The sequence below is a fragment of the Gadus chalcogrammus genome, chromosome 9 (assembly GCF_026213295.1).
Source record: "Gadus chalcogrammus isolate NIFS_2021 chromosome 9, NIFS_Gcha_1.0, whole genome shotgun sequence".
Lineage (NCBI taxonomy): Eukaryota > Metazoa > Chordata > Actinopteri > Gadiformes > Gadidae > Gadus > Gadus chalcogrammus.
The window spans coordinates 21,550,723-21,610,920 of NC_079420.1; the positions used below are offsets into that span (position 1 = coordinate 21,550,723).

A 60,198-nucleotide genomic window follows, 5' to 3' on the forward strand; every position below is an offset into this window, starting at 1 on the left:
CCCCCTCTCAGAAAGACTCACAAAAACACTGCTTTAAAACTTTTTCCCAACATGGCCGCTAATGATATTATGCCACTCTTGTCCCCATGTCCCAGCAGGCCCCTTGCTGGTCTCCAGCTGCATCTGCTGCTCCTCAGAAGGGCTTTAGGGATACATATATCAACAGTATTGGTTTTCCTTCCAGTTATCGCTGCCGCGCTCAACACTACTTCTGGAGTGAACGTTGGTTCCGGGAGGGTGTGATAGGCTGTGATAAACATATAGTTGTAAGGGTAGACGTTGCCATAAGAGCTGTTGGGTTCTGGTTCAGGGGGGCTGTTGATGACCTCAGCGACCTCATCGCCATAAGGTTGACGCAATACCACAATACTACAAGTACATGTAGACAGCCGAGGCTGCGTGGTTTTGAACAAATCTTATACCTGTTTAAACATCCGAGATATGTTTATATTTCCCTTCAAAATGTACAGTGTAACTCTGCCGTCTTTGGCCTTATTGCTATCAATTTTGTAAAGTTGTTCTTCAAGACGTATTGTGCATGTGTAACAAGTTTCATGCATATTGCACTTACCTAGTGGTAATGCAACTTGTTGAAATGTTGAACTTCAATGCCTTATTATAGCGCCACCTATGGGTTATTCTATCCCATCCTTTGATTCTCTTTCTCATTTTACCAGTTCTACAAGCCTGCCGATTTTTGTCTGCCAAAAAAGTCACGATAAAACAATAAATACAAAAGGGTTCCTACATTTTTCATAGGACCCCTAAATATTTATTGAAATGTACATGGAAGAGAAAATACAATACAATCAACTTTTATCATAATAATGACTTGAAAAAATAACATGCTGCGTTTGACATTTTTATCAAATCATTTAAAGTATGTATCAAAAGTTGCATCAAAAGGAGTGGATGATGAGCCATAGTGTTGGACTGCAGCAGAAGCTGTGGGCGTCTCTGCGTCACTTCCACTTCAACTCTGGAAACCATTTCCACCTTTCATCCTGAATGCAATTAAAAAAATAAGTCATTCATTAAAATATCTTTTTAATAGATTGCTGTCCACGCATTGTGAAATGTAACCAAAGCGTGTGTAGGCACCAGCATGAGGATATGGCTCATGCTCATATTGCTTTAGTAGTCATCGTTGGAACAGCGATGACTCACCTTGGCCCCAGCCGACGGGCCCACAGGTTTCACTCGGAGGTCCTCCAGGGACTCATAGGTGTGGGAGTCCCGTCTGGGTTCCCCCCGGGCCAACGGCGGGCCGTCTGCACCGGGCAACATCTCGTACGCGTCGTCGTCAAACAAGCCGGAAGCATAGTCCTTGTTTGGTGGCGCTGACCTCTCCTTGCCGTCGACCGGCCCCTGGCCTGCGGTGGCCAGGTGGTACACAGGGCTGGAGCTGAGGTAGTCCAGACTGTGGCTGCTGACCGGTCTGCTGTGGCCTCCACCTCTGGCCCCACCACCACCTCTAGCCCCACCAGCACCACCAGCACCACCAGCACCACCAGCACCACCGTGCTTCTTCCCCCTCTGCTGGCCCCGGGCCCCAGCGCCTGCGCCCCCCGTAGGGGAGGACCTGGGGGAGGACCGGGGGGAGGACCGGGGGGAGGGTCTAGGGGGGGGTGGGCTGAGCCGGGGCGGCGCCTCTCTCTCGGAGGGGGCGTCCAGCAGCAGGGGGAGGGACGCGCTCTTGGCCTCCAGCGGTTGGAGCAGGGAGTAGACGGTGCGCGGCGGCTCGGAGGTGGAGGTGATGGTGGGGGGGCCGGCCAGGAGGAGCTGGTGAGGAGGAGGAGGACGAGGGGGTCTGCTCCTGGGGGTCTCGGGCTCCAGCCAGGCGGCCCTCCCTGGGGTGCTCTCGGCCAGGACTCTGCCCCCCTCCCGGCTGCTGCTGCTGCTGGGTTTCCCCGGCCGGGCCAGTGACGCCTCCCCGCCACAGGGGGAGCCCCGCCCGTCGCTCACACAACCGTCCACCTGCGCTCTCCTCCGCCTGGGCAGCGGTGGCATTTCCTGTGGTGGACAACGATAACAAAAACATTTAATCACCCAGGTCACAAATATGAATTCATATAAATGTATAGATAAAAGGATCTGATGAGGTCTTGAACGCGATGCGTATGACGACTGTGCTTGCCTCGGGTTTCTGATGGCTCTGTGGTGCCACGGTAACGGGCATCCTGGCTCTGGTGTTAACTGGAGGCTTTTCATGATGGCTGACCTGGATCATGTCATACAGCTCCTCAGCACACTCCTGCAAACAACCAAACACCTGTTATACCTGTGCTTAGACAACATTATTTCATAGTGTATATATAAACACACATACACGCGCACACACACACATACACGCGCACACACACACACACACACGCACGCACGCACGCACGCACGCACGCACGCACGCACGCACGCACGCACGCACGCACACACACACACACACACACACACACACACACACACACACACGCACGCACGCACACACACACACACACACGCACACACACACACACACACACACACACACACACACACACACACACACACACACACACGTGTTGACAGTGTGGTCTTACCTCTAAGCAGGAGTAGGTCAGATATTCCCCAAAGGGCTCAATAGGGCTCTTCTTGTAGTACTCGATGAGTTCCGTGAGGGAGGGGTGTTCTCGCGTGTCCCCGGCGACGATGAACTGTCCCGTTTTGCTCTGGCTCATCATGAAGTGGCGACAGCGCCCGTTGCCTCTGTGACCAAGAGAAAAGCACGAGGTGTGAGTGCCTCACCGAGCATGTCTCCTGGCCCGGTGTACAGTTTGCGTTGAGCACAGCATGACTCACTTGTAGGAGAGGATGTAGCCAGTGGCCTTGTCACTGAGACGAATCAGGAAGCTGCCCAGCTCTTTCTCATGAAGGATCTTTTCTGCATCCCTGTGAATAGATATCAATTAACATTATGGATTAAAGGATTACAAAGAATAGGTAACACTTCACAATAAGGGGTACATTTATTGACCAATAATTAACATTGGTAGATAGCATTAAGAAGAAGTTGATAAACAGTTAGCTAATGTTCTAATAATCAAATTGACTAATTGCTCAGGTTAACTACAGGGTTAGCCTTAACTCTAACAAATTTAACCCTAAACCCTATGCTAATGACATGTAATAATACTTTTAACTGCAACAACTATTTTGATTTAATGTTTAATAAATGTACCCTTATTGTAATGTGTTATATACCAAAGTATATATATATATATATATTATTATATATATATTATATATATTAATATACATTTTTATTATTATTATATTATATGATATATATATATATGTTCCACAGCAAAGACAGACAAGGGAACATATCTTAAAAGAACATACACTCATTATATAATTCTCCTATTGATAACAATAACCCCCCATTGGAGGGTGCTTTCCCTTGAGATGTTGAATCCAAAACTAGGTCAGATACAGGAGATAAGGCTGAGCAGGTTAGTCTCATCAGAGTCACAAATAATGTTAACATTTTTATTCATAAACCGACGGCTGAACAATAATTAAATGAAATGAATTATTGAGCTGAGCAGAGGGGGAAAAAGGATAAACGTATTGCCATAACTCTACGTGATTTAGGAATTAATTAAATATTTAGGGCTATGCCCTTACAATTATAAATGAGGGAGGTTTGTTTTAGCCTGATTTAATCAATTTATTATACATAAAAATATGTATTAAACATTATAACACATATTTTCCTATGATTACTCTGATGATACATTTTTCCATGCATCAGGATTTTATATAGGCTATCTACAGCCTTGATATTGTTAACTCTGTCCACGGAATTGACAACTGCTCTAGCCCCGAACACACAACACTCACTTTCTGGTGATGAAACCCTGGAACCAACTGGGGAATATTCCGTTCCGCAGGATTAGCGGGGCCTGGGTGTCCATGAACCACCTGACAGACAGCTCCCTGAGCCGGCCCTCTCGGTCCTCAGCCCCGGTGGCAGTGAATTTATCCATGGGCTCCGTAGCTGTGCGCTCCTGCGGCCCGAATAAATACAGAAGTCAGCACAGCTGCGTACGAGCAGCTTTCACTTCCCAGCGCGGAGGCACATGCTCTGCTGGGGTCATTTGCCTATCCCAGTGCGTTAAGCACAGCTCGGTACCGAGTGCGTTCTGCACAGAACTCTACAGATATGTCAGATGGAGATGTGCGCATTTGTTGTCAACCTGCAGGTTATATATATTTTTGAATAATAGTTTGTTCTAATAATCTCTTCTTTTTTTTAAATGTCATGATTCATGACAAAAATGTGAAGTAGCGGTCTGATGGTTTCACTGTTCTGCTTCGTTGGCTTCCCAGAGACGAGGTGTTTCCAGCTCACATTATGACGATAGTGCTGATATCTGAAGAATAAATATGTCAGATATTTATTCTTCAGATATCAGCACACTATGATATCAGATATTATATCTGATGTCTTAAAAAACTATAGTAAGCTATTTTATCCAAATTAGCTCTTTATATACAAGTGTCCAGATCAATGTTATGATGTTTCACTAAATGGAGATTGAAAATACAAAGTGAAACAAAATCAAATGTCTCATCATAACAGGTCGTTTACCTTCTGCCGAAACAGCCAGCAGGTCGTGAATGCGTTGCCCTTGTGATGTTCCTGGTGCATCTTCTTGTCAGACACTGGTTTTACCTGCCTGGTCTGTCCCCTGGACGACTCTGCAACGAAACCCCCAAATTAGAATGAATTCTTGACACCGATTTTCGGTTCAGGGTCGGAGTGTGTGTGACTTAAGGTTAAGCACACATACCAGCTGCCAAGGAGATAGGCATAGTTGGGTTTGACTTTACTCTCACTCTAGCAACCATTATGATGTTCTGATCAGCCACTTCTAAACCAAGAGATGCACAGTGAAGCCAAGATAAAGATAGATGGCATTTAAAGTTACACACCTCTTTTTCCAAGGGCCGGGTGAATCCTAAGATCTGTGTGTGTAATGGCACAAAGGCTCATAGAGCTCATTTGCATTGAAGACACAGACAGGGGTGTTTTCAGCGAGCATGCGTTTCCTGGGGAGCTATGGAAAGCATGATACAAAATGTGTGGTTTTGGTTGCACAAGCTGATTGGCTGCAGAGTGTTTACTCAGACACAGTCTGATTCCGTCAGACAAGGGAAACCAACTGCATCAACCGTTGTGTTTACTCTGAGTTTTGATGGCCATTTTGGCATGTAAAGTCAATCGACTGTCAGCAGCTACAATGAAAAATACTTAGAGATCTATACAATCATAAATATACAATTTAAATACATTTTGTGTTTTCGGTTCTGGAATCTGAAAAGCACATTTTGGATTGTAATTCCTCTTATTGCAGGGGCATATGACACCGATAAGCTTTGGTAATTCAGACTCTAGTCATCATCAGCAGCTGTCTGCTTTTCCTGTGTGGGTAGGCTCAAGCATGTTGCTTTACAGGATGGGATGATGTCATTGCAGATATAATTTTGCTCAATCAACAAATTATATCTGAATCACAGTCTAATGTTAGTTATGTTATTATTATATATGTTTGTATGTGTGTGTGTGTGTGTGTGTGTGTGTGTGTGTGTGTGTGTGTGTGTGTGTGTGTGTGTGTGTGTGTGTGTGTGTGTATTCAAATTAATATGTGTGTTTGTCTGTGTGAGTGTCAGAGAGAGAGAGAGAGAGAGAGAGAGAGAGAGAGAGAGAGAGAGAGAGAGAGAGAGACAGAGAGACAGAGAGACAGAGAGAGACAGAGAGAGAGAGAGAGAGAGAGAGAGAGAGAGAGAGAGAGAGAGAGAGAGAGAGAGAGAGAGAGAGAGAGTGCGTGTGGCCGTGGTGTGCCGAGCTCAATGAAAGGTGTGTGTGTGTGTGTGTGTGTGTGTGTGTGTGTGTGTGTGCGTATCTGTTTGTGTAAGTGTAAGTGTGTCTGAGTGTGTGCATGTTTGTGAATTCAAACAAATATGTGCATGTGTGTGTGTGAGAGAGGGAGTGCAATGGAGAGTGTGTGTGTGTGTGTGTGTGTGTGTGTGTGTGTGTGTGTGTGTGTGTGTGTTTGTGTGTGTGTGTGTGTGTGTGTGTGTGTGTGTGCGTGCGTGCGTGCGTGTGTGTGTGTGTGTGCGTGTGTGTGCGTGTGTGTTTAAACCTTTGTTTAAAGTGTCATCTATTTGAATAAATAAGCTGTACGTAAGCGATACATCTCTTTCTGTTGTGACTCAACCTTGCTCCTCCGGATAATCTGAGCACTTTCTGTCACAGCGATGTTGTCACAATTTCCATAGGCCCACTAACAGATGGATTTCCTAACAGTAACTTGCCAGGCTTTTTAATCTCAGCCCTTGGTTACACAATTAAGTGTTTGAGTTATAGGAAACAAAATTATAAAAAGATATGGGGGCTGTTGGCAATGTGTTGGATGCTGGGAAGTTAAAAAGATTGCCATCGGAATCTGAAGATCAGCGGCTGAATATGTTTGCATCTTGAATCTTCATCTGAATATGCATCATCTTGAGGCAGCTAGGTCTCTTAAATAATGTTTCTTATTTGTATGTAGGCCCCTAAATCATGTCATCATTAGACGTCTCTTTTTTTGTCTGTTAAAGTAAGGTGTTTATATTATTATATGAGGAACATGACTTAATTTATTCAGAAGGATTTTGCCTCTTAAAAAAAAAATGTAGTCACTCACACTCAATGAAAATATACAAGGCCGTTGATATGACATTCAAAATGCTGTGAGTATTTATGGTTACTAAAACGCGACCAGAATCTTGTCCCATGTCGCCCCCTAGCGGTACAAACGCATCAACCCTAGTGTCGATTTGGAAACTACAATGACCACAATGCATTTTCATGAAAGTCAGCAGTCATGCGGATGGAAACAGTCGTATGCATCCGCTGTGGTGCAAGAAGAAAGTTCGAGGAAAGATGCACGAAGAGGATGGCAGCGAAGCAAATTCCCCAACAGCTTCGGGAATTGTGGCATCCAAATCCCTGGACGTGGCCGAAGTCGAGGGACCCAAGGACCAGCCCGCAAAACTATGCGGCCACTTGACCAAACTGGCTGGCAAGGGGCCACTGAGGGGCTACAAGCCGAGGTGGTTTGTTTATGATCCGAGGAAATGTTACTTGTATTACTTCAAGACTCCTCAGGACGCTCTGCCGCTGGGCTACATGGAGATAGGCGATGCGTGCTTCAGCTATGATGTGGAAGGAGACGAGGGCCTGTTCGAGATCCACACCACAGGGAAGGAGTTCCTTCTGAAGGTAGAAGAATCACAGGCATGGCTGTGATTCACTCCATGTCCATGTGTTTCCTTATTTAGAGATATTGAGCTGTTGTACCATTTTCTGGAAAAGGAGTCACACCCGTCCCATTCTCACAGGCCTTTACTGTAAAACTTGTATCAGAACATTCTGTGACTCCCAACCTTCTATCAGGGGACATCTGATATTAAAGGATACAATTATAATTTGACTTATAACAGTTCACCGGCTGTCAGTTGATACATAGATTGGATAATTAAGTCATAATTACTTTTTATATTTTTTGAGCAGTTGATTTAAACAGATGTAATTGTCAGTTGGTCCGTTTTTTTTTAGGATTGGTGCAATCTGTTAAACGAAAGTGTACTTCTGCAAACTTTGTAAACAAATCTCTCAAAGCACCTTGCTGCCATATGTCAACGACGCTGAAGTTGGCATCCGATTCGCAGCATCCGATTCGGCTTGAAAACCACTTAGAATCTTCAAATCGGTCCTGATTGAAAACCACTACACCTAGACTCTTCAAATCTGGACTACATTATGTAAAACATAGTTTCAGATTTGTGAAACCTTTACCCTATTTGTGAAAATGCAATACAGACTTATTTGGATGTTTTTTAGGGGTCCAGACCGCATTGCATTTTCACAAATAGGTTAAAGGTTTCACAAATCTGAAACTATGTTTTACATAATGTATAGCCTCACTGTGATAATTTAGTCTAGATTTGAAGAGTCTAGGTGTAGTGGTTTTCAATCAGGACCCGTTCTAATGCAGTCTGGACCCCTAAAAAGCATTAAAATGAGCCTGTATTGCATTTTCACAAATAGAAAAAAGGTTTCACAAATCTGTAACTATGTTTATTATAATGTATAGCCTCACTGTGATAATTTAGTCCAGATTTGAAGAGTCTAGGTGTAGTGGTTTTCAATCAGGACCGATTTAAAGTGGACCAGCTGCTGAATCGGATGCTGCGAATCGGATGCCAACTTCAGCGTCGTCATATGTCAGTACACAGCATTCGGCCAAAGACGACTCCGAAACCGTTTCATAACCTCTCTTACCCTTACAACTCGTCGTTTCCTAACACCTATTGGACCAGATGGTGTTAGGTCCGCTGTTTTGACAGACATGCGTGGTGGCCTAGGCATGGAACTGAGATTGAAACTTTCGATTGCATTTCGATTGTTCTTATTATTGAAATTGTTATTTATAGATGTTAACATGTGTACTGATATGGCTCAAGATATCAAAGGATCAAGAATGTATTCTGTGTGTATTACTACAGAGATGTAACACCTAAGCAACCATATTTGACATATCCGCTTTTTAAGGTGTTTTATTTTGAAGTTGAGCTGTTGTTGTTCTACTGAAATTGTGAATAATGAGATGTGTGTGTTCACATAGCATATGCTCAGTGTGTCTCTGTCTTCCTATAGGCCCCAAACAGACAGATCATGCATTACTGGCTGCAGCAGCTCCAGCAGAAGCGCTGGGAGTACAGCAACACGCGCGGCTCCGGGCAGAGAGACAGCTGGAGCTCGCCAACACAGGCTTTCCCTCACACCGGTCTCGTTGCCGGAGACAACGGTCAGCAAAGCCCACGCAAACTGTGTGAAATTGTCATAAATCTTAGTCATAAAACAAAGCTACTGTAGATTAACCTGTGCTGCAATTCCTTATATTGTTATATTCTCTTATAGTGGGGTAACAATGTAACATCAAGATTACTAATCAGAACACCTAAATACCTCTGTTACAGTTCATCACATTATTATCTACATTCCGTCCGAATCACTTTTGTTCGTAGAAGGGTCAATATTTACATTTGTTTCGAATAATGAAATAATCAGTTTATAAGAGTAGGGCTCGACCAAACTAGGGATGTGGCTCACAACTTTTGGTTTGTTAACTTTTGTGAAAGACTACTCTAGAGAGATAAAGTCTAGAAGTCAAAATGTAGCACATTACAACGAAGGTTAAACATGGTTGAAATAAGCTTTTGTGTGTATTCTAATTGCGCATCCACCTGACCTGATCCCAGTTACTGGGCAGGGAGATCACGGCTGACAATTGGGAACCAGATTAAAATTCCAAATTCAATTATTTGATTGATGATTGAGAAACTACACATTGTTTTACTTGAAATAATTATATTATTAAAAGCATAGTTTAATTCTGTATGCATACTTCTGTCAACATTTCCTGACCTGCTAAGCGATTCATAACTCGGCAGAAATGCTTTCCCAAAGAATAAAAACTATCGTTGTTTTGGGCAAAATTAGGAATTATGTATCAGCGGACCCCAGTCTAAGAGTATATTAAAACATAGAATGACAGAGGCTGTCAGAGGCTTATAAAGACAATCGATCAGCTGAGACATTTATAGCTGTCTATCATGACCTTTCAACTCCTTCTGGCATCACAGTCACCAGAGATCTGGACTGTTCCCCTCTCTCTACTGAACCTTAGAAGTGTTCCCCTCTCTCTGCTGAACATTAGAACTGTTCCCCTCTCTCTGCTGAACATTAGAAGTGTTCCCCTCTCTCTACTGAACCTTAGAAGTGTTCCCCTCTCTCTGCTGAACTGTAGAAGTGTTCCCCTCTTTCTGCTGAACTGTAGAAGTGTTCCCCTCTCTCTGCTGAACATTAGAAGTGTTCCCCTCTCTCTGCTGAACTGTAGAAGTGTTCCCCTCTCTCTGCTGAACTGTAGAAGTGTTCTCCATTGAGAAGTCAAACGAGAACATGGAGAAGGTGCGCAGTGACTTCGCCCTGGAGACTGAGACCCACTGCGGCAGCATCGGAGACCCACCGGGCCTCATGTCCGCCAGGGGGCCCGGCGGCGGATCCTCCACCAACCACCTCAACTTCTCCCTACGCAACTGGGGCACCGAAATCAGGTACAGGCTCCCAGGGGCGTCCAGTAGAGTTCCATTGAAGTGATGGATGGACGATTGAGAAGACCACGGGCATGTATCGAAAGTGACGCCTCTACTTTGTGATCGTTACTTTTTATGACTGCTAATGCTGCTTATCTTGTGATACAACTGTTGGTACTCTTTGTCTTTAGGGAACTCTGCACCCCCGCTAATAGGAAGTGATTTCAGCTGAATGTGTTGCTAGTCATTAAGGCAGCGCTGCTTAAAGTATGCTAGCACTTACAATGACCCTCGTCCCTCTGGAGCCCCTGAGCAGCTAAAGACAGGCAGAACAGTGGGGTGGAGCAGAAACGTAGTGGTATCCACGGTGACACAATGGGACGGTTGTGAGTTGAATGGCCTCTATGGTGGGGCCCCTGCTGACTCATGGGAAGGAGAAGACAGGCAGGCTACAGATAATAGCATGTCAGACTTGCTATTTGCAGCATGTCGCTGCTCCATGGACTAACCACATGGTCACACAGTTATTCATATTTGACTTTGCACGGCGTGTCGTGACTCATAACTCCTGACACCTAGCACCGATGACTCTGATTCACCAGGCCGCTACTCGTCTGGCCTTCATCCGCGGCGTCGGTTGAGCAGCGTTTGATTCCCATCGTTGAATCCAGGGTGATGAAGGGTCCGCTGCCGTGTTTTCCCAGGAACTCCATGTCTCACCTGCGGGCCGGGAGAGGAGGGGAGCACCGCCGCAGCGTCTTCAACACCCACAGCGCCGCCAACGCCTCCGCGGCCGCGTCGGAGGACTGGGAGCTGGTGGAGCCCCCGCCCAAAGAGGGCCCCGAGCAGAAGGGCGCTCCCCCGGCACACAGACGTACGTCCCCGTCCCCCAAACCGCTCTGGGACCCTATATAATAATTAGGCCCCTCATTGCACATTAATATCATGGATGTTTCTCAGGAAATACTAATCCTCTATAAGTTGCTTAAACGTATGCATTGTGAGGCCTGTCACTCACTGTGTTTTTGATGAACTTGTGAAATGACTTTTATAGGATTATGTTATAATAATAGAAGAGGGTGTCAGAGGTGAGAACCCGAGCGAGGGCTCAAGTACACGGCTCTGAGGAAGGAGCTCTGTCTCGTCCCTCCGCAGACTCCATCGCCTTGCCCTTCGAGTTCGGGCGGAGTTCCCTGCGTCCCAGGAGGCCCTTCCTCCGAGACATTAAGGGCTCCGTGAAGTCCGGGCGCAGCGCCGACAGTGCGTCCCCCGTGGAGCCCCCCGTGGAGACCCAGCTGCGCCTGCAGACCCAGCAGGAGGAGCTGGGCCGCCTGCAGCAGGAGCAGGAGAAGCTCCGCGAGGAGCTGGCCAGCCAGAAGGTAGAGCAGCGCCTAGCCTCGCAGTTTGTTGTCCAGAGAAGGTGGTGTATTTGTTGTGTATTTGTTGTCCATAGGAGTTGGTGTAACTGTTGTGTATTTGTTGTCCAGAGAAGGTGATGTTTTTATTGTCCAGAGGTGCTGGTGTAATTGTTGTCCAGAGAAGGTGGTGTATTTTTTTATCCAGAGAAGGTGATGTTTTTGTTGTGTATTTGTTGTCCAGAGAAGGTGGTGTTTCTGTTGTCGAGAGAAGGTGGTTCATTTGTTGTCCAGAGAATGTAGTGTATTTGTTGTCCAGAGAAGGTGGTGTATATGTTGTCTAGAGAAGTTTTTGCAGTGTCTTGAATCAGTAGTCGTTTTTACACCGTTAAATATGCCCGTTTTATACCCGCCTTTTTCCCGGCAGGGTCCGAACGTTTCCACTGAAAGAGGTAATATACAGGCTTGATTTCGTACCCCAATTTCCCCCCCTCGAACCCGGCACATATTGGGGGCTTCCTTTTCAAGTAAATGCGATTAGACAGATTTGCGGCACCAGGGGCGGGACTTGTAGAGGTGTCGCTGCATTGTCTCTACAACAGAGACAACGCAGCGACATAGACAAGAGTAGTTCTATATGGAGAGACGGTAAAATCTGCAACCTGCTGACCATCATGGGAAAGAAGATGATGCAGTAGCATTTAAGAAAGACGCGGAAAGATTGTGTGATCTACGAGAAAGACGCAGAGGAAAGACGCTTAAGAGGCTTTTGTCAGGATAAAAAACATGTGGTCAGCATAATAAAGGATATGTTGGCGTTTTTTAACTTTTAAATAGTTAATCGGGTTTGTAGCCTACACTCAGATGTCTTCTACTCATTCTTACATGCAAGTGGCTTGAATAAAATAAAAAAGAAACATTTAGACTTTAGAGAATGCAAATTATTATAGAATTTTGATTACCTTTATACTTTTTACATAATCACAGTTTAGGTTCCATGTCCGCCTCGTTTTCACTTGGTCTTTTTGATTTACGCTGAGGGGGGAGTGCGAGGACGTGCAGGCAGTTTTGCCAGATTGGGCGATTCTTCCCGCCTGTATTGAGTACTTTTAATCACAAAAAAATTACATTGTCTAGTTCCAAATAGTTCACTTTTTTTACCTTTATCTGGAATACACTGCTGTGCTGCCCATTGTTTCCACTGATCGGTACTTCACACCTTAACCTAAATAGTTTTTTTATAATCATCTTGAAACAGACAAGCGACACGACAAGTGACACCTCTACAGATGAACAAAGAAAACCACAAATCATTTTCAACCTCTGAAGTGATTCCCTTACAGACGGATGAGTTTGTAGTGTGTTCAGTAAGACAAGACCTCCATTCATTCCCTCTGGTCTCTTTCCCTTTCACAAGGAGCTGGTGAGACTCTTACAGCAGACTCTCAGGACGTCCCAACGTGGCTGGTCACCGGCCGGCCCCCACTCCCCGCTCCTCGCCCCGGTCCTGATCCCGGAGTCACTTTCAGCCCCGGGCCCGAGCCCAGCTCCCGAGGAGGCCCTCCACGCGGAGACGGCGCTCCAGGAGAGTGACAGGCAGCTGCAGGAGAGTGACAGGCAGCTGCAGGAGAGGGACAGACAGCTGCAGGAGCTGTGCGGCCACATGGAGCGCCTGGCGCTGGAGAAGGAGAGCCTGCAGCACGAGCTGAAGGGCCTGAAGATCAAGGTGGGCGACATGAACGAGCAGCTGGGCATGATGATGGAGACCATCCAGGCCAAGGACGAGATCATCATGAATTTGTCCCAGCAGAGCGCCGAGGCCGGTGGCCACGGCAACTGTGGCAGTCCACCGCCCTGCAGCAAAGACCTGCAGGAGATGGACAACCTCAAGGTAGCGAAAACTAGTCGTGAATAATTGTTTCATTCAAAATTATGCTTCGTATGTTTCTCAAAGTGGGAAGAGAATATATGGATTACAAGTGAAACATATTGCCGGCAGGCTAGTTGAATCAATGAAGGACTTGATCTAAAACATTTTATTTTAATTCCAGGAAACACTTCAGGGCTACAAAACTCAGAACAAGTTCCTGAACAAAGAGATCCTGGAGCTAACCGTGTTACGAAGAAATGCGGAAAGCAGAGAGAAGGCTGTTGATGCAAAGGTAACGTGTTTGCTTTTACTCAGAAACAGGAAGTGTGTGTGTGTGTGTGTGTGTGTGTGTGTGTGTGTGTGTGTGTGTGTGTGTGTGTGTGTGTGTGTGTGTGTGTGTGTGTGTGTGTGTGTGTGTGTGTGTGTGTGTGTGTGTGTGTGTGTGTGTGTGTGTGTGTGTGTGAGAGAGAAAACCCAGAGAATCGCCTGCTCCAGCTTCACCCAGTCGGTGAAGTAGTTTCAAAGTCTTTGCCGTAGCTGCATTTCCTTTTTATTTGAGCTTTCATAATTTTCCAACTAAATCTGCATCATCTTTGACTTTGTGATTTCCCAGGCAGCAGTGTAGCAGGCAGGATAGACGACGACTGGTTAACCAGAGCTTGACCCGCATGTTTGTAGTATGACGGTCATCAAACACAGACCTGTGATGACAGCCTTACCTGCTTGTTTCACAGGATATGTATAAGCGCCGGATTTGAGCTTAATATCCGTCGTGCGGTGGTTTGACTTTGGAACTCGACAGCCAATCAAAATGCAGGATATTGTCTCACTTAGTGGGAGGCAGGATATTGGATTATAATGTTGTGCATTGTGAATAGAGTTGGCCACTTGATCACAGTACATATGTTGTATGATGAAGCTTTGGTACAGAAAAAGGAAGTGAAGCAGTCAAGCGGGCAACACAGACAGCTTGTGTAAGTGTGAGGGCGTGGCCGTGGCTGAGATGACACAGGTTAAATATAGCAGTTTACATCTGACCACGAGCCACCTGCCTGTCTTCAGTCAGGCAGGAAGCTGTGTCCTTCTGATCCCTCAGAAGGACAGGGAGGCAAAGGGTCGTCACACTCTAATGCCACCCTCCTCCTCCACCCTCCTCCCTCCTCCTCCACCCTCCTCCCTCCACCTCCACCCTCCTCCTCCACCCTCCTCCCTCCAGTGCACCTCCCTGGAGGCCAAGCTGTGCCAGGTGGAGAGCAAGTACCTGGTGCTGCTGCAGGAGGTGAAGACCCCCGTCTGCTCGTCCTCGGAGCAGAGCGCCGCTCACGACGTCATCTCCCGGCTGCTGGAGGACGCGCTGCAGGTGGAGCCCTCGGAACACCAGGACCACCCCGTCTTCAGGCCCAGCACCGTCAGGTATGAGGCTCTTTAAGGTCCATCTTCCATCGTCCATCAATCACGTGTATAGAAACGCACACAACCCTCCGCCGTGCCTACCCTGACCTCTGCCCCCCCCCCCCCCCCCTCTGCCCCCAGCGAGTACGACGCGTACGGCTTCAAGACGGTGCCTGAGGAAGAGGAGGAGGAGGAGAAGCTGGACGCCAAGATGCGCGCGCTGGAGCTCAAGTCCCTGTCCATGACGGACCAGGAGGTGTCGGTGGGCGTCAAGTGGGAGAACTTCCTGGCGGGCACCATGAACCGCGACCTGGTCCCCTCGCCCGAGCTGAAGGCGCTGATGCGCAGCGGCGTGCCGCACACGCACCGCCACAAGGTGTGGCGCTGGTGCGTCAACCTCCACGTGCGCAAGCTGCGCGAGCACCTGCCGCCGGACTACTACGAGGCGCTGCTGAGCGTGGCGCGGGACATGCCCAACCCGGCCTCCAAGCAGATCGAGCTGGACCTGCTGCGCACGCTGCCCAACAACAAGCACTACGCGTCGCCCGGCGCCCCCGGGGTCCCCACGCTGCGCAACGTGCTGATGGCCTTCAGCTGGAGGAACCCCGACATCGGCTACTGCCAGGGGCTCAACAGGTAGGCACGCACCCACACACAAAGACACACACACACACACACGTTTGTCTGTTTTTTTATTGTTTGCATATAGAATAAGGTGTTATTGTTGATGAAGTTTAGGTTGAGACAACTGTTTTTTCATAAATAAAGCTGTATTTTTCTATAGCCCAAAGACAGTAACTTAGTAAGTAACTGAGTTGGTTACGTTTTTAGTCAGTTACGATGTGATGCCAAAGTTGATTTGTTTTATGAGGTTATTGTTTACTCGCAAGCCTCTAATATAAATGAACATATGGGCTTTAAACCGTGACGGCATAAGGAAGTTCATGTCACTCGAAGAGAATCACTGAAAACCTCACAGATTACCTTCTTAGAAGTTTGTGTGTTCATCGACCTATAACCGCTCCGCAAAATAAGCCTCAGCGACAGCTCCGGTTCGTAACATCGGGAATAATACGGTTATCCCTGAGGTCATCTTCTCATCCCCCCCCCCCCCCCCCCCCCCCAAGGCTGGTGGCCATCGCCTTGCTCTACCTGGACCAGGAGGAGGCCTTCTGGTGCCTCATAGCCATAGTGGAGGTCTTCATGCCCAGAGACTACTACACCAAGACTCTGCTCGGATCACAGGTACACAAGCACAACTGTGATGTGTGAAATTCGGGACTTGCCAAACAACCCCTTCTATTAAACGTACCTTGACCCCATTGCAGGTGGACCAGCGTGTCTTCAAGGACCTGATGAGTGAGAAGCTGCCCCGTCTCCACGCCCACTTTGAGCAGCACAAGGTGGACTTCTCCCTCATCACCTTCAACTGGTTCCTGGTGGTCTTCGTCGACAGCGTGGTCAGCGAGATCCTCCTCAAAATCTGGGACGCATTCCTGTACGAGGGCCCCAAGGTAAGGCAGAGAGGGAACACGGGGAGGAATCGGATTCTAGTCCCTGTCTGTCACAGGCCTGTACCAAACGACAGTCCGTTGGGGAGCTCTGGTGTGTAGAGATGAGGGCCGCCGGCCCTGGGAAACAATCTTAGTGAACCAATATTGGAGATAAGCTCCAGCTTTGAGTGTAAACAGGAGCCACGTAGCGGTGCAGCTATCTGTCAGGGCCGCATTATGGATTGTCCCCGGCGCTCTAATAGCTCTCCAGTACAGGGATTAATGAACTGCATTTAAATACAATTTCCTTTGTTTTTAAATGGCCTAGGATTTATGCAAGGATATTTCTCCCCTTGATTTCGAACCAGTCAAAGAAAATGTGCCGTTGATATGATGGTTAGGTCTTGATTCATGTATTGATTATTCAGTTCTGTGTTTTATATTTTCTGCAGATCATATTCCGCTTCGCCCTCGCCCTCTTCAAGTACAAAGAGGAGGAGTTCCTCAAGCTGCAGGACTCCACCGCCATCTTCAAGTACCTCAGACACTTCACACGCACCATTCTGGACTCCAGGTTCGGCCTTGACATACTGTTTTCTTTGTCCTGTTACTCAATGACCATTTGTTTATGTCCTAAACAGCATTTTGTCCTTCTAAAAAAGGGTAGTACTTCAGTGAGTACAATGCCTGTATTGACCTTCACTACCGTCCTTAGTTCAATTTATATTTTTTTCTTACAGTGCCTTACGTTTCAGGCCTTTTGTGAACACAATTGTAATGCATCATTTTGCTCACTGAAACCTTGGACCGCCCGTCATGTCGTGACACTAACTCTGTGTTTGTAACCCCGCCGACGTGGCCCTCAGGAAGCTGTCGAGCGTGGCCTTCGTGGACATGAACCCGTTCCCCATGCGGCAGATCCAGAACCGGCGAGCGTTCCACCTGGAGAAGGTGAGGCTGGAGCTGACGGAGCTGGAGGCCATCCGCCAGACCTTCCTCCGGGAGCGGGAGGACCGCCAGGACCGCCACACCTTCGTCAGCGACGACGAGGAGGACAACTGAGCCCCGGGGTGTTGGGGGGGGGGGCGTGTCGGGGGCTCACCACCGCTGGATCAGAGGAGACGCCGTCCTCGCTGGATCGTCTGCGGCCCAGCGGTGGAAACCAGTCCCCCCCCCCTCCTTGGCTGTTACGTTTCCACGGACCCAAACTCCAGTGGCTCAAAGGCTGTCCTATCAGTATTCTTGCCATTCTTTGGTTGTTGTTGGTTTTTTGTTTGAATGACTTTTTGCTGTGAGCAGATGTGTCGTATCAAACAGTGTTTTAAAATGAATGCAATTTAGTTGTATTGCTGTATTGAATGATTGACACGTGATTCCCTTTTTGGGATATTATTGCTTTTGTCTTACAATCATTTGCTTAAACCACTTTTCTTCTTAACATTTATAAGATGTAAAATTATTCTCACATCTTACAAAAGTGGCCCAGTGATGATCACTATCAGGCTGATTTATCCTTCCATCCGTTTGATATCTGCAAAATCTTCCATGGTGTTTGGAGCATGGTATTTGCATCAAAGTAACGCCTTTCAAGGTGTGTTGTATTAATGAAGACCGTTGGTTCTTCTTTGTTGGGCATTGTTGTATACGGCTAGAAGGATTTAATCCCAAGCCTTTTCTGTGGCTCTATTTCTATGTTCAAAAGATCCTATCCTGTGTACCCCGTCCTCTCCTGTACAGCTGTCCTCCACAAGGGGGCTGTATAACTTTTCATGATGGTATTCCCGCAACACGTACAGCTGTTGACATTTATGTAACATGATATATGATTTTTTTTATGTGATGTCACCAAAAATGTATGTTCTTTTTATTTTTTTTACATATGCAGTAAGTCACACTTTGTGATAGTAAAATCACACAATTTGTTAAACCTGTAGTCAAACACCACCTAAATGCACCCACACACAGAGAACACACGCACAATGTAACTTAAGGCCAAATGTGGGACAACAGAAAGAATATACCCTTAGTCCAACGAATGTCCTAGCAAACTAAATGTACATGTTTACGTAATGATCTTAACCAGAGACACAAACATCACTGAGCTGTTGTTTCACCCTGCCTTCCACAGCTCAACCCTTTGACATTATTTCACTTCAGCACACAGTGTTTACAACGGTATATATTGTTTGGTACTGAAATAATGGACAACTTCTTATTTCCTTCCCTATGTTTATGTATCTGTGATACTTATGGAAGCATGCGTTGTAACCTATCAAACGAGGACGATAGTAGGATGTGAGGGCACTGCCCTGGCATGCAGACAGTCTAGTCCCACACCTCAAGGTCTTGTATTTGGAGAGCGGGTCTCTCCAAAGATAAATTCCTCTTCCCCATGACATGCTGAAATCATATTATTCTTTCCTGTACAATTATATTTGCTCAGAAACTTTCAGGAATGATAGTATATACTGCCATTCTATTGTGTAAGTATTTATTATTACAATGCTTACAGGATCAATGATCCGGAGGTAAACATAATATCACTTACAGTAAATACAATAAAAGTTTTTACTGCTGTAACATTTTGTGTTTATATGAGTGTGTTTGTGGGTGTGTACGTGTGTGCGTGTGGCATTTATAAGTCCGTCCGATGCAGACCTAGTTGTCAAAGTCCATCCGAGAAGAAGGATATGTTAGAATGTATCATCTGTATTGATAGCGTTCCTGTCACTGCCTGCTGTTCCTCAGGCTGCCTGCAGGGGGCCGGCCCTTTAGTTTGAACGCAACAAAAGCAGCAGGGCGCAGCCGTGATGTTAAACAAGACTGAAGACACACCGCAGGCACCACGCAGAGGATGAGACTGAATGACAAGCTACAGTAGTAGAGACAGCATGGCAGTTCGCACATCGACCTGCCTTTAACAACAAGGTAAGCCACTTACTGGTCAACCTTAAACTATACTACTATACTACACTATCCTCATTTTACAGCGTGTGGTTGGGTCTCCAAACTTGAGAATGAATGTGGAATAGCTCTTCTGTATGAACGTCATCTACAGCAGGAGCAGCATGTCTTTCCTGAGAATAAATCTATTCATAATAACTTGGCTTTCCAATGATCAACTGTGCCAGTAAACGCAGATACTGACCCAAATTATGTGTTTTTTTTAATATCGTGCCATCACCCGAAGATAAAAAACAACAACCAGCTGGGTTCACTTTCTGACTGTAGTACTAAGCCAAAATGAAGTCCCATGTACCCTTATCTGCACTAACTTATTTTGATATAATTTCATATAAGTTAGTTGTTTAACTACAATATGGATGACTGTTATTACTATTGAATAGATATTGGTCCATATGCCTGTAGTTGGATGCTTTATCCTCCCATGAGAGCATACGCTGCAGCTCTGAGGTGGAATGCTATTAAACAAGCTTCAACACGTAATCACATCTATCACTGCTTTGTGTACTACAGCCGACCCGCCACATCTCTGAGCTGTCGTCTGTTCACACAACGGATCATACTGCAAATCACTGGGACCTGAACAAAGACAATTCTGTTGAGTATTTCATGTATGAACTATCCCGATGAGGACATTGGGCATGGCGGTATTCAAACAGCAGAAAGTGGACGATTTATATGAGATTGGAGAAGCCCTGGGAAGGTAAGTGCCCTACAAGCTGCCATTTTTATTACAACGATAGGTGAATTTAATTTCGGTTCATGTATCATTTTGTGATCAAGTTCCCTGTTATTCTAAGAGCATTGGAGAAAAGGATTGAGGCTTTAAGGAGCTATGAGCAACAAGTGCCCATATGTTTGATAACAGTGTGGAAAGAAGCCGAGTTAAGGGGGGCCTGTTCTAAGGGATTCCCTCTGTCATTCATAGGATAAGGAGCCCCTTATTATTTGGATTAGATCAGACATAACTAGGGTGACCGGCGACCACTGAGACAGTTCTCCCTCTGTGGTCAATTAAGCATAAAGTATATAGGTATGTAAGTATATAAGATAAATATTGTAACAATAAAGCTAAATGATAAACAATGCATTAATATCACCTGGTCCCCTTGAAGGAAAGATAAGACAAAGGACATCCTGTGGGACATAGACACATTTCTCCCGTTCTCACCACCAACTCAGGTTTTGCTGTTATTTAATGCAAGTGATAATAAGGCCTTAATCTTTCAAACCTAGTCATTCTTGCATACTCTCACATTTTGTGTGAGAGTATGGAGTTTTATCCACTACAGTATCAGACTATATCGGCCCTTGGTCGTTGCCCCTGAGCTCAGTGCGATGAACGTATGGAAACAGCTGGCCCGCCGTGCGTGTTTTCCTCTTGACGTTTACAGCACGAGATAACCCTTCTGTCCATAAAGGTGTGTCAGGTTTCTCTTTGCATTTCTACTGTAAATTCAAAGGCGTTTATGTATGTGTGTCTATCATGAGAGACAGAGCAGGCCTGGGGGAAGTTGAGGCACGCAGTACAATAGAAAAAGGAAGCTGGGCTTTTTCACAATAATGAGTTCCACCTCCATGTGCGCCAATTACTGACTGACTCGTAGGAGGTTCGGTGGAACTTTGTGCTTTGTCACCAAAGTCATCAAAAGACAGAAAAACTACACACATTATGCAACGTTGTTGTGTCACTTGATTACTCAACCTGTACAGCCTTCTACATCCTTATTAATAAGGAGGGTGGGTGAACCCCTGCTGTTGTTTTCTAAACGGGTCCGCTCAGCTTGGGTTAACATGTGTGTAAGTAGTAAGTTCAAGATTATATCTCCAGCATCCACATATAGATGTAGATAGTGAGCTCTAGATGTAGGAAGTGAGCCCTAGATGTACATAGTGAACTCTAGATGTAGATAGTGGGCTTTAGATGTAAGAAGTGAGCTCTAGATGTAGATAGTGAGCTCTAAATGTAGATAGTGAGCTCTAGATGTCGGAATTGAGCTTTAGATGTAGATAGTGAGCTTTAAATGTAAGAAGTGAGCTCTAGATGTAGGAAGCGAAGTCTAGATATAGGAAGTGAGCTCTAGTGAGCTTTATTGAGCTCTAGATTTAGAAAATGAGCTTTGACAGCTTTCGAGCAATCAGTTGTAAACTGGTACGCTAGAGGCAGGACATTGCGTCCAAACCTTTTTCTCTAAACTAAGCTGGATGTGGTCAGAGTTTTAGATGTGGATGCATCGCTGTCACTCATCTGCACATCGATGAGCGACAGCGATGTGACACTGTGTGATTGAAAGCCACAGCCTCTGACACATGTCTGCCACACTACGATAGCTGCCTTCCGTTGTCTTATGTTGATTATCCTCCGCTCGTTGGCTCATTGCAGCCAACTTGCAGTCCGAGTGGCCCGGGGCCTCACACGGCTGAGTCACAGCACGCTGTGCTATGTGTGTGCGTGTTTACACAGGTGTGTGTGCGTGGTGTTCTGCCTGGGTTGAACTTGATGAACAGGTTCAGACCCATGCCTACGACCGTCCTTTGTCAAAACTGCTAGCCAAGGTGATAATTGATTCATGCTGTTTTAATTGGATCGTAAAAAGCGAAGGGAAGAACATGACATGTGGCGGACGCAATTCCACCTCCCAGCCCACTTCCTCCACGTCACAGCGTTGTGTAGGCCGTGGCGTTATGGAGGAAATCAGCTTCCTAGTTCATGTAGTCATCATCTGTCTTATTTTCTGTAAAAAAATACACAGGATGACCCTGTGGTCAAGGGTCCAGCCTGTGGTCTTTGGCTACATGTCAGTCCCTCTCAAACCCACCTTCCTGGCCATCTCCACTCTCCTGTCCTGGAAGGCAAAACAGTACTTCAATATCGCCCAAAAAACCTGATAGCTGACAGAGACCTGTAGAAGGGCCCGGAGGTTTGAGCCCAGGTCCTTCCAGCACCCTAACCCCTACTAGACTCTCTGGTCTGTCTCTATCTAGCCGCAGTTTAACGGAGCGAGGCGATGACATTGGAAGTGTCACGGAGGGCTGTGGTCGGCAGCTGCTCCCCCCTTGCATCACCCAGCGTGTAATAGCCGTGGGTGACAACATCATCGCCACGGAAACACCGGAAATTTTGTCAGTGTGACCCCTTGCATTTAACGAGAATAGCCGAGCTGTTTCACACCTTGGGTTTGAACCTGTTAGTTTTTTTTTTGTTTGTGTCTCCGTTGTTAAACGGTGGGAAAAGTCTACTGGAACAGAGCTATGGCCGAGTCGCCCACCAAGGTCATACTTGTGTTTGCATGTGTTTATTGTATTGGTTCAGTAGTTAACTGACCACTGGACCGAAGCAGAGTTGAGGGACTTTTATTCTATTCTTCACACGTGAGTTTGTGAATCACGCGTGTTCAGTGGAGGACATGTAAAGTGTTTTTATTTTATAAACTCTTAATGTATACATGAATATTCTGTGCTGTATCAGCAGATAAGTATAGACTTGAGTTTATTGGAAAACTTTGAGGCTGGAGACCTTCGCCATCCATGCCATAAACACCAAGTTTGCCGATCAAGTTTGGCTTTTGTTGAAGTGTTGTAAGGCACACTCACTGATCCTTCAATGCATTGTACTAGAGAGCAATGGGTGTTGTCTGGGTTCCCAGGCTGCAGCACAGAAAACATGTGGGATGCTTTCACTGCAACACGCTCAGAGTTCAGCCTTCAGCCCCGGGCAGCCGCCCCCTCCCTCGCTCTGCTGGCGTGATGAAAGAGGGGTCCGTATAGAAGAGGGAACTCCCTCGCTGACCTGCCCCACATTCCAGGACTTCCCATCCCGATGGGGGTCACCCGGTTGCTCAGGGAACTACGGCAGAACGGGACATAGCACCATGCTCCCACACCCTCATAGTCCAGCTCTGCTTTCATATCAAACCATTGCAATGCCAACCACTCCTGAACTCAATGTTCAACTTGCCCAATCGTCTTAGATTGATCAAAAATGTATCAAAAATTATCGAGCAAAATAATGTATATATATATATTCTTTATACTTTTATAATTATTTTTGGACCATTTTCTTAGTAAAATAGTGAGGACATACATCATATTGACAGCGTGTTACTCTCTGAGGTGACGGAAGGATGTTGCTTCACTCGCCTCTTACGCACTTCCAGATGTTTAACCCACACCCCGGTATGAGCACTCCCTGTGAGGAGTGCTGTGAGGATTGCTGTGAGGAGTGCCTTGAGGAGTGACTTGAGGAGTGCTGTGAGGAGTGCTGGGAGGAGTGCTGTGAGGAGTGCTGTGAGGAGTGCCCTGAGGAGTGCCGTGAGGAGTGCTGTGAGGAGTGCTGTGAGGAGTGCCCTGAGGAGTGCCCTGAGGAGTGCCCTGAGGAGTGCCCTGAGGAGTGCCTTGAGGAGTGCCTTGAGGAGTGCTGTGAGGAGTGCTCTGAGGAGTGCCCTGAGGAGTGCCCTGAGGAGTGCCCTGAGGAGTGCCCTGAGGAGTGCCGTGAGGAGTGCTCAGAGACCGAGCTGTCAGCGGAGGAGCCGTTGGTCCCCGCGGTGGCTCTGTTCCGCGATGTCTTTAAATACCGGGCCTGGCGCCGCACTGGTCCATGAATGCCTGCGACCTTGTTTAATAACCTTCAGCTGTCCAGGCGGGGGCCTCCTCGGAGACACGGCGCTCTCCGTTCCCCGACGGCTTAGCGTTAATGCGGCCGGCACGCGTAGCTTTGTCGTGGGATGTCCCCCTCCCAGCATCCCTCTGACCGCAGGTCTAAGCTAGCACACTGTGTCGGCCGCCATGTGACCGACCGTTATATAAGGAAACTGGATAGCCTTCAAGAGATGAACGTGTGCATTCACTGAGCATGTGTAGACGTTGTACCGTGTTGTGGCACATTGACACTGTAGAAGTCTATTGTATGATCCGTAATGATTAAATATATCCCATGTTGACTGTTGTAGCTAGTTAACCATTTCCTTGTTATTGTTGCTTCCTGTGAAGTTTGATTGGCGGCTGTCATTGTTACCAAAAGCCTAAGAATTTGACTAGCCTAAACGCTGAAGGTAGGCTTGAGGGCTCATCCCTACCCATGCAGGTGGTTCTTTATGTTGCTGTAGGCCCGCACGACTCCACATGCAACTGCTTGGTGATCTGAATCTCTGATTGTGTAGCTTTGTATTCCCCAATGGCCGTGCTTTTAGAAAACCTATTCCCAAATCTTCCCTGGTGTGTCTTCAGCACGTGTTGTCAGCCCCGTCCCAGCGGCGGAGGTCTTTCTGTTGGGCCTGCAGCAGGGCGCTGCTGCACCAGCTCACATGTCTTCAGACGCCTGGCCCTGGGTCAATATTAAAATGTGTGTAAATAGAGAACACACCCACATCTATACTTGCCTGTGTCTCCCCCAGGTATAGCCAGGCCACAATGAGCATCGCTTAACATTGTGTTAATGCTATAAGATAAGTGTTAGTTAACACAGTGTAACCTTAACACCAGAGCTTTGAACTTAAACCGTGGGTGTGTGTGTGTTTGTGTTCATGGGTGTGAGCGTGGGTGTGTGTCTGGCCGTTGGTGTGTGTGTGTGTGTGTGTGTGACGTGTGTGTGTGTGTGTGTGTGTGTGTGTGTGTGTGTGTGTGTGTGTGTGTGTGTGTGTGTGTGTGTGTTCTTGTGTGAGTGATGAAGGACCCTGCAGGCCCTCTGTCTCTCTGCGCCTCTTGTTTCCCTCTCCCCCCTCTCGGCTGACCCTCTCTCCATCCCACAGTGGGGTGAATACAGCAGGCTGAGGGTGACGACTGAGGGGCTATTTGAGGCTGATTGTATGTCGTATGTCGGTGTTTCGCTTTTATGCTATTTTTAGTTTAATTACGTTCTCGTTCTTACACATACACAGTCACACACACCAAGATCTATGCAAGAAGATGAGGATTTTTTTATTAAAATCAATGGTACAGTTCTAGATTTGATTACTGTGTTGGCATTCTCAATGGAAATTATGAGTGTGGGTCAATCACAGCATTGGCTGTCCACAATTGTCTTGATTTACTACATGACAGTGTCGTCACGGTGTGTGGCGGGTTTTAGAGCAAACTGGATGCACATGACAGAAGCCGGTCATGTGCATCCAGGGTCTTATTACCCCGCTGCCTTCACGTGACACCAGGGAGAGTTATTTACTTACCTCAAGTCACAAAATCCTGAATGAATTTACATTTGAATCCAAAGAATTTTAATGGGCTACAATAACCCTCACCCAGAGCTCAGTGTCACCATGACAACGGCTATCCTCCACACACAATGAGGACAGTGGATTGGTCTGTACGCCACACCTCCTTGGCCAAATATTTGGGATTGTTGAGGCAGGGAGCGGTTGAAGATGGCCCGGGCGTCTTGGCAGGAAGCTGACGAGGGGGCCGCTCTGTTCACTGCTGCGCTTTGTCAGCCTCCCCTCCCCCCAGGCTGGGAAACAGGAAGTCCAGAATCTGTTGTCACTGCGTTGCACACTGTGGCCGTGGTAGATAATAATAATAATAATACATTTAATTTAGAGGCGCCTTTCAAAACACCCAAGGTCACCTATGAGATGAGTTCCCATCCCTGCACAGGAGAATATCTTAGACATAGAACAATGTCTAAGATTCACGCCTTAATGCCTGAAGGCATTACCTTATTCGGTACAAACCTCCCATCAACTATGTCTCTCTTTGATTCATCACTATCACGTTCATCATTGGATATTCATCCTTTTAAAACAGGTGAATATGTGAGCGCGCCAATTTAAAATGTCCCTCTGCCTCCCCTCCCTCTCTCTGTGTCCCTCTGTCTCCCACTCTGTGTCCCTCTGCCTCCCTCTCTCTCTGTCCCTCTGTCTCCCTCCCTCTCTCTCTGTCCCTCTGTCTCCCTCTCTCTCTCTGTGTCCCTCTGTCTCCCTCTCTGTGTCCCTCTGCCTCCCTCTCTCTGTCCCTCTGTCTCCCTCCCTCTCTCTCTGTCCCTCTGTCTCCCTCTCTCTCTCTCTGTCCCTCTTCTGTCTCCCTCTCTGTGTCCCTCTGCCTCCCTCTCTCTCTGTCCCTCTGTCTCTCTCTCTCTCTCTGTGTCCCTCTGTCTCCCTCTCTCTGTCCCTATGTCTCCCTCTCTGTGTCCCTCTGCCTCCCTCTCTCTGTGTCCCTCTGCCTCCCTCTCTCTCTGTCCCTCTGTCTCCCTCTCTGTGTCCCTCTGCCTCCCTCTCTCTCTGTCCCTCTGTCTCCCTCTCTGTCCCTCTGTCTCCCTCTCTGTGTCCCTCTGCCTCCCTCTCTGTGTCCCTCTGTCTCCCTCTCTGTCCCTCTGTCTTCCTCTCTGTCCCTCTGTCTCCCTCTCTGTCCCTCTGTCTCCCTCTCTGTGTCCCTCTGCCTCCCTCTCTCTCTCTCTGTCCCTCTGCCTCTCTCTCTCTGTCCCTCTGTCTCCCTCTCTGTGTCCCTCTGCCTCCCTCTCTCTGTCCCTCTGTCTCCCTCTCTGTGTCCCTCTGCCTCCCTCTCTCTGTCCCTCTGTCTCCCTCTCTGTCCCTCTGTCTCCCTCTCTGTGTCCCTCTGCCTCCCTCTCTCTCTCTCTGTCCCTCTGCCTCTCTCTCTCTGTCCCTCTGTCTCCTGTCCAGCGGGCAGTTTGCCGTCGTGAAGCGGTGCCGGGAGAAGAGCACAGGTCTGGACTTTGCGGCAAAGTTCATCAAGAAGCGCGTGAGCCGGGGGAGCCGGCGCGGGGTGCGGCGGGAGGCCATCGAGAGGGAGGTGCACCTCCTGCAGAGCCTGCAGCACGCCAACATCGTGACCCTGCACGACGTGTTCGAGAGCCGCACCGACGTGGTGCTTGTCCTGGAGCTGTGAGTCCCCTCCCCCCGCCAGGAGATACCTTGTTTTAACGGGTTAATGCATATGGATATAGTCTCACAAGTCAGTCTTAATTATGTACAACTCTGACTGGAGCAAAGTCCACGCTACACGCTGTCTAGATGGTTTTTATTGGGGTCCCCCAGGCAAAGGATGCAGGGCAGTGGGGTTGGAAATCAGGTTCGCTGTAAGTCTGTAGATAACGATACATGACGCTGGTGGTCCATGTTGCCGTGCAGGAGATCTCTCCCTGGATGTGTGTGGTGGAGGCTGGTTTAACCTGTTGCACACCGATTGCTCAATGTACAACAGGTAATCAGCTTTAACATAGTAGGATGGCTGGATCCAAGATGGATATAGATTTAACGTCCTTTGCCTATTAGGTTGAAACAGTGTTGATTATTTGGGTACATCTCACATGGTATAACACTATGCGATTTAAAAAATGTGTTCTAGAAAAAAGGGGGGCTTGTTATCCCCATGTTTACGACCCACGCCAACTTTATGATACCTTCTTAGTACCGTCGTTGTGTAACTTGTTATGAGCATTATAATGAGCGATGTTGTGTACGAATTGCGCCTAACTTTACCTCGGACGCACAGAGACATTAGACACATTGCTGCTCAGACGGAGCGTCGGCGTCCACACACACCGCCACCGGGGCCCCTTGGTCGTGACATCAGATTACCTCGGACAAGGTAGTCTGATATCACGAAAAGAACGCCATCAGGAAGAGCGTGTTCACGCAGTGTTTCGGGAAGAAAATAAACAACGTAGGATTTTACCCCTTTTTTCCAAATCAGGGACTTACTTCAGTAACAGTGATACACTGGCATAGATTACCATGTTGACGATCATATAAGACAAATCACCACGTTTAAAAAGGGGGTTTTGGGTTCACTGGCTCGTTAAGAACACCTGCTATATTTCATTAGAATTTCGACCCAGTTTTGCTTTCGTCTAGCTCTGCCTCACGACAGCGCGATGTTGTCTTTATAGATATCCGCTTTTCGCTCAAAAGGGATGTGCAGCCAAACCACAAGTCCACACACACACACACACACACACACACACAAAAAATACACAGTCACACACACGCACAGTATTCAAAGTGCTCAGGAATGTAAAGTCCTAATTAGAACAAATTAAATGCTAAATCCAATCAAATGGGGGGGGGGGGGGGGGGTCGTGGGGTAGGCCGACCAACTGGCTGAATCCATTGTGTGTGTACGTCACACTGCATGCTCACAGGACGCACACGGGGCTATGGAGTGTCCAAAGTGAACTTGGTTCCAACCATGCTTTGTGTATCCTGTATTATAGAGGAGAGTTGCTTTATAGTGACGTAATATATGTCACCGTTTAATTTAAACTTTACAAAAACATTCTGCTCGAGTTAATGACCCTTTTTGTGCAACAGATCTTCCATATGTGTTACAGAGTGTCTCTATGTGTTACTTAGTCTTCATGTGCTAAATAGTGTATACATTTGCTACATATATTCCATGTGTTAAGTGTCTCTATGCCCTGCATAGGGTCTATGTGTTTAACAGAGTGTCTATGTGTTTTAAGTTGGGTGTTACCTAGTGTCTTTAGACCACGTAGTGTAAATGTGTGTGTGAGGGACCGGCGTGGTCGCCCCACGTATCTGGGATACGGGCAACTGGGTATCGCGAGTGTGGGCAAAAATGAGGGCAATGGACTGACGACTAAGAAAAGTGAAGTTTTAATCTCTCCAAACATTCACAAAAATAGAGCAACGTTCAAAAACGAAAAGGAAATGACTGCACCAGTCAGCAAACCAAACTAAGATAACATAAAATAGCATACCATAACATACGTTTCTCGTACTGGCCTCACTCCAAGCCAGCACCACCTTCAGCGCCAAACACCAAATGAAAAAGGCCCTTAAATAGGGAAATGGTAATTGGACCAATTACGGCCATATGGGCCAGACCATTAGCTGGGGGAACATTTACCTAAAGCTAACAATCCTATACTGCCCCCTATACTACGGAAGACTAACTTCCACCATCCCAATCTAATACACACACACACACACACACACAATATAATAATAATAGTAATAATAATAATAATAAAAGCTCTAATGCGAGACAGTGAGAAGGGGGAGGATTTCACCTTCTCACAGTGTGCTACATATCTTCCATATGTGTTTCAGAGTCTCTGGCGGGGAGCTGTTTGACTTCCTGGCTCAAAAGGATTCCCTTTGTGAAGAGGAGGCTACTCAGTTCTTAAAGCAGATTCTGGAAGGCGTGCGGTATCTCCACTCTAAAAGAATCGCTCACTTTGATCTCAAGGTACGACCAGCCTTCCCCTTTTGTTTGAATGATGCTGGCCCACGCTCATCTTCACACAAACACCCACATTCACCTCCCATCTGGGGTCACTGCGGAAGCTGCATGTTTCAGCAGCGATACCGCGTGCTATGTATAGGTACATCTCCGATGTGTTCTTTTATGGGCTTCCTGTTTTCTGAAGCCCCGGACCCTTAAGATCAGACCACGAGGGTACCTGCACGTCAGGGGGAGGATGTCAGCTCGCAGGCTGAATGATCATTACATCCTGTTTTGGACGTTCTCGTCGAGACCTTTAAGATCCAGATGCCTGAACACTGTTTGACCTGCGATGCCCGACATGAATTCACTTGTCGTCACTTGTTGTTTTCCTGTAATGCTGAGTGAGTCAGTCCAGCATAGGATCCATCCACCCTGTTAAGGCCACTTGACTAAGCTTTTGACTTTTGAACCTTTCAGGTGTCTGAGCAAAAAGCTATTTAGCGCGACAGACACCCAATTACGTAATCCATATCATCATCATCCATGTAGCTCTTTCAGTATTAACACATTGACAGTAATATCACCCTGTGATAATTGCATATTTCTCCTTTAATGCCTACACTGTTAGATGACTCTAAAACAGGTAACTCAGACTCTATGCTAAATGATGCCAAATGTATTCTTAATATAAGTAGGAATCGTTTGTCTAACCTGGGCCGTTTTGTGTGTTTTTGTGTTTGTGTGTGTGTGTGTGTGTGTGTGTTTGTGTGTGTGTGTGTGTGTGTGTGTGTGTGTGTGTGTGTGTGTGTGTGTGTGTGCGCGCGTGTATGTGTGTGGTGTTTATGTGTGTGTATGTGTGTGTTTGTGTGTGTGTTTGTGTGTGTGTGTGTGTGTGTTTGTGTGTGTGTTTTGTTTTGGTGTTTCAGCCTGAGAACATAATACTGCTGGATAAGAATGTTCCAGTGCCTCGCATCAAAATCATAGACTTTGGCCTCGCACATAAAATAGAAGCCGGCACGGAGTTTAAAGAAATTTTTGGAACCGCTGAATTTGTGGGTACGTAACAAGCTGAGCTCTATTGTTCTGCGTCTCCTGTTTGAAACACTAAGACCTCTCCAGATTTGGAGTGAGGCTTGTTGTTTTGGCCTTTGGGGTGTCAGTGATGTTCAAGTGTGTGTCCTTCTATTTGTAGCTCCAGAGATAGTGAACTACGAGCAGCTGGGCCTGGAGGCAGACATGTGGTAAGAGAGCCCTAATGACTGCTGCGCTGAAGCCCTGCTTATGGGCTCTGTCCGGACTCACAGTGTTGTTGTTCTCATTCACAGGAGCGTCGGAGTCATCACTTATATCCTGTAAGTAGCACTCCACTTCCAACTGTCCAAATGATCCACCCAAAGGGGAGGTGTGTGTGCGTGTGTGTGTGTGTGTGTGTGTGTGTGTGTGTGTGTGTGTGTGTGTGTGTGTGTGTGTGTGTGTGTGTGTGTGTGTGTGTGTGTGTGTGTGTGTGTGTGTGTGCCTGTGCATCTCTGTGCGGGTGCAAACACGTGCGCTAGTTAACATGTCCCTGTCGCCGTGGCTACAGCTTGAGCGGGGCGTCGCCCTTCCTGGGAGACACCAAGCAGGAGACGCTGGGGAACGTGTCGGCCATGAACTACGACTTTGACCCCGAGTTCTTCGGCACCACCAGCGAGCTGGCCAAGAACTTCATCAGGGGGCTCCTGGAGAAGGACACCAGGTAGGGGGCCCTCCTCTCTCTCTCTCTCTCTCTCTCTCTCTCTCTCTCCCCGTAACAGGCTCAGCGGCCTGGGGGGCCGGAAGGGCCAAGTCCCCCGCTCCCGGTACAGAGCCTCCGCGCTGGATCCTGTGCTGCAACAAATCCTGTGGGATTACCAGGGCTTCAGAGGCCTGGGGAGAGCGCTGCTTTCCAATCCCCGTAAAGACCAGACTTTCTCTCTCTGTTGTTACGGCACGATGAGCACTTAAAGGTGCAGTGTGTTGAATTCAGAGGCAGCGGGAGCATCTCGACTAGATTGTGGAAGATTGGAAGATTCATAAGTAGGTTTTAATTAGTGTATAGTCCAATTAAAAATAGGAATTTATTGAACCCTTTATATATACATAGACATACATTATTTCTTCCGAGGAGCCGACAATTTTGATCCGCCATGTTTTACAGTAGCTTTGGTTTTAATGACTAAATCACCAAACACATTAGGAAACCTGATCTTTGACAGTTGGCTAATAATACTGTCCGAGACGATGACATAATCTTGAAAGTACCTAATGGCTTCTTAAAGGCCACCGTAGCCTCTCCTATAAGGATATCCCCGCTCGTTGCCACTAAATCCTAAAACTTGCACCTTTTAAAGGAAAAACGTCCAACTGTAAATTGAAACCTAACGAAGCCACTATAAATCATTGATTCTAGATGCTGCATTTTGGAATTTATCTAGAAAGGGTCATGCCTTACACTTGCTGCTAGATTGCTTTGGCAAAGTCAAGGTTTATTGATTGAATGGATCATTTATTCATCAATTATCTCATTTCCTTCAGAAAACGGATGACCATAGAAGATGCTCTTGACCACCCTTGGATCAAGGTAAGCACGAGGTTTCTGCTGTTAAAGAGCATGTTTTGTGTACTCAAATTCACCACTGATTAATACTACTGAGATCTCACACAACAGTATCTCACGCAACACAGACTCATATCTCTGCTGACGGTCAGTAGCAGGTTTCACTTAGTTTGTGGTCGTGGAAAGTTACACTTCAGTACATTTTCTCACAGTCACACCACTGAACAGTGGTGTGAGGACACACCACTGCTGACGATGCACTTCCTATATCTAGTTGTTGCTACCTCAGTCGCCGTTTTACCTCAAAACACTTTTGAAGATCACAGTCACAAAGACGTCATGTAACCTAAATCGTTCAAACTGCACGTTTTGGATTTTTTTCTTCGTGGACGTTTAACCAACGCTTTTCGGAGCTGAAGACGTTTCCTACAAAGATCTCTGACCTGCATGTGAACGGTGTGACATCCTTGCATCCTTCCGAGCAGCACAAGCTAAGACACAAGGAGTCTAACACAACTCACCACCGACTCACCAACGTCCCCAACGTTGATTCCCCCTCAAGTGTGAGTGTTCTGTTCGCACCCTGAACGACCACCGATCTCACACCGTCTCCCTGCACCCCCCCTCATGTCTCAAGTCCCACGGCCTCGAGGACATGAGCGCCGCCCCGCAGGTCCCAGAGACCCCCCAGGCCCCAGGGGCCCAGGGGGTCGAAGTGATCCCGGAGGCCCCCCAGGGCCCAGAGACCCCTGCGGCCCAGCGGAGGGTGGGCCTCAGGGGCCACAGCCTGCAGGGCCTGCAGGGCCACAGCCTCCAGTCCCAGCGCGGCACACCCCGGAGCCATACCTCCGCCGACGCGGAGCTGCTGGCCCGCGTGGCGGAGGAAGCGGGCCTGATGGAGGCGCAGGCGCTGCTGCGCGCCTGCGACCGGCAGGAGGCCGGCCGCGGGGCGGAGAGCGAGGGCCCCAGGAAGCAGCTGTCCCTGGACCGCTTCGAGGTGCACAAGGAGGAGGCGTCCCGGCGGCGGCTGCAGGGCGACGCGCGGCGGGCGGACGCCGCGGCCCGGCCGGCAAGGGCCTGTACGACAGGGAGGTGACGCTGGCGCTGAGAGAGCTGCTGCAGAGGGGCGGGGAGCTCTGCGCCGCGGCCCGGCAGCCAATCACAGAGTCCGGCTAGCCAAAGGGGACGGGTGACTTGAGGATTGGGTCTTCTGATCTAATATGTTGTATTTATTTAAGGTTGATTTATTTATGGTTCACTTCATTATTTTATTCCAAACGTTTTGGAATGTTTCTTTCTTATATACTTTGTAACTTTTTATAAAGGTAAAGCGTTTTTGGAAGTATTTGTTACAGCAAATAAAAAGGTGCAATATGCAAGATTTGCGTGTTCAAACAAGCTCCAGAGTTAACGTGTAAATGAAACGTTCTGCTGCGCCCCCCTCCCCCGCTCTCTCCAAGCCCCGCCCACCCTCAAAAAGCGCTTCTTGAGATGATATTGTTCTACGCTTGTGTAGAGCCTGAGCATTTTTCCCAGATCCATGTTGCCTTAAAGTCTACATGACAGAACGTGTTAAATTTAAAACATGAAAATGTTGCATATTATACTTCCTAGAATGTACGTTTCTGTCCAGTTTTAGAGCAGTTATTACTTATTTTCTTTCTTGGAAAGTCGATTTGTTTGTTATTTATTTATTTTTTCTCATTCCATTCTGTTCTAATCTTTTACTGAAAATGTTACTGAAAATTAATTTGTTGTGCTTAAGTCCTTTATTTGCCTTTTTCATGATGGAAAAGGGAGCACCTTTTACTTTATTTGTTATATTTATTTCTAAGGATGTTCAATGGATGACTATATATATCAAAGATTAAATTACGCTCTGTATTATATAGTTCTTCCAAATGTCAGAATCTACCTGTATTTTGTACGTTCACTAACTTGAAATTGAATATGTGCATATTTGGTTTATCCTTGATTTACACAATGTTCCTGAACTTATATTTTTGCACTACTGTCATTTGTTTCAACTGTTAAAGTTTTGTCTCTTTCAACACAAAGATTGCAAAGACACATCGCTGGCCTTGGACTTTATTCCCCCACAAACATTTCCCACAGCCATTTTTTTTTCCCCTACTTTGTTTACTCTGAAATAAATGTCCCCAGCTAAACCCAATCCCTGTATCTTGCATCACGATTTATCAATCTTGGTCCAGTCCGGGGATAAGATAGTCTGGTCGTCTAGTGGTCAGATTGTTTGTGTCACAGACCAAAGGTTCTGAGTTTGAACTCCCATAACAACAGTCTAGAATTGCACACACACACACACACACACACACACACACACACACACACACACACACACACACACACACACACACACACACACACACACACACACACACACACACACACACACACACACACACCAACGGCCAGACACACACCCACGCTCACACCCATGAACACAAACACACACACACACACCCACGGTTTAAGTTCAAAGCTCTGGTGTTAAGGTTACACTGTGTTATCTAACACTTATCTTATAGCATTAACACAATGTTAAGCGATGCTCATTGTGGCCTGGCTATACCTGGGGGAGACACAGGCAAGTATAGATGCGGGTGTGTTCTCTATTTACACACATATTAATATTGACCCAGGGCCAGGCGTCTGAAGACATGTGAGCTGGTGCAGCAGCTCACATGTCTCACACACACACACACACACACACACACACACACACACACACACACACACACACACACACACACACACACACACTATACAGAGCAACCAGGGATATATGAGGACCCTCAGGAAGATAACGTTTTGCCCTTTGCTTCCTGTCTCTCTCAAGCCCTCGAACCCCAGGCAAGCGCTGGTGAAGAGGCTGTCCGTGGTCAACCTGGAGAACTTCCGGAGACAGTACATCAGACGCAGGTGGCAGGTAAAACATAGAACACACTCTGAACACAAGTCTGTATGAATCCTTTCCACCCATCAGCCCCTGAATGTGATCCCATTCAGTCTGGGGTTCCTTTGTGACTCTTTCTTTGGGCCTTTCTTTTTCACAGCTGTCCATCAGAATCGTGTCCCTGTGCAATCACCTCACCAGAATGATGAGGAAAGGCCCACCCAAGCTGTCCGGCCGTCCTGAGGTAAAGGCACGTGACTCTATGTTGTTGATACCAAAATAGGATTCATGGTGTAAACAACAGTCAGTCATACCACAATGATAAGGATTATTAATAGATAACCTATACACACAGCGTTGTTGTGCAGCCCAGTAACAAGCACATCCTCTGTGTGGTTCCTTCCGTCAGAGGGAGTGCGACAGCGACCAGGAAGATGATGTCATGAGGTTCCGGCCCAGGTCGAGAAAAAGAAGCAGTACTTCCTGAGATTGGAGAACTCCCGCACCCTAATGTGTATTGTGGAACACACCCTTCTCCAACAAGAACCGGCACGCTTCTTCAGCTGAATCCGTACCTTTCTGAGGACTGGACTACCGTGTTATAGAGTAGCGTGTTACTCTCCACCACTTAAAACCCAATCCCTGCGATCTTGTCATGATTTCTTAAACGTTGTCCCCATGTTATAGTGGCAGAGTAACGCACCGTTTTTAGCAATTTATTTCACGTTGTTTTTCACGTGTATCAACGAAAAAAGAACATTGTACGATATCCATTCCACAGTGAAACGTCCCTGCGTTATACCTATGGCTTGTCTGTACACACAGATACTTAACTGTGAAGTATAGGCAGAATACGATTACTAGTGGTCTGTACTGCAGGGCTTCTCACTAACCCTTTTCTAAAGTCTTTAGCAGCCAGTGTTTACATGGGATTCTTCTCAACTCAGTAATGTTTGTTAGCATTTATTTCACTTTAAATCCTTCTGTTTGAGAAGAGCCTGCAGCTTGTTTCCTCTGATGTTCTACAGCAGAGCGTCAGAACAACCTCACTCAGTTTCACACCTGAAAACTAGTTTTCATGTATGAATGTGTTCATGTATTTATGATGTTAATATTAATATCCAATGATGTCCTGATTGGAATATGTCTCAAAAGAGTACCAGTATTAACCAGCCCACCGATGATGCCTACTTTGTATGTATTGTACATTTTCAAGTAATTGAATAAAACGTTATGACCTGTATAGTCTTCTTTGTCCTCTAGTTTGGAGACGGTTTAAGAGCGGGGATGTGCACCTGCTATTGTATAGAGCTCTGAATGTGTTTGTTGGTTTAACAGTTCATGTGCTATGGACTACACCCAACCACAGTCCTTCTATGATGACCTCATCGTTCTTCAAAGTGAACCCACCTTCTATACTCTCCTTTGCTTTCGATAATAATACATATACGTACAAATTCTTATTTGCTTATAGAATGATGCATTGATGCATTGTTCATTACTTTTGAGGTTTATTCCATGAGGTTGGGTGGGAGACGGATTTTGTTGGTTAAATTGGCAGCGTTTGAAGAGAGAACTTGGCCTGAACTAACAGCATCACTGGCAGGAAGACAAAGTAGGACATTTCCCACCCATAGCGTCAGGGCCAGGAGGAATGAATTGGGTCACATTATAGTGTACATCTTTGTGAACACTGCTGAGAAACACTTGTTCGTTCTTTATTTAAGGTTTTGTCATGTTTTTTATTGATATGATATAAACTATATTAAAAAAAAACATGACGTAAAATGATACCTTTTTAATTTGTCATAAGCGAAAATGTGAATATGTGCTTCATCATTAACATCAACAGCAAAGGTTGTTTATCTACTTTTACATTCAACTTATATACTTATATATATACAACTTATATATTATATAAAAGTATATTTCTCACTGTGTTTGCAGCATCTTAGAGAGGCCAAATCTAATCAAGTGACTGCAAACCTATGCTACCTCAAAATCTTAATTGGAGCTGGTATAAAAACAATCCTTTCACAAACCTCTGAACCACCAAAAACCACCTAAATGAAACGTTGTGTGGAGGTTACAGTGCAACCACACGAGAACGTTTTGGTTCCCTCAACGTTAGGTTAGGTTAGGTTTCTTCATAACCCTGAGGGAACGTTCTTGTTCTTGGTTTGGTTCTTGCTTACCTTTAGATAACCAACGTTAGCTATACGTTCTGTGTTACTATGTCCATTTTTGAATAGGCTATTCATCAGATTTAAGAGTTCTTAAAACAAAGGCTTACAGTTAAATCCCGTCTCCATGTCAAACCAATGTTACTTCCCCCCCCCCCATCATACCATTAACTATTATTTATAATGCATTCAAATTTCTACTGCATTACCTTGAAATTTGGCTTTTATAACGTAGGCCTAATGTAGGCCTGGCCCTATTCCCATATAGAATTGGCTGCTACTCAAATAATGAATGCTAGGTGTACACTTAGGCTACCAATGTATGACTCCGATTGAGAAGATTATTCTGTGGATGATTGATTTACTTTCGGATGAAAAGATAAGAGGGAACACACACGCTCATCCGTGAATGACTCACTTTCTTGCCAGCTTGACAATGAGGAAATATTTTGGCCGTGCATCACTGCAACTTGATCTGCGTCTATCTCCGTGCGCTATGTGTGTGAAATGGACAGCCGTTGCAGTCATCTGTTACAGTTACAGTAAGTTATCAGATCGCAGATCATGTATCCACTGTTCAAATCCGACGGTTGAGTGCTCATTCCAGGGGCTTAAAGATGGGATGTTTATTGATGACACAATGTCCCATGGACCAACAAGGCATGTATCTGAAGCGACGTGTCATTATCTAAAAAAGTAAATAACCGACGGGTCCACATCAAGGCCCTCCTCTGCGGGAACAGATCAACTTTGTCGTTGGACAATAACTAACTAGTAGTCAAACACTGACAACACAGCTGTCGCATGCCTTAATGATCACACACAGAAAGTACGGGAGGGTGAAGTATGTGTGTGTGTGTGTGTGTGTGTGTGTGTGTGTGTGTGTGTGTGTGTGTGTGTGTGTGTGTGTGTGTGTGTGTGTGTGTGTGTGTGTGTGTGTGTGTGTGTGTGTCTGTGTGTGTGTGTCTGTGTGTGTGTGTCATTTCAAAATTCATGCTGTACAAAATATGCCATTATGAAAAGTGTGAAATCCGCTCAGCACTCTTAGCGCAGACGGTTTGACTGGCTTTAGTCGTGAACATGGCGCCCTCTGGTGGATCATGGAACGCATTCGTCTATATATGACGTATAGAAATACTAACATGTTTATGCAGACCATGTCAAACACCTCTTATCAAGAGGTAAATAAATATTTATATTTATATGTTCGTTCATTTAATATGTTTATGAAAACATTTGGATAAGGCCTTCATCTCAGTCCATCAAGTAATATAAGTCACTGCAGTCAACAGTCACTTGGCCAACTGCCTTAGCTAAGTGACCCCAGCTACAACTACAAGGGCCACTGTGGTCAGACCACGGTGTGTGTCTGTGTCTGTGAGAGACCGTGCATGTACATGCACAGTCTTTGTTGCACGTGTCTTGGGGCCCGTGCATCTGTGCACGAGACCTCCATAAGGCTGCAAACAATGGTAAAGCTCAGGGGAGCAGCCTTTAGGGACAGACACACACACACCTTTGTGTGTGCGATCATTAGGGCTTGCTTTAGCTCCATGATCCCTCTGTTGGATTGAGCTGCCTGCATTATTCATACCTGCAGCCGCGTAGCCTCTCCTATTCTTAGCAGGGAGACTTTAATGAAGCCTGGTCATATTTAGGTCCCCGTGTTCTTAATCTGTCACTTCCTCACCGCCTCTGTAGCCCATGCCATGAGCCCAGCTCTCTAACGCTCCCTCGGCCCACCCAGCCCACCTCACCAAACCTCCCCCTGTTCTTCTTCTGCGCCGTGCATACAATTAGACCCCCAAAAGAGTTTCTTTCTCAATTACTCATACAGTGGTGAGTCATTACAATGAAATGCACGGTTGATGATTCACGCAATAATTTGTTTTGTAGAATAGATTTATTACAATGAGAGAACATCCCAGTGCCAAATTAGTATTACAACAAACAAGCCTTGAAACTGTTTTATGTTTTTATATATAAACGCTGTATACACCATTTCACCATACAATGTAAGGACCTTGTTTTGCATAAACTTCTTCTCATTGTTATTGTATCCTAATGAAACATTTCCTTTTGGATGTATGATATTGTGATATCTATTTCCATGAGGCCCAGCTCAGTATGTGAGAGCTGCTCTGAGGCAGGCAGTGTGCCTGTTTAGGGAAGGGAGACCCCGGGCATTGGTCCACTGCCGCAGCAGTCTGGAGGTAATGAGAGCCAGCGGGCAGGCTGCTCAGAGAACCCTTTCCTCTCATAATGGGTCTCGCAGGAATCAACCTACAGCTTTAAGTGGCTCTGAATACAACCAATACAACCAAACTCCTACATGTTGTTGTGCCTTGTTATTGTGACTACTTATCCTAAATACTTTTGAAACAAGTATCGTTGAATGAAATTGTTCAACAATCTTTCTTTAATTCATATTATTGGATAGCTATTGTGTTAATCCATGCATGTTGGAGATGTTTACTTCATCTTGTGTCATGACATTTCTACTGTGAGAGAAGCGCATAATCCCGTCAGTACGCACTGTACGTGATTCACCAGTACATTTAACACAGAACATTGTACAACCAGGTTTTATTATTTTTCATACAGTATTCAAGGCCTCATCAGGAATGATCAACTCACAGTTCCCAGGCATATTGAGCTCCATCGTGTGCAGAACTATTCTAAATCAAAATGGAACCAAATGCACATTGCACAGCGTTCTCCTGCCTCAGAGCACTCAGGATAACCTATTTGATATTGTAAACTCAATACCGCCAGACCGGGTAGCAGTTATTGAATGAGCCATATTACCCTGGAATCATTTCAGAAAACGTACAAATCTACCGATGATGAATGGTCTTGGCCTATTCTTCCATGAAAGCCCCAGCTCTGAACACATATATCTCAACACATCTTCCAGAAGGGAAATTGTCTGGCCTGTATTTTGTATGGAAGCACAGTTCTTTGGTAACATGGAGGCTTACTACTGCTATGAAGAGTTCACCTGCTGTGAACAGCGATTATTTCAGAACATGACTTGCTAGGTAATTGGACAGCGGCTATTTTTGGTTCCCCAGGATCCTCAATTACACCTTCACGCTCCCTTCTGACTAATGGGGGTATTATCTCTCTGTATGATGGGGAATATATGAATAAACGGTTGAATTCTCAACCACATAATAAGCAGATCTTTGTGGGAGGACTCAGAGCAAAAGAGAAACCAAGAGCCTCATTGTCTAGATGATAGGAAACTGATCCTCCTAAAACCATTAAACTATATTGTCCCTTCTGCCACCACCCTTTTCATCTATATGATCTATTTATCTATCTTGAGATCCACAACTTTGCTTTGTGAGCAATAATACAGTTGTTTTATTACTTAGCTTGTTCACCCAATAATATCCTTTAAAATAACTGCCATATCTGCAGAAAATAAGAAAGCAGTTAAAAAATAACGCGAGGGAACCTTTCAGTTATTCAGACATCTCTCTCTCTCTCTCTCTCTCTCTCTCTCTCTCTCTCTCAGTGCCAGCCTGTTTCCTATTCAGCCCTTGTCACTTCAGGCTCAGCTGGGGATCAAATCAAGGACAATTAGAGGTAGAGGGAATGAGGCTCTATTTGTTATTCCTGCATCCTCCCTTTCACCGTAGATGTGGTACCCTCCCGTCTCCCTCCCCTATACCATCACCACTGTCATTGCTTTGACTGCTGCCAACTCCCACTCATGGTCTTCCAGGAGTGATTCATCTTCGTATTCTTCTCCACATAAAGAGCCCAGACATCGGGCCTTTGTGTGAGGCATAAGCTCCAATGAACAACCATTAACCTTCTCAAATGGAAATGGAACGGGCCTTTTCGGCCCCACTTGGTCCTGAGGCCTTTGTCTGCTCTATCTGTTGTCTGAGATAGGAGTTAAACTCTCTTATCATATCTTTCCAAATGTAGTTGACGTTCCAATAAGGGAAGGGGAAAATGTGCATGCATGAATTTGTGCACATTGTGTCTGGTCCTACAACTGCACTTTAATTTAACATTATTATGTATTTGACAATAATAATACCATCTGCAATTCGAAGATGGTATTATTATGTATTTGACAATAATAATACCAACTGCAATTCGAAGATGGTAATCAGGTGTGCTTTCACACCTGATTACCATCATGAGATTACGGCTCATGATAAGAGCCGTAATCTTCGATGTTCGATGCTAATGCTTTATAGTTGGACGTTTATTGAAGGACAACGGCTTTGCTGTAGAATGGACCATCTTTTTTGTGACAGGGTCTGAAGAACAGAATCATTCAAATAAGTGCTTCATCGCCTGCTTTCACATCCCACTGGCCAGTTCTCTTCTACAAAAGGCCAGTTACCATTCGATGCCGGCCCACAGAGCTTTCATCAGACCTCCATGGCTAAGTGCAGTTAGCAGCTGGGAGTGGCAGGACATTACCCCACAGGAAATGGATTGTGTTGAAAGGAGGCAGGTCATTGTAATGTAATGCCTTGGCTGAAAGACTATTCCTCTGTTCTGTAAAGTGGACGGCATAAATATGACTGCGGTGCCGGGGCAATCCTGAAGCAATAGTGATGAAACATAATTTGAATCTTCTGTGGTATCGTTGTTACAGGCTAGGTATGACTCGGTGGCAAATGTTCAACACGTGGTTGATTCAGAGAAATAAGATAAACGAGCTGGCAGTCTGGAGGCGGTTCATGAAGCATCTCTCAAAAGGTTAGAATTCAGTTTATGTTTGAACTGGGCGGAATGGTAAATAAGCCACGCCTAGAGGTTCTCATTTACCCAGGTAACCTTCAGCCTCCCTTGGCCTGGGCGGAATGGCAAAGAGGCCATGTTTGTAGGGTCTGACTTATCTCAACCCAGACTGTATATGGTGCAGTGTGACCCACTCTGTGTGTAGGAGAAGAAGCTATTCAGAACTGGTGTTAGAGCTACATATATGTGGTCCAATGGTACTGATGCTAGCTTGAATAATAGGTGGTCTAAATAAAGCATTGAAGAAATGTACTCACTTCAAGAGTCAACTCATTAAAGTGTAAATTAAGTCCCAAACTGCAGCCTAACAAAAAAAAACTGTAGCCCACGATGGCTACGGCCAATACACCCAATATGGATAATAATAATAATAATAAATGAAATTTATATAGTGCTTAATATGGTACTCTAAGACGCTTTGGATTATTTCTGAATGTTATAAGATAATATAATGATTTCACCTAGAACAAACTCTCTAAGAAACATTTACTCTCACAGATTGATACAATTAATGGGTGAAATTGATTATTATTGTTTTCTAATTACTTAATCATTTTGTGTGTCCCGGGGTAGGAGCGTGGTCACCTATAGATGGCAGTATTCTCTTTTGAATCGGTGCTGTATGCTTGATAGTTGCCAGTTTTAAATGTATTTGCATGTCATACTTCTAACATCAATGTAGCAGTCATATCTAGGGTCATAGACACGTGGCACTCTCTAGACTAGAATCTCCTAAATGCCTCAAACTTGGCTCTGTAATAACCTAGGAACCCATGCATCCATGCTCTTTCATGCAAACTCCACGGAGAACCATTCAGTCGGGTACATAAGTTGGCATGGAGACCGAAATCCACCATGCATGCACTACTAGAGTAACATGTAACGGATGTGCCATTGAAGAGTGATTGTCTCTTCTAAAGCCGGCCATGTGATCATGGACGATGGAGTAGTAACCTTTAAGTGATCTGCTGTTGAGAGCCACTGTGGAGCGGTCTTCTTTCTGGGGTTAACAGAGAAGCTGATCGATCTCAGAGATGTACAAGATGCCTTCTGTGAAGGTTTGAGTTTTCAAATCCGCTGGCATATATATTTGTATGCATTACTTACAATGCTAATAAAGATGTGGCATTATGTTCAGTTGAACAAAGTGATTCAGCAGGTGAACAACGGCCTGTGTTTGAACGGATGTGTGGTGATTCAGTTTGTGTGCCAAAGTTATTGCAAAAACAGACAGAGAACCTTAAGTAATTTTGCACCAAACAAATATAACCACATTTATTTCGAAAGTATAAAATATCACACGATCAAGGCCACTTTTCAGGGTAAATCAACCATCTTTTAGAAACATTTATACAGAGAAAAAGCTTGTCACTCTGTGCTGGTCTAACACACACTATCCAGTTATGTGGCTATGAAATGAGCATCCATCTTCCCCACATGTAGTGGTTGGCAAGGCTTGAATAATTTAAATGAGATTGGAAACGGCAGGAGTTAAAGACATCCATCAAGAGAATCCGGTGTTTTGAATGTTGTTTTCGTCATTTTGTTATTTTCTGTTTCCATGTTAAACCAGCTTGCAGGCACAGCTCGACTTTACAGGCACGTTTTACCTTCTACTGAGAGAGAGAGAGAGAGAGCGAGAGACAGAGAGAGCCACACAGAGAGAGAGAGAGAGAGAGAGAGAGAGAGAGAGAGAGACAGAGAGACAGAGAGACAGAGAGACAGAGAGACAGAGAGACAGAGAGACAGAGACAGAGACAGCTGTAGTTCACATTCTTAACAATGGCACCAGTGAGGTCAAACGAGTATCCCCACGGAGAGAGCGAGAGAAGAGAGAGAGAGAGAGCATCTGCCGTTGGAACGAGCTGAAGAAACGCGCCATCTAGACCTCACCCCCTCAACGGCCTGGATGGTCACTGCAGATCTAGCAAGGGGGGCGGTGCGTGGGGGGGGTCTGGTCCAGTAGAATGTAGTGTTTACAGTCCTACCCACAAACATGGATGTGGTTCCCCGTTGAGGTAGAACAGTTGTACAAGAACAACTTTGATTCTAAGTATACAAATGTCACATGTCAACAGTCACATGGAGAAAACAAAAAAAACAGGAGTGGAGACATGAGAGTGAGATAGTGAGAGTGATAGAGAGAGGGAGAGAGAGAGTGATAGAGAGAGGGGGAGAGCGAGAGAGAGACTTGAATTGAGTACAGTTACGTTTCTATAGAACTTAAAGGTTCCCTCTCGTTTCTTATTAACCAGATTCCCTTTTTACGAGCATGGTGGCAGACATTTTGAAGGGATATTATTGCATCTACGAGCTCGGAAATACAACAATTCTACAATTGCTGACAAAGCAAAGCTGTGGATCTCAGTCATTACATTTTCATCCTCCTCCCACACACACACACACACACACACACACACACACACACACACACACACACACACACACACACACACACACACACACACTTCTGACAGTGCAAACAAAATAAAAAAAGAGTTCACCCAACGGATCTAAACTGAAGTGGCGTCGGCTGAGGGAGGGCGCGTTCCCGTGTAGAGGACACAGTTCACTCAACACGCTGCTCATGCTCTTCAAACACGGTCCACGGTGTGCTCTGTGAACCCTCTCTCTTCTCTTGAAGGCTGGAATGGACTAAGTGAGCTGTCGGGCTCCCAGTAGGGCATGCAAGGCTAGGCAAGGCTAGGCTAGGCGTACCCGCCTCCCTGGGCTAGGACTAACTGTCGCCCACGACGCGCCCCGACGCCTTGTGGCCGATGATGCTCTCGGTGGACTTGAGGAGCCTCTCCAGACAGGGCGCGTTGATCTTTTTGCCCAGCGGGGGCGGTTTCAGGGGAGCGGCAGCGTCTGTTTTCGCGTAGCGGTCCGTGCTAGAGGACACCGCGCTGTCCTGCGTTAGCGCTTGGTCTCTGGGGGCCGGAGGCTGGGGCCCGGGGCCATCCAGGGCCCGGGGCGGCGGCGCCTGCTGCGGAGGGGGTGGCGGCGGCGGAGGCGGCGGGGGCTGTCCCGCGCTGGGCGAGCAGATGGGGGAGGCGTGGAGCCACGTCGGCCTGCTGCCGACCGACTTGGCCCCGGGCGGTCTGTGGTCCGGGACGCGCAGGGCCGTGGGGCTGTGTGCCGCGGGAACGCCAGGAGCGCCGGCACTGGCGAGGGACGGGGCGCTGGTGAGGTCCGTGCTCACCGGGGAGGAGAGCTACAGGGAGAACAGAAACGTGTGCTTAACGCCCGGCACCAAAACAACAACATGGTTTGTTTACCGACTGTTCGGTTGACTCAGGACAGAAGGCTACTAGGGGTGGGGACAACACATTACAGAGGGGAGGGAACCCTTACTGACTAAAGGCAGGGGAATCAAACGCTCAACAGATCTTTCATTTCTCTGCACCCATTCTGGCTCACCTCTTAAGATGACCTATTCTCCGCTGTTTTTGTTCTCAGTGACCATTAATACTGTAATCCTATGAGATGTCTATATATAAGTCTGTATTGAATATTGTCCCTAACTGTGAAATTCTATTGAATTGGGTGTGGTTATCCCACCGATCAGACCGAAGCAACAGCACCAGAACAGTACTGAATAACTGGATATACAGCAGAGTCTTCACGGCAAGGTCCGTACTACTCATACCAGTATGAGTAGTGCATGAGTAATGCATGAGTAGTATAAACCGTCTAGCCTACTGTCCATTTGTGAGGTCAGTGATGAATATTTGTATAAAAGCTTCCGAATCTATTGGCATCTCTCTAATGAACGGTGCAGTTATTTTTCACTGAAAAAAAGTTTAAAGCACTGTTTCCAGCCCTTGTGTTGCATGTTTAGATAGAATGACTTTTTTCTCTGCTAAGTAAGTAGCAAAGCAGCAGCCTAAGCTATTTAAAATTACAAGGAAGGCAAGTTTGGTTTGGTTGTGATTGATTATTGTCAACATTTGAATCCAGATAGGCAAGTCAGACCCGATCATTTCAATCCGGTTTGAGAAATATCTTTGCCCTCCCCTGCTCTACTGTGCGTTTTGAGAACCCCACACCACACCACAATCAGTGCACCCCACCTCTCGATCAAAAATCCCCTGAAATAATAAAAGTGGTAATTTTCTTATCAAAATAATGATTTAGTCAATGAACTATGTTGACTATATTTATGAAATTAATTACTGCTAATAATTGCTTATTTATTTCAGGATTTCATTCATAGCAATAATTAATTCAATACATAGCCAGGTTTATTTAATTATTTAGTATTCAGTTAAATGTATAGTATTGCGTTGTAATCCTCCCCTCCCAGTCTCGTTCCTCGTCGTTATGTGATTAAAGCACAAGACTGATTTGATTGATTTTAGTTTATTTAAGAACGATACAGATCCTGTAATCCTTTACCTGCTTACTCATATAACTGTACATGTTGAATATGTTACCTTGAGTTTCTTAGGGGGAGCTTCATGCTCCGTCTGAGCGCCTGGTGGTTGGTCTTGGGGTTGTACATTGGGAAACCAGCTCTTCAGCATGTCCTCCATCTTGAGAATGATGTTGACGTACTTCTCACTGAAAAACACACAAAAAAAGGGTTCAACAGTTAGCATGTATATATAAACACACACACACACACATACAAATGTGCACATGTATACATACTGGGCCTCCACAACCCTCCCTACCTCTAAACATAATCTCATAAAGCGACAGAAGACACAAACGACTAAGCAACAAAAAAGCACCAGAAGTGACCCAGCATCCTTAAGAGGTGGGCAGACCGGGACCCCCCCTCCTTCCAAACCAGATGGTTGATGGGGATTATGCACATCATGTGATCAGGACCTCCCTCTGCCTTTTCTTTCAATGTAAAAAGGCACCATAGAGGGCATTTCAGTGCCGAATGCTCTGCATTTTAACGATGACTATAAAAAACTTAAATTGAATTGGGTAATTGAACATGGCCGGGACCAGGCTGCGTCTCTGAAGGGGTAAGCTCATTACCCGGACTGGCCAAGGGACAGCTAATTAATGAAGTACAAGTGAGCTGCTGCAAGTGTTAAGGTTGATGGTATTATCTTTAACAAGCATAGAGTGAGTAAGTGGACTGGGCAGTACGTAGGGTAAGGGGGGGCGGCGGCCTGGCCCTCCGCACCACGCTGTGAGCCATGTGTCTGGGATAAACGTCCAACCCATGCAGACTGCACACTGCACCATGTATAGCAGCTGTTACAGAGCATGTAGACTGCACCATGTATAGCAGCTGTAACAAAGCATATACCCCATACAGAGCGCACTGTCTAGCAGTTATAACAGAGCTTTGACCTGAACATCACCCTGGACCACTCTAAGGGATGACTTTGAAGAATACAGTTTTGCAACTATAAATTCAATCTGCATTTTTTATAATAAATACACCAATAAAATGTGTATCTACATCAGTCCATATTATAGTATTTAATAGTATAGAAAAACAGTGAACTTTTACAAACAAATTCCCTAATGACGGTGGAGGGGCTATAAAGTGTGATTAAGAGACATACCCCATGCAGGGATTCTGCAACACCCCCATGATCCTCTGGATCCTGTCGATGGCGACGCTCTCCTGGAAACTGCTGAGTCCTGTACACAGAGGAAGCGGGGAGGTCCGTCGTGAGTCACGTTGTCTCTGCAGAGGGGCTGAAGCTGCGCAGCAGATGGGCTGTTTGGTGAATGTGCATGCAGTGAGGGAGGAGATGGTCTGTCTCTATGGGCAGGAAGTGTGGGGGTCAATCAAGGCCTTTGGTTTGACGGGTTTCCCAACCCCAGTACTTACAGGGCCTAGCATGAATGTAGCGTGGCTAGCCCTAACCAGCCATGTGAATCGCTCTACACTGTGGTCTGGCTGCATTTTCCCGGCTCAGATAAAATTAGAGCTTCATAAATGATATTAGGATTAATGTGATACGGGTTCCTCTGCCAATTTGTGTGAAATAACTGAATAATTAAAAAAAGGTGCTGAATTTAATTTGGAAACGTTGTGACCTGTTGTGAAATATAAAAACTCCTACACTGCCAGAAATAGTCTATGGTCTCTCTCTTTATAAAACAAACCAAGAGTTCACACAAGGCAAATAGTTGTGGTTACGTGACATTCTTTGTGCAAACAATACAGTACATGTTTTAGACATCACTCTCTCAAATTCTCAAGCTATTCCTCCAAGAATTGTGCACCACATACCAGTCTTTTGTTTTTGTTTTGGAGAGAGAAAGAGAAAGAGGAAGAGAGGGGGATAGTAAGAAAGAGAGAGAGAGTAAGAACGAGAGATTGAAAAGAAAGAAAGAAAGTAAGAAAGACAAGGCTAGAGTGAGAGGAAAACGAGAGAGAAGGAGAGTAGAAAGCTGCTTGGGAGATCTGGTTTCAATCCAAAAATGGCGGCATCTCAATCCTACACCAGACCCGATGTGAAAGGGCATATGAGGAGAACAGGAAGAAAAAAATGCAACCGCCGACTTACGTTCTCTATATCTCCCCGAGCGAAGGCCATTCAGGATGGACGATAACGGATGAATGTAGCATTGTAATGCCATACACTGCGAAAAAAAGAAAGAATTTATTGTAACAGAGCACATATGCAGTAAAAACCTGTTCCTTCTTTGTAGTTAATGTTCCGTTTCTGTTTCTCTTTCCCAATCAGGCAGCTTGCATAACACGCTTCAGGTCACCCATAAAGTCACGTGGGAGGGCTGTGTTCTTTCCTGGAATATCCCTACATGTGCAACAGCTAGAAGCAGGGAGAGGTTGGGGTGCTTAGGTGGTCCTGCCACAGCTGTTCCCGGCGCTGTTGTGGAGCTTGCATTTACATTTACATTTAGGGGATTTTGCTGACGCTTTTCCAAAGCCACTTACAACAATTCATTCACACATTCACACACCGACAGCGGAGTGTACCCCTCAGGGCAACGGCCAGCTCATCGGGAGCAGTTAGGGTGTGGCGCGTCTTGCTCCGGGGCACCTCGACACTAGGAGGAGCCCGGGGATCGAACCGGCAACCTCCCGGTCACCAGTCGACTCGCTCTGCCTCCTGATCTACTGCCGCCCTGGTGGTCCAGTGGATAACAGAACGAGCGCTCAGGCGCTGTCTGGGGCTCACCTTCCTGGTGAAGACCTGCTCCCGGCCCTCCTGGATGGAGAGGGGCTGCGGCGGCGGGCCCTCCACTAGGCCGTGGGGCCTCTTCAGCGGGTTCCTGCCGATCCTCGCCTCTCCCCCCGCTGTGGTCTGACCCGGTCTCCTGGCGGCGTCGCCGCCGCCGTCGCTGGCCGCGCTCCAGACCCTCTTCACCGCGTCGGCCCGCCTGCCCGGGTGGAGCGTCTCCACCAGGGGCCTCCGCGCCGCGACATCCAGCTCATTGTCCTCGTCCTCCTCATTGTCGGTCGCCAGCCAATCGATGGAGCTCTCCGAGTCGGTAGCAGACATCCTCGGGAGGGAGCCGCTAAGCAGCACTGACCATCACTGATCTGCCGGGCCGGACAACAGACCGTTAGCCACCGCACCGACATCCCGTAACCACACCGCGCACACCCTGCAGTAGCAGCTCCGCGCTGAGTCTACGAGGTACCGGGTCTGCTGGCAGAGAGCGAACCCCCGTCCGCGGAACAGTCGGGTTTTGAGAAGCAGTCTTTACCGCGGGACCCCTGCTCTTATAGAGCACTGAGCACCATCTGGACCGCGTGCTGGGGGAGCAGGTGGTGCCAGAGAAACCCAATTGTTGGGATAACCAATGACCTGCAGGCCTCCCAACCACAACAGAGGAGGGCCGGGGAGCCGGTGAGCACACACTGTGGGCCCGTCGTCGAAAGGCAAACACTCAGGACGCCCCTCCACACACACGACGACAGCAATCCTCTGGGGTTGCCCCTGGTAACACGCTCCACAATACAACTTCAAGAATTCTCCTGCGCTACCTGAGTGAGGAACGCCGGACCGTCCTAACGTATCGCCTGCAGACGAACTGCTACGGCGATGAGGGGAAAGGGCGTGTTAAGGTCTGCCTGCCATTCAGAACGGAATGGACCGTCCGACATTACGGCGTGCATGTGTGTGTGCTGGGTCGGCTGCCTCCTTGTCCCGCCTCGTTTTAAATATGCCAGGGAGTCGTACCGTCATCTCCACTGACCTGTCGCCGCATGCTAAGGACACGATCCAAGGAATCATTCAGAGGATTTTTTTTTCCTACAGTGGATCCCTTGAATTGTTCTAAAATTAAATTAAGATAATGATTAATCATTGGCTCCAGATTGAATAGCCCTTGATTATGAAATCACACATTCGGTTAAGAAATTATTAGTAGCCCTACCCATTTCTTGGGTACACGTGTTTGCAGTGCAAAGAAGGAGTCTGTTTATAGTAGTAATAGAAGACGATGGAACCACGCGCTGTTCTTTGTCTACGAAATGCCGGCGTGGCTTGACATCACACAGGGAAGGGCATTGGATCGCAGGTTTTGACCTTAAAACAACAACATTACACATGGCCTGGTGTGTGTCCCTGTTGTGTTTGTGGATTATAACAGAGACATGCATTCAATAGGCTATTGAAGGGGTTTTAACTTAGCCTTCCAAAGGTAGGTCTAAATCTTTTTTTACATTTTGTGAATCATTTCACTTTTTAAAGATGAACGCAAACCTTAATTCTGAGTGTTTAAAGGGAATTGTAAGTATATAAAGAAGATGAAATGACACACACACAAGCACACTACTAATATGATTTCAATATAGAATATTGTATAATTTAGAAGGTTAAACGCCCCGTATATTCTGATGTGATGAAGTAATATCAGAGGACATTTCAGATTCCAATCACACGACTGCTTTACAAATGAAAGTGTAGCCTGTACGTTCCTTAATTCTAGGAACGTGGTCTTCCCCTCAGAGATGAAGTAACGTCTCTGCTAGTCTTCTGGATCATAGTATTTATCGTTACGTTATCCAGCATAACGTCTGTGAACGGGGCAAACTATCCCATATCCCAGAAGCAGTTTCTAGTCCAAATGAAGATGGTTAATTGAAAACATCAACTTATTCGTTTTAGAATCACTAACACGTTGATTTTTTTAATTATTTTTTTTTACCAAAGGTTAGAGTAGCCTACATTGAAACATCACTCCATTACAATGTCCATATTCAGAAGTTGTGCTGCTTAAAATATCCACTCAATCCAACCCCATCTCTACAACTCAAAAGCCAACATAAAGGTGACATCCTCAACATGTAAAACAGACAGTGTGGACATCATGTACTGTCTAATAAACGGATGTACAGTTTGATGGCATGCCATCAAATCCGGCTTCCTGCTTCTAAACCGCACCTTACATCAAATCAATACAAATGGATTTCTCCAGAACACTAGCATTCATTCACATAAACACTGTTGCGACCTGCACTTAAGACAAACGGCACGCGCCAGATATGTAACATTAGGTCCAGGTACACACCTTAGCAGGATGGAGCAGAGAGCAGCCTCTTTGTTCAGCGCTGTATCCAGGGCGCCTGCACGGGGAGCAGCTGATGTGCGCTACGTGCGCGAGAGAAGCAGCACTGCGATTGAGGCGGCGCGTGTTGCTTCTCCCAGAGCAACGTGTCTGGGGGGTGGGCGGGCGCAGAGGCGACGGCGCTTCCCATTAGCTCTCTGGGCCGCGGTCCGACCAATAGAGCATGCGTTTCAAACTCGCGTCGGACGATAGGAGAGATATTCTTACGTATTTAAATGGGATGGAAATGACACAAACACGTGGACACGCGGATCGGTTTCTTTCCGACGGATGGATTTAGGACAGTTTTCGGTCAGTGTGAAGGCATTTTCTTTGTTCAGTCATCCGGATGATGGCGTGTTGTCTGCGTAATTCAAAAATCATTATTTTTTGTAAAGACGCAGTTATGGAGGATAGTGAGCCCATTAAAACAGGAAAACACAGTCTGAGTTTATAAAATGTACATGTCCTAAATGTCATGTTTCATGTGTTACGTTATAAATGGTGTACGCACACACACACACACACACACACACACACACACACACACACACACACACACACACACACACACACACACACACACACACACACACACACACACACACACACACACACACACAGACACACACACACACGCACGCTATTCATTCAATATAAAGGAGGATCACAAATACACGTTGCTTTTTAGAAACGGTTTAAGGCAAAGTTCCGATAAGAAACGCCTAATATCACAGGGTGGATCAAATTATAGCATCACCAAACAGAAACACGCCATTACTCTCGGTCGGTTTAAGTCTGTATTGTAAAGGTATGACGCATGGGTCCGCAGCGCCTGGCAGCACGAGAGGTCGTGAGGCGCGAGAGACCCAGACGATACCGAGAGCCAGCAGTGAGTCACGAACCCTGTTCGCGGTGAACGGGATCACGTGCGTTTAGGAGACACCCACTCAAAAAACGTCAGCCTCTCCTCCGCTCCCCTCCCTCCCTCCTCCTTCCCTCCGTGGACAATTAATGTTTTTAAAACAGAATTAAAAACATGGCTCCGCTGCTGCTCAGGTCGTCAACATAACCTTTTATCCCCGCCTCCATCAGGTCTACTCTTATTGGATTTCTCTAAAAAAAACAGGGTTTGACGTGAACAGGGCTGACGAGCAGTTTAACAACGGGTTGCAATGCAAATATTTCTGGCTCTAAAGTTTAAACTCAGAGAGGCTTATTTTGAAGCGTCCTAAATTTCCGCCGTAACGACTACTTGTCAGTCATTCAACATATTGATGACGTAATGGCATGGTCGTTCTTCAATCGAGAGAGCCAATCGGGCCACCCCGAAAACAAACTTGTTGAGCCTCTTCCATGAAGTCAACTGAGGTGAGAGACCCAAGCAACACCCCTCCCAGAGCCACATCCTCTGTGAGTCCAGCTGACGACTCTCTGCACATCCTACTACAGCCTGGACTTCCTCATTCTCCTGTCTCATGTACTACAGCAGTAACCGTCACCATGGATGAGTAAATCACATCAACGACTGAGAAGGTTTCATTACGTTTTGAAATAATTATAATTTTTAAAAGATATCAATAAAATATAGGCTATAATACATTCTGGTTTAATGCTGGGCTCATGCTGAGGAGGAATGCTGTGGTTTCTGTGCTGTACATCTTATGTGATTAACCCAGTTAAGATTTACCCTCCATTCTGTTCAACTGTTTTTTTATTAAAGCGTTTGAGTTGTCCCCACGGGACCGAGAGAGACTATCTTCTTCACCCTACACACATGCCACATGTCGAGTTCATTGAATTAATGCATTGTGAAATCTGGGCCGACAGCATATTCATGAGCACCAAACTGAACTACAGTCAGACGGGCCGACTGACTCAGAGCAGCCATCACAGGAATCCAACTCATTCCTTGGTGATCTTTAGAAAGGCCTTGTAAGAGATCAACAAATGGCCATTTGAGCATTGGATGGGCTGAATCCACTGTTTGTATTCACTCAATTAGGAGAGATAAGCTCGTGTTGATGTGGGAGGAGATCATATCAACACAGCAACCTTAAATGACCCACTGGCTCCCAGCCTGCACAAGGTTACACGCAGACTTAGATACCACACCCTCATAGAGCAGGTGTGCTACAATGCACTTCTCTATGAGCATGAAATTAGTGTATTTTTGTATGGTTGTGTAAGTGTGTATGGTTGTGTTTGTGTGTGTGTGTGTGTGTGTGTGTGTGTGTGTGTGTGTGTGTGTGTGTGTGTGTGTGTGTGTGTGTGTGTGTGTGTGTGTGTGTGTGAATGTGTGTATTTTTGTCTTGGTTGTTTATTACAGCATTGATTTGCACTTTTGAGTCAACTTAGTTTTCAACAGTCTTCCCTGGGCCCTAGGTTAATGAGGAGAACATGTGTGTGTGTGTGTGTGTGTGTGTGTGTGTGTGTGTGTGTGTGTGTGTGTGTGTGTGTGTGTGTGTGTGTGTGTGTGTGTGTGTGTGTGTGTGTGCCTGTGATTCTGTCGAGTTTGTACTCGATTTGCCAATGTCAATTTAATCTGTTATGGAAGGTACTGGAAGGCACGTAAGAACAGCCAGTGTCTGTCACTCCGGAGAATGTAAGCATACGGGGATAACCAGAGTGAGTCAGGGCAGCACTGCTCTACACTAACGTCCGGTGGAATGTTGTTGTTGTTTTCTCATCCAGCTTTGAGGACAGATCATTTAAAACCATGCAGAGCTCTTTCCCCCTCTATCGTGACTTCCTGGGGTCGGAGTGAATGAGAGTTCTCCCCAGCCACAGATCCTTATTGGTCATCTCGTTACGTTGGACATGTGAGCCACAACGTGGAGTCCCAGCCCGCGCACGTGTCTCACATGTACAGTTCTCCTCTCGTCCTCTTTTTATATAATATCCAAAGTGCCCTTTAATCTCTTCTAACTGCCCCAGCCAATTCTTACATAAGAGGACAAGACTTCAGCAAGTTTGAACAGGGTCAATATCTTTCACCTCCTTTTACTCTGAGCGTCATCGCCTTCCCAGACCTCCAAATATGGCATCATCCTGTTACTGTAAATGCCGCTTCATTTGAGCTAAGCCCTGCCCCCGCACATTGTGAAAAAAAAAGTGACTGCATTAAGATTTGGCACACACACACACACACACACACACACACACACACACACACACAAACACACACACACACACACACACACACACACACACACACACACAAAAGGAGGGAAGAAAAAGTGCCTGTTGTGTGTGGCAAAGTTGAACCAATGGCAAGCAGGAGCTGCCGTGATGATGCAGAGGGGAAGTGGTGTGCAGGCCTGATTCCTAGAAGCATGTGCTGTGACTTTAAGGGGGTGGGTGCTTTAGCACGTTCTAGGAAGACACGCCCTCTCTCCCTCCAGAGCTCCTTCCTACTCCTGACTCCGCTCGCTCACATGCTGCCCACTCAGAGCCGAGCACCCGGTCCTGTTCCACAGACAGGTCACATGCACCCGGTCCTGTTCCACAGACAGGTCACATGCACCCTGTCCTGTTCCACCGACAGGTCACATGCACTGGGCTGTGTTCCACAGACAGGTCACATGCACCCTGTCCTGTTCCACAGACAGGTCACATGCACTGGGCTTTGTCTGTGTGTGTGTGCATCTATGTGTGGGCGTGTGTATGTGTTTGTAAACACACACACATCCATGCGCACACACACACACACACATACACGAGCATACGTATGCTCATGTGTGTGTGTTTGTGTGTGTGCACATGTGTATGTGTGTGCACGTATGTGTGCCAAATGTGTGCATGCATGTGTGTGTGTGTGTGTATGTATTCATGTGTGTGTGAACGATTCAGGTATGTGCGCACGTGTGCATTTGCATATGCCCGGGCTGTGCATGTGAATGAATGTGTCTGAGACATGTTCTTAGCATGTCCATGTGTGTTTGTAGGGCAGCCCCCGGCGCTGGTGGGATGCCTCCACACATCCGCGGGGCAGAGTCATGTGACCAGTACATTAGCTGGCTTATGTAAGCGCTCCGGCGGCAGGCTTCAGGCACAGAGTGGAAGGGCTGCGTGGTGCACCGGATCGGGAGCCCAGCAGCACAAGCAGGGCCTCCACACCGGACCTCTGGATCAGTCCTCTGCTGGAAGGAGACCTTCACTGAGTTGGACACTTTTTGGACGTCACCAGGGAACGTTGGAACAGAGCGAACAAAACTGGATCAAAATATCCACGCCCGGAACAAGAATAAATCATGTATCTCACAAACAGACAAATTAACTAAATAAATAGATCAAAGAAATAAATGAATTCATGAATACATCCATATATTTGTTCTTCAGAGACGGGATCCTTTTTTGATGTATTCCGTTTGCAACACATTCATTAAGATAGTCACTGCCCTCTGGGTATCACAAACTGGCCTGTGGGACTGTACCCAGTCCCTTACCAACTTCATTTAGAATAAATCAAATTGAATAAAAAACCAAGTTGTCAACAAGCCATCCGCCAAATCAATGTCCAACAGGGTCCGCGCCGCCCACGCTCCCTCTGCCACGGCTGTTATGGAAGGACCATGTGGGAGTTCTCAGAGGCAGCTCCTCTGTGGAAGTGATGTAACACTGCCATATCACTCTCTCTCCGTTGGGTCGGAGCAACACTTGGCGACTCGCGGCCGGCTGGAATGTTGCAAGAATGCATTCCGATGTCACCCGGTGATTTATAACACTGATCAAGACCGGGCGCAGCAAAGTTTTCCCTGTGTTTATGTTTTGTAATAAAGCATACTGCAAATCAGTACTGTTGCATCGAATATATGAGTTTATTCACTCTTATTGCTCGTTGTCTCATCATCCGCAAGATATAGGCCTATGTAGGACCTAGAAGATATACTGGGCTGAGAAGAAATACAAGCAGCATGACCTGATTAAGTCATGCTAATTATTGTACATCACACAATATGCTGTAGTAGGCTACCAAGAGAACCAAGAGATCATTGTGATGGCTATACTTCCACGTGTGTGTGTGTGTGTGTGAGTGTGTGTGTGTGTGTGTGTGTGTGTGTGTGTGAGTGTGTGTGTGTGTGTGTGTGTGTGTGTGTGTGTGTGTGTGTGTGTGTGTGTGTGTGTGTGTGTGTGTTTGTGCGTGTGTGTGTGTGTGTTTGTGTGTGGGCACGCGTGCACATCCTAACTCATGTCTAGAGACGCTGGTACCCTGCCATCATCTCCTCTGGGTTCTGAAACGAAGGCGACGAGGGCTGGCTGACGATCCACTGTCAGCTCCACTCTGAAAGTGAGAGAGAAAAGTTGTCACTGCTGCGTGTGATGAACTGTCTCGGGTTATATATCGCGCACGTGGACCTAGCGTGCGCCAGTATAGGGGCTCACTTTTAACACATGCGCGCCCCCTCAGAAACGTGTGCATGTGCACACTGACGCACGGCAGCACGTAGTCAGGTACGGAGAGAACGGGCTCGTGCGCGCGGAGAGCTCTCTCACATTGTCACGTTCCGCTATGTGCTCGGCTAGGTGCAAGACACCTGTGAGGGAGACGTCCTTGATATCTCAAGAAGCAGTTTATTCTCCAGGGAAGGGATCATAGAGGAACAAAAGTAGTGAAGCAGAGAAAGGGCGAGAGAGTAAAAGAGAGAGAAGGTGCACATGATATTATAGAGCGTTATACCTTGTTTGTCATTAATTACTTCTAGCACGATTACATTTTTCTCATAAATATGCCTAGCATATAGATGATATAGAATGTGATTTGAATTCCCACGCATAGCGTGCATATTTATATAAGCATTCTGTAAGATCCTCACAGCATGGGTGCTGCTAGACTCTCAGCAGGGTGCTAAACAACAGGTGAAGCAAGGTTATGCATGGGGAAAGGCCGGGTCCAAGTGTCTGTGTGTGTGTGTGTGTGTGTGTGTGTGTGTGTGTGTGTGTGGTATGTTTGTGTGTGTGTGTGTATGTGTGTGTGTGTGTGTGTGTGTGTGCGTGTGTGTGTGTGTGTGTGTGTGTGTGTGTGTGTGTGTGTGTGTGTGTGTGTGTGTGTGTGTGTGTGTGTGTGTGTGTGTGTGTGTGTGTGTGTGTGTGTGTGTGTGTGTGTGTGTCTGTGTGTGTGCTGGAGGGGTCCATGTGAGGGGAACGCGAGGGGCCTCGGGGACAGGAGGGTGTGGGCTGTCCGCACGCCCCCCTGGTAGAGCGAGCACCACCTATTCTAGGATACACGTGACCCTTTTTTTCTACTCTACCACCCCCAACACATTCTCTCTCTCCCTCTATCTCTCTCGCTCTCCCTCTCTCCCTCTCTCTCTCCCTCTCGCCCTCTCTCCCTCTCTCTATCAGCCATCTCTCTCTCTCGCAGCTCTCTCTCTATCTCTCTCCATCATTCTCTCTCTCACTCATCAGCTCTCTCTCAGATCTCTCACTCTCTTTCTCTGCCCCAATGTCACATTTCAAGTGAAACATAGGTAAAGCTCTCTCTCTCTCTCTCTCTCTCTCTCTCTCTCTCTCTCTCTCTCTCTCTCTCTCTCTCTCTCTCTCTCTCTCTCTCCTCTCTCTCTCTCTCTCTCTCCCTCTCTCTCTCTCTCTCTCTCTCTCTCTCTCTCTCTCTCTCTCTCTCCATCTCTCACTCTCTCTCTACATCTATCTCTCTCCACTGAGACTAAGTAGGTCAGATCCAGGAAGACGTTCTAGACAGTCTTAAAGATAAGTGAGAATTATCTGGAGGTGTGTGTGTGTGGGCGGGGGGGGACTGGGCACATAAACTTAAGTTAGGTCTAAACTTGGTTGAAAATCTAATTTAAAATGTTATAACTCTGGCCTCCCACATGGGCCATTAAGAAAATTCACTAAACTGTTAGAATTTCCGACAGCAATATCCTGGTTCAACAGTTGATTGATCTCATAGCAATTTGAGCAGCCACAACAGCTTGGGTTGGCTTGGGCAACCTAAAGACACTAAACATTCCAGATTAATATCTGGCTGGAAATAGTCCTTTTCTAGCTTTTCAATTTTATATTTCCTACTTGAGAAACTCCAGCTCTGCCGTTTAATCTAAGTTTGTAAAACAAACTTCTCGCTTTGTTAACCATTATTGGTTATTTTTCGTCTGTCATCATCTCCATTCCTATAAAGCAATGGTCAGACAGAGCTGTTCAAAATAATAATGCTTGAAAGTATTGACATTCTTCAAAAGCCCCAGGTAAATAGCATAGTTGAACGTGCTAAATTAAATATATTTTACCTGACTAAACCATGAAATCGCATATCAAACCCAACGTTTATAAACCATGTTAAAAGCTAGCTTGTCTAAGAGGGAGAGGGGTATGCTGAAACCAAAGTTTAAAACCAATCCGCTGCTGGTTCGTTACGTTGACACTTGGTGACACCTGACCTGAACACTTGTGGAAGAGTTTTCTAAAGGGATTATGAAAACATGAATACATGAATAAATTAATACAAGCCATAATAATTTCCTGTTTGATGTGGCACTGTCTGCATCAAACACCTCTATGGATTTCATTTCTGAATAAATTGCCTTTGCAAATATATTTCTTTGCCTTTGCTCTTTTTTCCGATGACTTTGACACAGGAGGGGAGAGAGGTGATAGAGTGGGGCAGAAATAGGTCACCGTTCGTTCTTTTGACAACAGCAGTGTCAAAAGCGAAGAACAGAATGACTCATCGCTATTCTAACACCTGCTCTGACCTTTGACACTGCCTCTGCCGGTCGTAACAAGAGACGGTGAAGTGTGAGGTCTTCATGGTGCTGGGGAATGTATTTTCTGAAACAAAACTAAACGGGAGTTCAGCTAAAATATTGCAGCTGCACCAAATATCATTAGATGAACTGAACAGCATCAGTCAGTTAAGAACCTCTCTTGTGTGGGGGGTTCAATTGGACCACAGTGACCTCAAAATGTGCCAGGGAACTGAATGAGAGGGTTAAATCAGGTCAAAAAATGAACTATTCATGAGGGAGTGGTATCCTTCAGATGAAAGAAACACGCATGATCTAACATCCAGTGTATGCATTTAGCATGTGATCCAAGTGGTAAATGTGTCTCCGCAAAATTAAAATACATTTAAAATAATCGAAATGGCAGTGCCCATAGTTAAAATCATGTACAGATGTCATTCACACTCCTCATTTATCAGCATTATTTAATAATGTGCATCTCTGTGTTGATAAACATCCAACGGTGAAACCATTGTAGAGTACTTCTGTCGATATATTACAGTTGCAAATTAGACTGTTGAAGATGGAATTTGACGTGGGCAGTTCTTCAACGCTTCTTTTGATTTAGCATGATTTTCAGACTGAATGAAAGCCCTTGTTTGGGCAGAATACATACGTCAGAAGAGGTGGTCCATGCTCCTCTAAGCTTGTTCTCTGCCTACACAAAGTTGTACTCACTGACCCATGCCACCAGCCAGACAAAACACAGCTGGTGAAATGGCGTCCTATTATTACACCAAGTAACACTTCCCTGGTTTCAGCACCGTTCCTCTTTATTTGAACATATGTTCTTCAACTGAGAATATGTTCCTCATCAGGCTAATACTTGGAACGCTCTTTGATACCGAATCACTCACATTGTGTCCCAACTCCATTCAAAACCAGCTAAAGCTACGTCAGAGCTCCACTATGTCTTCACAAAGGCAATTGTTCCCAAACTTTTCCAGAGGGTATATAATGTATTTGAACCATTAAGCCATCGTCGTCAATGCAGTAAATTCAGCATGAACCCCAGAAGAAAGCCTGTCAATCATAGCCCCTGCTGCCTTGTGCCCATGCCTGTGACTAACCCTGCGTTTCCCGCAAAACTCCTACTCCTTCCTGGCACATG

General features: G+C 46.3%; 4 protein-coding genes across 5 annotated transcripts; 2 read left to right on the top strand and 2 right to left on the bottom strand.

The window, feature by feature from the left end:
- Positions 1–301: 301 nt before the first annotated feature.
- Positions 302–4,965, bottom strand: LOC130389768 (SH2 domain-containing protein 7-like). Its single transcript, XM_056599705.1, has 9 exons — positions 4,833–4,965; positions 4,631–4,740; positions 3,880–4,046; positions 2,836–2,925; positions 2,577–2,742; positions 2,138–2,254; positions 1,583–2,013; positions 1,168–1,474; positions 302–1,004 (listed from the first exon to the last, which is right to left on the bottom strand). The coding sequence occupies exons 1-9, from the start codon at positions 4,888–4,890 to the stop codon at positions 963–965; spliced, it is 1,488 nt and encodes a 495-aa protein (XP_056455680.1). The 5' UTR covers positions 4,891–4,965; the 3' UTR covers positions 302–962.
- Positions 4,966–6,913: 1,948 nt separating this feature from the next.
- tbc1d2b (TBC1 domain family, member 2B) lies at positions 6,914–17,354 on the top strand. Its single transcript, XM_056598205.1, has 13 exons — positions 6,914–7,306; positions 8,744–8,894; positions 10,017–10,203; positions 10,887–11,056; positions 11,338–11,561; positions 12,955–13,428; positions 13,589–13,699; positions 14,624–14,820; positions 14,941–15,435; positions 15,927–16,044; positions 16,128–16,313; positions 16,745–16,866; positions 17,159–17,354. Exons 1-13 carry the CDS (start codon positions 6,929–6,931, stop codon positions 17,352–17,354), a joined length of 3,009 nt encoding a protein of 1,002 aa, XP_056454180.1. The 5' UTR covers positions 6,914–6,928.
- Positions 17,355–19,867: 2,513 nt separating this feature from the next.
- On the top strand, positions 19,868–36,162 carry dapk2b (death-associated protein kinase 2b). The gene is made up of 11 exons (XM_056598208.1): positions 19,868–19,959; positions 26,867–27,088; positions 29,279–29,417; positions 30,323–30,452; positions 30,589–30,637; positions 30,722–30,748; positions 30,979–31,131; positions 31,950–31,995; positions 34,832–34,921; positions 35,049–35,132; positions 35,298–36,162. The coding sequence occupies exons 1-11, from the start codon at positions 19,883–19,885 to the stop codon at positions 35,373–35,375; spliced, it is 1,095 nt and encodes a 364-aa protein (XP_056454183.1). The 5' UTR covers positions 19,868–19,882; the 3' UTR covers positions 35,376–36,162.
- A 5,982-nt stretch (positions 36,163–42,144) lies between these two features.
- Positions 42,145–51,431, bottom strand: LOC130389309 (circadian-associated transcriptional repressor). 2 transcript variants are annotated; one of them, XM_056599032.1, is made up of 6 exons: positions 51,310–51,431; positions 48,969–49,333; positions 48,333–48,408; positions 47,379–47,520; positions 46,281–46,407; positions 42,145–45,058 (listed from the first exon to the last, which is right to left on the bottom strand). In XM_056599032.1, the coding sequence occupies exons 2-6, from the start codon at positions 49,290–49,292 to the stop codon at positions 44,582–44,584; spliced, it is 1,146 nt and encodes a 381-aa protein (XP_056455007.1). In that variant the 5' UTR covers positions 49,293–49,333; positions 51,310–51,431; the 3' UTR covers positions 42,145–44,581. The 2 variants fall into 2 exon arrangements, with proteins under 2 accessions (XP_056455007.1, XP_056455008.1); XM_056599033.1 differs by having other exon boundaries at positions 42,148–45,058; positions 47,379–47,457; positions 51,310–51,430.
- Positions 51,432–60,198: the final 8,767 nt, after the last annotated feature.

Bases quoted from the DNA above. Each gene is read 5' to 3' on its own strand.
- LOC130389768 (XM_056599705.1), bottom strand. From the start codon at position 4,890: ATGGTTGCTAGAGTGAGAGTAAAGTCAAACCCAACTATGCCTATCTCC. The intron at 2,255-2,576 runs GTAAGACCACAC...GGTTGTTTGCAG, and splicing joins TGACCTACTCCTGCTTAGAG to GAGTGTGCTGAGGAGCTGTA. The intron at 1,475-1,582 runs GTCCTCCCCTAC...TGGTGGGGCTAG, and splicing joins TCCCCCCGGTCCTCCCCCAG to AGGTGGTGGTGGGGCCAGAG.
- tbc1d2b (XM_056598205.1), top strand. From the start codon at position 6,929: ATGCATCCGCTGTGGTGCAAGAAGAAAGTTCGAGGAAAGATGCACGAA. The intron at 13,700-14,623 runs GTAACGTGTTTG...TCCTCCCTCCAG, and splicing joins AGAAGGCTGTTGATGCAAAG to TGCACCTCCCTGGAGGCCAA. The intron at 16,314-16,744 runs GTAAGGCAGAGA...TATTTTCTGCAG, and splicing joins TCCTGTACGAGGGCCCCAAG to ATCATATTCCGCTTCGCCCT.
- dapk2b (XM_056598208.1), top strand. From the start codon at position 19,883: ATGAGGACATTGGGCATGGCGGTATTCAAACAGCAGAAAGTGGACGAT. The intron at 31,996-34,831 runs GTAAGCACGAGG...GTCTCTCTCAAG, and splicing joins TTGACCACCCTTGGATCAAG to CCCTCGAACCCCAGGCAAGC. The intron at 35,133-35,297 runs GTAAAGGCACGT...TCCTTCCGTCAG, and splicing joins AGCTGTCCGGCCGTCCTGAG to AGGGAGTGCGACAGCGACCA.
- LOC130389309 (XM_056599032.1), bottom strand. From the start codon at position 49,292: ATGTCTGCTACCGACTCGGAGAGCTCCATCGATTGGCTGGCGACCGAC. The intron at 48,409-48,968 runs GTGAGCCCCAGA...TTTTTTTCGCAG, and splicing joins AGCAGGTCTTCACCAGGAAG to TGTATGGCATTACAATGCTA. The intron at 46,408-47,378 runs GTATGTCTCTTA...TGTGTTTTTCAG, and splicing joins TTGCAGAATCCCTGCATGGG to TGAGAAGTACGTCAACATCA.